Raw genomic sequence first — 67106 nt, forward strand, 5'->3', positions numbered from 1 at the left:
TGTTGGGAGGATTTGCCCCATGGGGTCTGTGTTGCTGCTGCATCCACATTTCAAAATATTTCTGTAAATGTCTGAGGAAATGATGTTTTAAAATAACCTCTATCATAGGCGTCTACAATTAAACTTCATGACACCTGTTAGTTGGGTTGTGGGCCTCATTTTTCTTCCCACCCAAATTTTAAAAATAGGTCTGGGGAGAAGGATTGAAGTGCAGAATCCTGATATCCTGAGGAATTCTAGTTTTTTGGAAGCCGAGATATCAAGGCCAGTCTGTGAAATACAGGAAAATCTCATTTATAAGGCAATGTGCACACTACTGTGACATCTAGTGTATCAACCAAATGCATCAAACTTGAGTGATGTTTTATAGACAACATCATTTCATGACTTTGACTTTGACAACTCTTGTGGGAAGTTTGAGGCAAGAAATAATAAGATGTATGATCATATGTACTTTAGTTCATCCCTTGTTTCTAAAGTGAACATTTGCTGGTGAACACTCTTTCCTGAAATTTTATCTCAGAGTAGTCAATCCATAAATCCTTCCACATCCCAATGGAGTGTTTGCTCATTATTCTTTGTCTTTGACTTGTTGTTTGTTTGTTACCTGTGTATGCTAAAAACAGAACCCAGATCCTTTTGGAGACAAGCCTTCCATTCAGGCCTGCATCAACCTCATAGTGCAATTTGCATTCTCATTATTCATCTCCAGTCATGAACATGCCCCTCAAGTTCACATGCCCACAGAATTGAGATGGTTCCAGAAATATATGTGCCCATGACATAGATGACATTCTTTGGTATATGTATGTCCAAGCACCTTAATATTTCCAGGCATCTTTCACAATGCAAGTCTTCCTCAATCTATCTTTAGCCCGTTTTTTAGTGACATGAACTTCTGGCAGTTTTCACCAATCTCTGTATTATCAGACACATGGCATCCCCCTTAACCCTTGTCTCTATGTCATGCTATATAGCCTTCCACTTTTACACCATTCTCTGCCTCTGGCCGATGGCCTCACTCCTCAAGTCTCCATTCATCCCTACCTCTAGAAAAGACACCATCCACGCCATGTGTTATTGCCTCAGACACTTACCTGACAATTTATTATGGGTGTTCAAACCAATTTGTTGTAAAAGTAGTCCCTGAAGTCCAGGACCTTGAGAATTAGACAGAGAAGGAATAATTTACAGGTCAAGTGGTTGTTACCCAGTACAATAAGGGTCATGTTTTGAGGTAGCTAACACCAGAGAAGCAAAACCAGTTGATTTCAGGCACCAAGACCCGAATCTTTTCAAAAACAGAGGACCCTAACAGAAGAAATGAAGGCAAAGGGAATGAAAGGAATATGTGGTTTACTGTCAAAGATATCACAGTGATCATATACACACATATATTTTTGTTGACACCAATGTTACACGCAGTGGTTCATTAAAAATTATTATTAGGAAAAAACATAGGAGACAGTGTGAAGTTTTCTTTTTTCCATTGTAATCTCAACATTGTTTTTCTACAAAATATCATTTTTCCTCGAATGGTTGAATCTTTGAGATATGCATTGAACAAAGTGACCTCCATTGTCTCTGAAGTATTGGATTAGTAAAACTACTCCCCAAATCACTCAATATGCCCTGGGGGAAGAAGGACTCCTCTGTAATAAAAAGCTTAGTGGGAGGCTGAGACAGGCTGATGTCAGGTTTCCAGTGAGCCAGGGAATATTCAGTCACTCTGTCTCCAAAAAAATTGAAGGCCTCGGATTTGAAGATCGGGCTACAGTTCTTGCCAGGATACACTTGGCTCTGGGTACAACCACCAAGTTCACACAACAATCAAAAAAATTCAAGCAACATGAACATTCACGTAAAATTAAGCTTCACTTGAAAATAAAATTTTAGGATTCTTACAGTTATGTTTTTGTTGGCTAGAAATTCACTCAGTCTAACTCTTTTAAGTAATTTAAGTACATCTGTGCATTCATCCCCAGAGTCACCTGAGAATATGTCAGCATCACCAGAGAAGGAAACGACTGATAGCATGGAAAAGAGCAATCTGCAGGTCTGTAAATGTGTCAATATTAATTCACGTTTTATTTTTCTTTTTTTCTTATGAAGGGAAATTATGCCAAACAAAATGACCTCACACAAGACTTACGTGGAAATCAAACATCATAATTTAATATTTAAGTCTAAAGAATGTAATAGGACATGAAAATAGCTTTAGAAATCAAGGAAGCAGAATCTTAAAAGTAACCTTCATTTCATATCAATAGAGAAAATTTTTTGAATATTGTTTCAGTTTTCTTCTTGGTGACGTCCTCATATCATAAGGAAAAAATTTAATACTCTGAAAGATCAATCAAATTCTGAAAATACTTAACCTGTAATGGCCAGTGAAGACATTTCTGTTAAATGATCATCATTCCCAAAGGCTCAAAATTTTACTTTCCCATTTCCACTAATCCATGCCGGTCTTAAAGATTCCATTCTCCCTTGACTCCACTATGTAAGTTGAGGCAGGAAACGGGCTTAAATGAGAAATCAAAGGGCCTGTTGAAGGAGTCACATCCTTTCAGGATGTATCCATTCTGTTAGCATGCAAACAAAACTTTCTAGTTCATTGACCTTTTAATGCAAGAAATCAACAAAATCACTAAATACGTTCATCCTACCTCTGAAGTGAACATTAGTAAAAAGATCTTGGATGCAGTTATGGGGGACTCACAATATTTGGTGGTATCTTAATTCCCCCACCCCCTTTCTTTTCCCTGTTGTGTTCATTCCTAGGAGGAGATTTTGCAAGCATTTTAGTTCTAAATTTATGCGTGTGTCCTTTCAGTGTGCAAGTTTTTCTTTAGGATGTGTTCGGGTCAGGCCATCAGTCTCAGCGTCAAGTTCCCAAATGAGCATGTTTAATATATTTAGTCACCAGCGTCCCATCAAGGGGAAAGATGAATCTCTGAGAACAATCATAGCTTAAAGCAAAGCATGCAAATCATACAAATAAAATGTATATTTCACATGATTTCCTATAATACTTAGTAATTAATCGAACTTCATAGGAAATAGCAATGGGCACCTTGATTAAAAAAAAAAAAAGACCTCAGTGACAATAAAATCATCATAACAAAATTTAAAAAGAAAAGACAATGAGATTGGTTATAATAACTAGAGACTGAAGAGGAGATGAGGATGAAATTCCATATAAAAGAGAATAGGAAAGAATTTAAAATAAGAATGAAAAGGAATCAGAGAACTAAAACAAAAATGAGTGAAAATATCTTAGAAAATTAACTGTATTACAAAATACATATAAACCGGCAAACCCCTAGAAATATCAGGCCAAACAAATGTAAGGGTCCGGCGGAGCTTCGGAGAAAGAGACCACACAAGAGACTGGCTCCATGCAATTGGCAAAAGGGGATTTATTAATTCAGCATGCTGAGGTTCCAGGCTCACTCAGGAAGATAGAGCAGCCCAGAGCCCAGAGCAGAGGTCAAGCCGAGCTTAAGTACACTTTTTGGAGAGGGCGGGGGGCTTTGCATACATCAGAACAAATCATCATGAGGCAGGGGAAAACTGAACAACAACTCTGAGACAGGATTAGTACATTCATTGGCGGGAACAGTCTGGGCAGGGGTGATTGGTCACTCCTAAGCGGGGTACACATTTAAACTGATTGGTTTTGGGACCTGGATGCTTACGTGCCGAGCTACTTGGAGCCCTTAGCTATTAAACAACCAGGGAACCAGGAGAAATATTTACTGGGCAGTTCAGGTATTGTCCTAACAGCTACAGGGATTACAGGTTCCAGGGGTAGCATTGGAATTTTAACAATACCTGGTCTTTTACTCTTTAGCCCAGGCCTTGCAATTTAGAGACTTTACAGTGCCCAGTCTTTTACACTTTAGCTCAGGCTTTTGCAGCTTAGAATCAGCTTAGAAATTTTACCTTTACACAAAAGGCATAAACAAAACCAAGGAAATCTTCACAAAAACCTGAAAGTAATATAACTGAAATGGAGAAATATCTGTCCGGGATTTCTAATTTTTCAAAAGCTAAGGCTTTGTGTGGTTTGGGGGATGCAAATATTGTGGAAATACATTCTCAGTACTGGATTCTTTACTCAGAGACATGGGTCTATCCAATGTAGAAATTGCCTAATAAACCCTGTGGGCATGGAGGCTGGAGACTAATCTGTAGTGCAGACTCCAATTATGGAATTCTGTACTCAGTGGTCTTGTAGTGCGCATGATTCCAAGTCACTGAGGCTTTTCCTACAACCTCTTGGAGCATGAGAGACATGGCCTGGTTTCAGAATCTGTGGCTTCTTCTGAGAACTCAGTGAAAATACCATTCTCCCTGATCCTGTCCCAGCACTTCTGGAATCTTCTGTCCCTTGAATTCTCAACTAGCAGTTCTTTCTCACTATCATTATTCCCAAAGCACCAGTTTGAAAGAGGCCGTGCCTCTGTGATCCTCTACTCTACAGAACGTCCACAGCAGCAACATACCTCTTCCTGATGAGAGCCTTCAGCACATGCCTGTCACTCACTATCCTGAGCCCATATGAGGAGTAACCCTGTAAAATTCTGGGAGGATACCTGGCTACTGCATCATGGAGGTGTAAGGGATGCAGTGGTTCCTGATGAGACACCACTGAGAGTCCATGTCTTCAGGGCAATATTGTAATTCTTAAGAGGGTGGCTTTAACTTCCTGTGTGATGTTAATGGGGGTAAGTGTTCTAAATTATTCTCAGCAGGGTGGGTTGCCCATGCCTAGTATTCATTTCATGTTTATGGTACTGCAGGCTGCCCTTTGTCTACCAGAGTTACCCTTGGCCCTTGCTGTCAGACTATGATGCCATGACAGTGCCATAAACTACTATTCTTAACATAGACTACAGGGCCATGTTCTAAGTGCCCAGCTCTCTCAGCAACTCTGTGTCTGCTTTATCTCCTACTCTCACCTGATTGTGGTTATGGGTACCTCCAAACCACTGTTTTATGGCAAGTTCAGCCTTTGAATAGCTAAAAAGAAACTGGGTGGTGTTTTTCCTATATCCCAGGAAGAAAGCCTAGGTAAACTAACATGAGTGAAGAGGCTCCTAAACACACGCTCAGATTCTGCCTGGAAGGTTTGGATTTCATCAAATATTCTTTGACATTGCGGGGGAAAAAGAAGTCTCACCTTTGCTGAAATGATTGTATTTGGCCTTAGAATAGTCTACATAAGTTTCCTACATTTTTGCTTTAAAATGTCGTCCTTGTATAATCTTAGGGATTTGGGTGTTACAAGTTTTATATTTTAGAATTTCTTAGGACAGTGTTTTTATATGCTATATGAGGACTCATTTTGACATGATGGTGTATCATGAAAAAATAGTTTGCTCAAATTTATTGTCGTGTTTCTAGGTGTTTTTTATCCATGTTTGTGTTGAGGTGCATCTGGGCTCATTCATATCTTTCTAATGGTGATAGAAACCACTGTAAATATTGGAGTTCCAGTGTCTCATGTGTATACAGAATCATTGTAAATTGGGAATAAGAAGGCGGCTTGGGAATCCTGGGCACATGGTGTTCATGTTCCTAGTCTTCTGCTGACTCTCCATACTACTTTTCAGATGGGAAGTCCTGATTTTCGGCCTCACAGTGTATGGTTGTACATTTTTACCCACATCCTCTCCAGCACTTATTATTTGAAATCTTGATGAATGCCTAACTGGCTGGCATGAGCTGAAATATCAATGGAGTTTTGGATGGTATTTCCCTGAATGCTAGATATATTTTTCATGGATTTATAGTGAACTTGTATTTGTTGTTTTGAGAACTGTCTATCTCTTGCTTTTCTCCATTTCCTAATTGGATGGGTGAGATTCTCCTCAGATCACCAGTCAGAATATTTCTCTCTCATAGCCAGCTAGTTTTCCCTACCCTGGCTTTATCCTATTTCCTCCATGAATGCATTTCCTCTTTGAGTATCTTAACATTTCTTGGTTTCATCTGGTCACAGGCTCTCCATTGTGTCACTCCTGTGTTTTCCCACGGCTTCTCTTTTTTAGCAAGCAGCTATGCACCAGTTCAAATGACTCCCACCTCTGCAAATAGTCAGCTTTTAAGACATGGGAGTCACCTTTATCTTTTGAAATACCTCTGAACTTTCTTCTTCAATGGAAGTGTTGCACATTCTACCCAAGTTGTGTGTGGAACTGTTATGTTCATGTTAAACACAGACATTTTCCTCACTATATTTTACTCTTTTTAAAGTAATAAGTTTTGACTTGGTAAATATTTTGCTGAAATACATTAAATTTTGGAAGTCTCTGGTTAATCAAATGAAGCAAGAACAACAGTTTCCCATTCCTACACAAGGTGACAGAATTGAAACTCTCATCTTACCAAGTATCGTACTTTCGGAATAAAATATTGACCATTCAGGGTATAAAATTTGAATGCTCTAGAACATCAAGGGCCATTCTCAAAAGGCTTTCAAAGAAGAATTCTACAGCATTCTTAGAAATGCTGGAAGTGCAAAGTTGACTGATTAAATGCTGATGCTAGTTTTGGGGGTATATGAATGTCAGTGTGTATATTCTGAGGGAACAGGGTTCCTATGTCCCTCATCCTGGTTTTATCCAATCAGTAGCCAGAATGATATAAGAGCTCACTTAATCTGAGGTGCCTCAGGCAGTGAAACTAATGCATACATTCTTGCTTAAAATGCACTCATCTAATTTTCAATTGGGATGATTTCAAAAATAGACATATATATGGTGATGAGATAAAGGTACTGATGAAATCTTTGTGCGACTCATTATTGGCATTATTTTCTCCAGAGCGTCTGTGAGAAACCTCCAGAGGTTTCTGCTTCTAGTGTATCTGGTGAGTCCGAATCAGGAGCCAAGAACAGAATAAATGGACACAGAGAAGGTAAGAGTCATGAATAATGCAAAATACATTGCGGAGCCTATTGCCTTAATCCATGAGCACTAGTATATTATAATTGTTCAAGGAGAGTATGTATTACCTGATAAGGACGAAGAAATATAATGAGTCATATGGTATTAGGTTTCTGTCACAGGCTACACTGGGGATATTGCTAAAGGATCTGAATTAGGAATTGCATTTTGAGACATGCTTCCATCAAAGTACAGTAGAAATCAGAGAGAAGAAGAGGATATGAACACTGAGACAGGCATTAATTAATTACAGGGTATCAATGAAGAAAGAGGCAACAGCTGTAGTCAGTGGAGTCAAGGACACTCAGGTACATATGAGCAGGGAAAAGAGCAGCTTTTTGATAATCTGGGGAGCATATTTGAGTTGCCAGGTCCAAAACTGAATGAAGTGTAGAGTGAAAATTTTCCAACCTTCTTAACTTAGTCACAGTTGGAATCGAATTGAGCAGTGAAGAAGGAATCCCATATTGCTAGGTTTGTTTATCCATGTATACAATATAATGACACATAAAATCTTGCTAGTCTGTACAAAGAATTTATGGAGCAGAAACACCAATTAGGAGAGTGGAAAGAAATAGGAATGATTACGGATTGGTCGCCAAATTCCCAGATAGCTAAAATTAAATTTGGAAAGATTAGACCTTCTTCGAAACTTCCATTTGAGTGGATCATCTTAGGGAGAATCCCAGGGCTATGTTCAAGTTAAGGTAGAGGTATTGGATGCCAACAGCATTTACACTGGAGCTCTCAAACTGTAGTGTAGTGTATGGTCAGTTGGGGCCAGGAGGTTCTCCCTGTGACTCAGAAGTTCTTTCCTTCTACATTTGCTTTATGTTCTTAGGTGACTCCAGTGATCCTAGTTTGCCAACAGCATTTTTGTAGCCAAGAAAATAATGTTCCTGTGGGACATCAAAGAGCATTCTAGTAGATCCTACACACCAGAATAGAAGATGATCAAGCGCCAGGATAAATATTGCTATACTTCTGAGCATAATTCTTAGGTAGTGGGGATAACTAAAAGACCAAAATTTAGAAATCATTTTCTCAGATAAATTTTCTACATTGGTATAGATAGGAAGGAGTTGGAATGACCCATGCAAACAATGCATAGTGGAAAGAATCAAGTCTCCCACACCAGAAGTTTGTGTTTGTCTGTTTGTTTTTTTGTTTGTTGTTTTGCTTGAATCAGCTAGAAGGAAGGGGAAATGTGGGAGAAAATAAAGAAGTTAGCAAGGGTATTTTGGAGGGGAAAATGAGAGAAGGCAATTCAGCATTTTTCAGTGTGCCTGCCTTCAAACCAAAAGTGAGATGATACCTGGTCCACAGATGATTGAAACAAGTAGGGACTGGAAAAATGAGGGCAACCCTCCTGCACACCTACCAGGCACCACCATGTGTGTGACATCCATAAGAGTGATTTAGATCAGTGACCTAGTGTTTCTGAAGCTGTTTTTTTTTTAAAGATAGTTACTTATTATTAATATGGTTATAGTGTTATATGATGATGATGATGATGACACGGATTATGATTTTAATTTTTATATGATATTGGTGCTTTGGAATGAAACCATGTCCCTGGTGCTGCAAGAATAAACTCCATTCCTGTGCTTAATTCTGATCTCTAGATGCCTCATTTTCTGCTCTTCAGAACTTTCAGAAAATATGTGATCTCATGTCTGGGTGTTTTATGTCACACTCATGTTTTTCAACAGAATTCTTTAAGAAATTTATTCCACCTATACTAAGACATTTTCTAACATGTTCATATAAAAGACTTTGAAACACAATACTTCAGTCCTATCGGTCAATTCTGCTTCCTTTCAGATCCCAGTTTTCTGTGGATGCTATATCTAAATTCTTTATGGTTTCTCACATTTTTTTCAGATGCAGGACATGTATCTTTGGTTAAGGGTGAAAAAGTCAACATTCTATTGCCCCAAACAAAGAAAGCAGGATTAGAAGATGTGCCAGGGTCCCAGACGGGTATGTAAAACACACACATATATGTATTACCTGTTATTCTAAATGCATATATCTAGTCAAATTAATTCAGAAAAAGAAAAAAACAGTTTGAGGAGAAATAAAGTGTACATTTCCGCAGATCTTGGATGAAAACTTTTTAATAATAAGACAAATGAGGTACAGGATACTCAGTTATTATAAAATGGATTAAAGAATTCATAGGTCACTTGACATGTGTACTGCCATCTGACTACTTCAGTTTTGACATTGAAGTTCTCAGGTTTCTCTTTTGCTTCTCTAAATACAGATGACTGTGGTCCCAGATTGTGCATCTTCACATTTGTATACGTAATTTGCCTAGATATTTATGATGATGCCAAAGGTGTTCTTATTATTTGAAACTTAACTACAAGTTTTAATTACTAAAGATATTTTCTCCATGTTGATTTGCTACATTTCAGTCTTGTCATTGTACTCAACAAAATCCACAAACACAAAACCCCCAAGCGAATGTAGCCTGTATCAATGCAAACAAAAATTATTATCACTCAGACTGAGCTCTCTACTTATTTCAAAGAGTCATGAATGTGTTTTTCTTAATATTCAGGTTTTATGGATTATATATTTCACTTGCTTTTCAGGCTCTGAGGATATACATGCTTCCTACAAGGTAATTCATCTTCTATGTTTATGTGATATTATTAAAGAGTATGCTGAATGTACTGTAAAATACTTACATAATATCTTCTCTGCATGCACATCAAGCCGACCACCAAAAGCAAAGATACAGCTCCCCAAAAACCGAAAAGGAAGAATAGAGCAAAAACTCTGGAATCCGGTAACTGTTTCAGTACAGCTTCTATAAACCCGCCTATGTTTAAACCTTGGAAATGATAGCAATCTTCTCACTCCTGATATATCCATTTTCTGCCATGTGTTGGGAGGATTTGCCCCATGGGGTCTGTGTTGCTGCTGCATCCACATTTCAAAATATTTCTGTAAATGTCTGAGGAAATGATGTTTTAAAATAACCTCTATCATAGGCGTCTACAATTAAACTTCATGACACCTGTTAGTTGGGTTGTGGGCCTCATTTTTCTTCCCACCCAAATTTTAAAAATAGGTCTGGGGAGAAGGATTGAAGTGCAGAATCCTGATATCCTGAGGAATTCTAGTTTTTTGGAAGCCGAGATATCAAGGCCAGTCTGTGAAATACAGGAAAATCTCATTTATAAGGCAATGTGCACACTACTGTGACATCTAGTGTATCAACCAAATGCATCAAACTTGAGTGATGTTTTATAGACAACATCATTTCATGACTTTGACTTTGACAACTCTTGTGGGAAGTTTGAGGCAAGAAATAATAAGATGTATGATCATATGTACTTTAGTTCATCCCTTGTTTCTAAAGTGAACATTTGCTGGTGAACACTCTTTCCTGAAATTTTATCTCAGAGTAGTCAATCCATAAATCCTTCCACATCCCAATGGAGTGTTTGCTCATTATTCTTTGTCTTTGACTTGTTGTTTGTTTGTTACCTGTGTATGCTAAAAACAGAACCCAGATCCTTTTGGAGACAAGCCTTCCATTCAGGCCTGCATCAACCTCATAGTGCAATTTGCATTCTCATTATTCATCTCCAGTCATGAACATGCCCCTCAAGTTCACATGCCCACAGAATTGAGATGGTTCCAGAAATATATGTGCCCATGACATAGATGACATTCTTTGGTATATGTATGTCCAAGCACCTTAATATTTCCAGGCATCTTTCACAATGCAAGTCTTCCTCAATCTATCTTTAGCCCGTTTTTTAGTGACATGAACTTCTGGCAGTTTTCACCAATCTCTGTATTATCAGACACATGGCATCCCCCTTAACCCTTGTCTCTATGTCATGCTATATAGCCTTCCACTTTTACACCATTCTCTGCCTCTGGCCGATGGCCTCACTCCTCAAGTCTCCATTCATCCCTACCTCTAGAAAAGACACCATCCACGCCATGTGTTATTGCCTCAGACACTTACCTGACACTTTATTATGGGTGTTCAAACCAATTTGTTGTAAAAGTAGTCCCTGAAGTCCAGGACCTTGAGAATTAGACAGAGAAGGAATAATTTACAGGTCAAGTGGTTGTTACCCAGTACAATAAGGGTCATGTTTTGAGGTAGCTAACACCAGAGAAGCAAAACCAGTTGATTTCAGGCACCAAGACCCGAATCTTTTCAAAAACAGAGGACCCTAACAGAAGAAATGAAGGCAAAGGGAATGAAAGGAATATGTGGTTTACTGTCAAAGATATCACAGTGATCATATACACACATATATTTTTGTTGACACCAATGTTACACGCAGTGGTTCATTAAAAATTATTATTAGGAAAAAACATAGGAGACAGTGTGAAGTTTTCTTTTTTCCATTGTAATCTCAACATTGTTTTTCTACAAAATATCATTTTTCCTCGAATGGTTGAATCTTTGAGATATGCATTGAACAAAGTGACCTCCATTGTCTCTGAAGTATTGGATTAGTAAAACTACTCCCCAAATCACTCAATATGCCCTGGGGGAAGAAGGACTCCTCTGTAATAAAAAGCTTAGTGGGAGGCTGAGACAGGCTGATGTCAGGTTTCCAGTGAGCCAGGGAATATTCAGTCACTCTGTCTCCAAAAAAATTGAAGGCCTCGGATTTGAAGATCGGGCTACAGTTCTTGCCAGGATACACTTGGCTCTGGGTACAACCACCAAGTTCACACAACAATCAAAAAAATTCAAGCAACATGAACATTCACGTAAAATTAAGCTTCACTTGAAAATAAAATTTTAGGATTCTTACAGTTATGTTTTTGTTGGCTAGAAATTCACTCAGTCTAACTCTTTTAAGTAATTTAAGTACATCTGTGCATTCATCCCCAGAGTCACCTGAGAATATGTCAGCATCACCAGAGAAGGAAACGACTGATAGCATGGAAAAGAGCAATCTGCAGGTCTGTAAATGTGTCAATATTAATTCACGTTTTATTTTTCTTTTTTTCTTATGAAGGGAAATTATGCCAAACAAAATGACCTCACACAAGACTTACGTGGAAATCAAACATCATAATTTAATATTTAAGTCTAAAGAATGTAATAGGACATGAAAATAGCTTTAGAAATCAAGGAAGCAGAATCTTAAAAGTAACCTTCATTTCATATCAATAGAGAAAATTTTTTGAATATTGTTTCAGTTTTCTTCTTGGTGACGTCCTCATATCATAAGGAAAAAATTTAATACTCTGAAAGATCAATCAAATTCTGAAAATACTTAACCTGTAATGGCCAGTGAAGACATTTCTGTTAAATGATCATCATTCCCAAAGGCTCAAAATTTTACTTTCCCATTTCCACTAATCCATGCCGGTCTTAAAGATTCCATTCTCCCTTGACTCCACTATGTAAGTTGAGGCAGGAAACGGGCTTAAATGAGAAATCAAAGGGCCTGTTGAAGGAGTCACATCCTTTCAGGATGTATCCATTCTGTTAGCATGCAAACAAAACTTTCTAGTTCATTGACCTTTTAATGCAAGAAATCAACAAAATCACTAAATACGTTCATCCTACCTCTGAAGTGAACATTAGTAAAAAGATCTTGGATGCAGTTATGGGGGACTCACAATATTTGGTGGTATCTTAATTCCCCCACCCCCTTTCTTTTCCCTGTTGTGTTCATTCCTAGGAGGAGATTTTGCAAGCATTTTAGTTCTAAATTTATGCGTGTGTCCTTTCAGTGTGCAAGTTTTTCTTTAGGATGTGTTCGGGTCAGGCCATCAGTCTCAGCGTCAAGTTCCCAAATGAGCATGTTTAATATATTTAGTCACCAGCGTCCCATCAAGGGGAAAGATGAATCTCTGAGAACAATCATAGCTTAAAGCAAAGCATGCAAATCATACAAATAAAATGTATATTTCACATGATTTCCTATAATACTTAGTAATTAATCGAACTTCATAGGAAATAGCAATGGGCACCTTGATTAAAAAAAAAAAAAGACCTCAGTGACAATAAAATCATCATAACAAAATTTAAAAAGAAAAGACAATGAGATTGGTTATAATAACTAGAGACTGAAGAGGAGATGAGGATGAAATTCCATATAAAAGAGAATAGGAAAGAATTTAAAATAAGAATGAAAAGGAATCAGAGAACTAAAACAAAAATGAGTGAAAATATCTTAGAAAATTAACTGTATTACAAAATACATATAAACCGGCAAACCCCTAGAAATATCAGGCCAAACAAATGTAAGGGTCCGGCGGAGCTTCGGAGAAAGAGACCACACAAGAGACTGGCTCCATGCAATTGGCAAAAGGGGATTTATTAATTCAGCATGCTGAGGTTCCAGGCTCACTCAGGAAGATAGAGCAGCCCAGAGCCCAGAGCAGAGGTCAAGCCGAGCTTAAGTACACTTTTTGGAGAGGGCGGGGGGCTTTGCATACATCAGAACAAATCATCATGAGGCAGGGGAAAACTGAACAACAACTCTGAGACAGGATTAGTACATTCATTGGCGGGAACAGTCTGGGCAGGGGTGATTGGTCACTCCTAAGCGGGGTACACATTTAAACTGATTGGTTTTGGGACCTGGATGCTTACGTGCCGAGCTACTTGGAGCCCTTAGCTATTAAACAACCAGGGAACCAGGAGAAATATTTACTGGGCAGTTCAGGTATTGTCCTAACAGCTACAGGGATTACAGGTTCCAGGGGTAGCATTGGAATTTTAACAATACCTGGTCTTTTACTCTTTAGCCCAGGCCTTGCAATTTAGAGACTTTACAGTGCCCAGTCTTTTACACTTTAGCTCAGGCTTTTGCAGCTTAGAATCAGCTTAGAAATTTTACCTTTACACAAAAGGCATAAACAAAACCAAGGAAATCTTCACAAAAACCTGAAAGTAATATAACTGAAATGGAGAAATATCTGTCCGGGATTTCTAATTTTTCAAAAGCTAAGGCTTTGTGTGGTTTGGGGGATGCAAATATTGTGGAAATACATTCTCAGTACTGGATTCTTTACTCAGAGACATGGGTCTATCCAATGTAGAAATTGCCTAATAAACCCTGTGGGCATGGAGGCTGGAGACTAATCTGTAGTGCAGACTCCAATTATGGAATTCTGTACTCAGTGGTCTTGTAGTGCGCATGATTCCAAGTCACTGAGGCTTTTCCTACAACCTCTTGGAGCATGAGAGACATGGCCTGGTTTCAGAATCTGTGGCTTCTTCTGAGAACTCAGTGAAAATACCATTCTCCCTGATCCTGTCCCAGCACTTCTGGAATCTTCTGTCCCTTGAATTCTCAACTAGCAGTTCTTTCTCACTATCATTATTCCCAAAGCACCAGTTTGAAAGAGGCCGTGCCTCTGTGATCCTCTACTCTACAGAACGTCCACAGCAGCAACATACCTCTTCCTGATGAGAGCCTTCAGCACATGCCTGTCACTCACTATCCTGAGCCCATATGAGGAGTAACCCTGTAAAATTCTGGGAGGATACCTGGCTACTGCATCATGGAGGTGTAAGGGATGCAGTGGTTCCTGATGAGACACCACTGAGAGTCCATGTCTTCAGGGCAATATTGTAATTCTTAAGAGGGTGGCTTTAACTTCCTGTGTGATGTTAATGGGGGTAAGTGTTCTAAATTATTCTCAGCAGGGTGGGTTGCCCATGCCTAGTATTCATTTCATGTTTATGGTACTGCAGGCTGCCCTTTGTCTACCAGAGTTACCCTTGGCCCTTGCTGTCAGACTATGATGCCATGACAGTGCCATAAACTACTATTCTTAACATAGACTACAGGGCCATGTTCTAAGTGCCCAGCTCTCTCAGCAACTCTGTGTCTGCTTTATCTCCTACTCTCACCTGATTGTGGTTATGGGTACCTCCAAACCACTGTTTTATGGCAAGTTCAGCCTTTGAATAGCTAAAAAGAAACTGGGTGGTGTTTTTCCTATATCCCAGGAAGAAAGCCTAGGTAAACTAACATGAGTGAAGAGGCTCCTAAACACACGCTCAGATTCTGCCTGGAAGGTTTGGATTTCATCAAATATTCTTTGACATTGCGGGGGAAAAAGAAGTCTCACCTTTGCTGAAATGATTGTATTTGGCCTTAGAATAGTCTACATAAGTTTCCTACATTTTTGCTTTAAAATGTCGTCCTTGTATAATCTTAGGGATTTGGGTGTTACAAGTTTTATATTTTAGAATTTCTTAGGACAGTGTTTTTATATGCTATATGAGGACTCATTTTGACATGATGGTGTATCATGAAAAAATAGTTTGCTCAAATTTATTGTCGTGTTTCTAGGTGTTTTTTATCCATGTTTGTGTTGAGGTGCATCTGGGCTCATTCATATCTTTCTAATGGTGATAGAAACCACTGTAAATATTGGAGTTCCAGTGTCTCATGTGTATACAGAATCATTGTAAATTGGGAATAAGAAGGCGGCTTGGGAATCCTGGGCACATGGTGTTCATGTTCCTAGTCTTCTGCTGACTCTCCATACTACTTTTCAGATGGGAAGTCCTGATTTTCGGCCTCACAGTGTATGGTTGTACATTTTTACCCACATCCTCTCCAGCACTTATTATTTGAAATCTTGATGAATGCCTAACTGGCTGGCATGAGCTGAAATATCAATGGAGTTTTGGATGGTATTTCCCTGAATGCTAGATATATTTTTCATGGATTTATAGTGAACTTGTATTTGTTGTTTTGAGAACTGTCTATCTCTTGCTTTTCTCCATTTCCTAATTGGATGGGTGAGATTCTCCTCAGATCACCAGTCAGAATATTTCTCTCTCATAGCCAGCTAGTTTTCCCTACCCTGGCTTTATCCTATTTCCTCCATGAATGCATTTCCTCTTTGAGTATCTTAACATTTCTTGGTTTCATCTGGTCACAGGCTCTCCATTGTGTCACTCCTGTGTTTTCCCACGGCTTCTCTTTTTTAGCAAGCAGCTATGCACCAGTTCAAATGACTCCCACCTCTGCAAATAGTCAGCTTTTAAGACATGGGAGTCACCTTTATCTTTTGAAATACCTCTGAACTTTCTTCTTCAATGGAAGTGTTGCACATTCTACCCAAGTTGTGTGTGGAACTGTTACGTTCATGTTAAACACAGACATTTTCCTCACTATATTTTACTCTTTTTAAAGTAATAAGTTTTGACTTGGTAAATATTTTGCTGAAATACATTAAATTTTGGAAGTCTCTGGTTAATCAAATGAAGCAAGAACAACAGTTTCCCATTCCTACACAAGGTGACAGAATTGAAACTCTCATCTTACCAAGTATCGTACTTTCGGAATAAAATATTGACCATTCAGGGTATAAAATTTGAATGCTCTAGAACATCAAGGGCCATTCTCAAAAGGCTTTCAAAGAAGAATTCTACAGCATTCTTAGAAATGCTGGAAGTGCAAAGTTGACTGATTAAATGCTGATGCTAGTTTTGGGGGTATATGAATGTCAGTGTGTATATTCTGAGGGAACAGGGTTCCTATGTCCCTCATCCTGGTTTTATCCAATCAGTAGCCAGAATGATATAAGAGCTCACTTAATCTGAGGTGCCTCAGGCAGTGAAACTAATGCATACATTCTTGCTTAAAATGCACTCATCTAATTTTCAATTGGGATGATTTCAAAAATAGACATATATATGGTGATGAGATAAAGGTACTGATGAAATCTTTGTGCGACTCATTATTGGCATTATTTTCTCCAGAGCGTCTGTGAGAAACCTCCAGAGGTTTCTGCTTCTAGTGTATCTGGTGAGTCCGAATCAGGAGCCAAGAACAGAATAAATGGACACAGAGAAGGTAAGAGTCATGAATAATGCAAAATACATTGCGGAGCCTATTGCCTTAATCCATGAGCACTAGTATATTATAATTGTTCAAGGAGAGTATGTATTACCTGATAAGGACGAAGAAATATAATGAGTCATATGGTATTAGGTTTCTGTCACAGGCTACACTGGGGATATTGCTAAAGGATCTGAATTAGGAATTGCATTTTGAGACATGCTTCCATCAAAGTACAGTAGAAATCAGAGAGAAGAAGAGGATATGAACACTGAGACAGGCATTAATTAATTACAGGGTATCAATGAAGAAAGAGGCAACAGCTGTAGTCAGTGGAGTCAAGGACACTCAGGTACATATGAGCAGGGAAAAGAGCAGCTTTTTGATAATCTGGGGAGCATATTTGAGTTGCCAGGTCCAAAACTGAATGAAGTGTAGAGTGAAAATTTTCCAACCTTCTTAACTTAGTCACAGTTGGAATCGAATTGAGCAGTGAAGAAGGAATCCCATATTGCTAGGTTTGTTTATCCATGTATACAATATAATGACACATAAAATCTTGCTAGTCTGTACAAAGAATTTATGGAGCAGAAACACCAATTAGGAGAGTGGAAAGAAATAGGAATGATTACGGATTGGTCGCCAAATTCCCAGATAGCTAAAATTAAATTTGGAAAGATTAGACCTTCTTCGAAACTTCCATTTGAGTGGATCATCTTAGGGAGAATCCCAGGGCTATGTTCAAGTTAAGGTAGAGGTATTGGATGCCAACAGCATTTACACTGGAGCTCTCAAACTGTAGTGTAGTGTATGGTCAGTTGGGGCCAGGAGGTTCTCCCTGTGACTCAGAAGTTCTTTCCTTCTACATTTGCTTTATGTTCTTAGGTGACTCCAGTGATCCTAGTTTGCCAACAGCATTTTTGTAGCCAAGAAAATAATGTTCCTGTGGGACATCAAAGAGCATTCTAGTAGATCCTACACACCAGAATAGAAGATGATCAAGCGCCAGGATAAATATTGCTATACTTCTGAGCATAATTCTTAGGTAGTGGGGATAACTAAAAGACCAAAATTTAGAAATCATTTTCTCAGATAAATTTTCTACATTGGTATAGATAGGAAGGAGTTGGAATGACCCATGCAAACAATGCATAGTGGAAAGAATCAAGTCTCCCACACCAGAAGTTTGTGTTTGTCTGTTTGTTTTTTTGTTTGTTGTTTTGCTTGAATCAGCTAGAAGGAAGGGGAAATGTGGGAGAAAATAAAGAAGTTAGCAAGGGTATTTTGGAGGGGAAAATGAGAGAAGGCAATTCAGCATTTTTCAGTGTGCCTGCCTTCAAACCAAAAGTGAGATGATACCTGGTCCACAGATGATTGAAACAAGTAGGGACTGGAAAAATGAGGGCAACCCTCCTGCACACCTACCAGGCACCACCATGTGTGTGACATCCATAAGAGTGATTTAGATCAGTGACCTAGTGTTTCTGAAGCTGTTTTTTTTTTAAAGATAGTTACTTATTATTAATATGGTTATAGTGTTATATGATGATGATGATGATGACACGGATTATGATTTTAATTTTTATATGATATTGGTGCTTTGGAATGAAACCATGTCCCTGGTGCTGCAAGAATAAACTCCATTCCTGTGCTTAATTCTGATCTCTAGATGCCTCATTTTCTGCTCTTCAGAACTTTCAGAAAATATGTGATCTCATGTCTGGGTGTTTTATGTCACACTCATGTTTTTCAACAGAATTCTTTAAGAAATTTATTCCACCTATACTAAGACATTTTCTAACATGTTCATATAAAAGACTTTGAAACACAATACTTCAGTCCTATCGGTCAATTCTGCTTCCTTTCAGATCCCAGTTTTCTGTGGATGCTATATCTAAATTCTTTATGGTTTCTCACATTTTTTTCAGATGCAGGACATGTATCTTTGGTTAAGGGTGAAAAAGTCAACATTCTATTGCCCCAAACAAAGAAAGCAGGATTAGAAGATGTGCCAGGGTCCCAGACGGGTATGTAAAACACACACATATATGTATTACCTGTTATTCTAAATGCATATATCTAGTCAAATTAATTCAGAAAAAGAAAAAAACAGTTTGAGGAGAAATAAAGTGTACATTTCCGCAGATCTTGGATGAAAACTTTTTAATAATAAGACAAATGAGGTACAGGATACTCAGTTATTATAAAATGGATTAAAGAATTCATAGGTCACTTGACATGTGTACTGCCATCTGACTACTTCAGTTTTGACATTGAAGTTCTCAGGTTTCTCTTTTGCTTCTCTAAATACAGATGACTGTGGTCCCAGATTGTGCATCTTCACATTTGTATACGTAATTTGCCTAGATATTTATGATGATGCCAAAGGTGTTCTTATTATTTGAAACTTAACTACAAGTTTTAATTACTAAAGATATTTTCTCCATGTTGATTTGCTACATTTCAGTCTTGTCATTGTACTCAACAAAATCCACAAACACAAAACCCCCAAGCGAATGTAGCCTGTATCAATGCAAACAAAAATTATTATCACTCAGACTGAGCTCTCTACTTATTTCAAAGAGTCATGAATGTGTTTTTCTTAATATTCAGGTTTTATGGATTATATATTTCACTTGCTTTTCAGGCTCTGAGGATATACATGCTTCCTACAAGGTAATTCATCTTCTATGTTTATGTGATATTATTAAAGAGTATGCTGAATGTACTGTAAAATACTTACATAATATCTTCTCTGCATGCACATCAAGCCGACCACCAAAAGCAAAGATACAGCTCCCCAAAAACCGAAAAGGAAGAATAGAGCAAAAACTCTGGAATCCGGTAACTGTTTCAGTACAGCTTCTATAAACCCGCCTATGTTTAAACCTTGGAAATGATAGCAATCTTCTCACTCCTGATATATCCATTTTCTGCCATGTGTTGGGAGGATTTGCCCCATGGGGTCTGTGTTGCTGCTGCATCCACATTTCAAAATATTTCTGTAAATGTCTGAGGAAATGATGTTTTAAAATAACCTCTATCATAGGCGTCTACAATTAAACTTCATGACACCTGTTAGTTGGGTTGTGGGCCTCATTTTTCTTCCCACCCAAATTTTAAAAATAGGTCTGGGGAGAAGGATTGAAGTGCAGAATCCTGATATCCTGAGGAATTCTAGTTTTTTGGAAGCCGAGATATCAAGGCCAGTCTGTGAAATACAGGAAAATCTCATTTATAAGGCAATGTGCACACTACTGTGACATCTAGTGTATCAACCAAATGCATCAAACTTGAGTGATGTTTTATAGACAACATCATTTCATGACTTTGACTTTGACAACTCTTGTGGGAAGTTTGAGGCAAGAAATAATAAGATGTATGATCATATGTACTTTAGTTCATCCCTTGTTTCTAAAGTGAACATTTGCTGGTGAACACTCTTTCCTGAAATTTTATCTCAGAGTAGTCAATCCATAAATCCTTCCACATCCCAATGGAGTGTTTGCTCATTATTCTTTGTCTTTGACTTGTTGTTTGTTTGTTACCTGTGTATGCTAAAAACAGAACCCAGATCCTTTTGGAGACAAGCCTTCCATTCAGGCCTGCATCAACCTCATAGTGCAATTTGCATTCTCATTATTCATCTCCAGTCATGAACATGCCCCTCAAGTTCACATGCCCACAGAATTGAGATGGTTCCAGAAATATATGTGCCCATGACATAGATGACATTCTTTGGTATATGTATGTCCAAGCACCTTAATATTTCCAGGCATCTTTCACAATGCAAGTCTTCCTCAATCTATCTTTAGCCCGTTTTTTAGTGACATGAACTTCTGGCAGTTTTCACCAATCTCTGTATTATCAGACACATGGCATCCCCCTTAACCCTTGTCTCTATGTCATGCTATATAGCCTTCCACTTTTACACCATTCTCTGCCTCTGGCCGATGGCCTCACTCCTCAAGTCTCCATTCATCCCTACCTCTAGAAAAGACACCATCCACGCCATGTGTTATTGCCTCAGACACTTACCTGACACTTTATTATGGGTGTTCAAACCAATTTGTTGTAAAAGTAGTCCCTGAAGTCCAGGACCTTGAGAATTAGACAGAGAAGGAATAATTTACAGGTCAAGTGGTTGTTACCCAGTACAATAAGGGTCATGTTTTGAGGTAGCTAACACCAGAGAAGCAAAACCAGTTGATTTCAGGCACCAAGACCCGAATCTTTTCAAAAACAGAGGACCCTAACAGAAGAAATGAAGGCAAAGGGAATGAAAGGAATATGTGGTTTACTGTCAAAGATATCACAGTGATCATATACACACATATATTTTTGTTGACACCAATGTTACACGCAGTGGTTCATTAAAAATTATTATTAGGAAAAAACATAGGAGACAGTGTGAAGTTTTCTTTTTTCCATTGTAATCTCAACATTGTTTTTCTACAAAATATCATTTTTCCTCGAATGGTTGAATCTTTGAGATATGCATTGAACAAAGTGACCTCCATTGTCTCTGAAGTATTGGATTAGTAAAACTACTCCCCAAATCACTCAATATGCCCTGGGGGAAGAAGGACTCCTCTGTAATAAAAAGCTTAGTGGGAGGCTGAGACAGGCTGATGTCAGGTTTCCAGTGAGCCAGGGAATATTCAGTCACTCTGTCTCCAAAAAAATTGAAGGCCTCGGATTTGAAGATCGGGCTACAGTTCTTGCCAGGATACACTTGGCTCTGGGTACAACCACCAAGTTCACACAACAATCAAAAAAATTCAAGCAACATGAACATTCACGTAAAATTAAGCTTCACTTGAAAATAAAATTTTAGGATTCTTACAGTTATGTTTTTGTTGGCTAGAAATTCACTCAGTCTAACTCTTTTAAGTAATTTAAGTACATCTGTGCATTCATCCCCAGAGTCACCTGAGAATATGTCAGCATCACCAGAGAAGGAAACGACTGATAGCATGGAAAAGAGCAATCTGCAGGTCTGTAAATGTGTCAATATTAATTCACGTTTTATTTTTCTTTTTTTCTTATGAAGGGAAATTATGCCAAACAAAATGACCTCACACAAGACTTACGTGGAAATCAAACATCATAATTTAATATTTAAGTCTAAAGAATGTAATAGGACATGAAAATAGCTTTAGAAATCAAGGAAGCAGAATCTTAAAAGTAACCTTCATTTCATATCAATAGAGAAAATTTTTTGAATATTGTTTCAGTTTTCTTCTTGGTGACGTCCTCATATCATAAGGAAAAAATTTAATACTCTGAAAGATCAATCAAATTCTGAAAATACTTAACCTGTAATGGCCAGTGAAGACATTTCTGTTAAATGATCATCATTCCCAAAGGCTCAAAATTTTACTTTCCCATTTCCACTAATCCATGCCGGTCTTAAAGATTCCATTCTCCCTTGACTCCACTATGTAAGTTGAGGCAGGAAACGGGCTTAAATGAGAAATCAAAGGGCCTGTTGAAGGAGTCACATCCTTTCAGGATGTATCCATTCTGTTAGCATGCAAACAAAACTTTCTAGTTCATTGACCTTTTAATGCAAGAAATCAACAAAATCACTAAATACGTTCATCCTACCTCTGAAGTGAACATTAGTAAAAAGATCTTGGATGCAGTTATGGGGGACTCACAATATTTGGTGGTATCTTAATTCCCCCACCCCCTTTCTTTTCCCTGTTGTGTTCATTCCTAGGAGGAGATTTTGCAAGCATTTTAGTTCTAAATTTATGCGTGTGTCCTTTCAGTGTGCAAGTTTTTCTTTAGGATGTGTTCGGGTCAGGCCATCAGTCTCAGCGTCAAGTTCCCAAATGAGCATGTTTAATATATTTAGTCACCAGCGTCCCATCAAGGGGAAAGATGAATCTCTGAGAACAATCATAGCTTAAAGCAAAGCATGCAAATCATACAAATAAAATGTATATTTCACATGATTTCCTATAATACTTAGTAATTAATCGAACTTCATAGGAAATAGCAATGGGCACCTTGATTAAAAAAAAAAAAAGACCTCAGTGACAATAAAATCATCATAACAAAATTTAAAAAGAAAAGACAATGAGATTGGTTATAATAACTAGAGACTGAAGAGGAGATGAGGATGAAATTCCATATAAAAGAGAATAGGAAAGAATTTAAAATAAGAATGAAAAGGAATCAGAGAACTAAAACAAAAATGAGTGAAAATATCTTAGAAAATTAACTGTATTACAAAATACATATAAACCGGCAAACCCCTAGAAATATCAGGCCAAACAAATGTAAGGGTCCGGCGGAGCTTCGGAGAAAGAGACCACACAAGAGACTGGCTCCATGCAATTGGCAAAAGGGGATTTATTAATTCAGCATGCTGAGGTTCCAGGCTCACTCAGGAAGATAGAGCAGCCCAGAGCCCAGAGCAGAGGTCAAGCCGAGCTTAAGTACACTTTTTGGAGAGGGCGGGGGGCTTTGCATACATCAGAACAAATCATCATGAGGCAGGGGAAAACTGAACAACAACTCTGAGACAGGATTAGTACATTCATTGGCGGGAACAGTCTGGGCAGGGGTGATTGGTCACTCCTAAGCGGGGTACACATTTAAACTGATTGGTTTTGGGACCTGGATGCTTACGTGCCGAGCTACTTGGAGCCCTTAGCTATTAAACAACCAGGGAACCAGGAGAAATATTTACTGGGCAGTTCAGGTATTGTCCTAACAGCTACAGGGATTACAGGTTCCAGGGGTAGCATTGGAATTTTAACAATACCTGGTCTTTTACTCTTTAGCCCAGGCCTTGCAATTTAGAGACTTTACAGTGCCCAGTCTTTTACACTTTAGCTCAGGCTTTTGCAGCTTAGAATCAGCTTAGAAATTTTACCTTTACACAAAAGGCATAAACAAAACCAAGGAAATCTTCACAAAAACCTGAAAGTAATATAACTGAAATGGAGAAATATCTGTCCGGGATTTCTAATTTTTCAAAAGCTAAGGCTTTGTGTGGTTTGGGGGATGCAAATATTGTGGAAATACATTCTCAGTACTGGATTCTTTACTCAGAGACATGGGTCTATCCAATGTAGAAATTGCCTAATAAACCCTGTGGGCATGGAGGCTGGAGACTAATCTGTAGTGCAGACTCCAATTATGGAATTCTGTACTCAGTGGTCTTGTAGTGCGCATGATTCCAAGTCACTGAGGCTTTTCCTACAACCTCTTGGAGCATGAGAGACATGGCCTGGTTTCAGAATCTGTGGCTTCTTCTGAGAACTCAGTGAAAATACCATTCTCCCTGATCCTGTCCCAGCACTTCTGGAATCTTCTGTCCCTTGAATTCTCAACTAGCAGTTCTTTCTCACTATCATTATTCCCAAAGCACCAGTTTGAAAGAGGCCGTGCCTCTGTGATCCTCTACTCTACAGAACGTCCACAGCAGCAACATACCTCTTCCTGATGAGAGCCTTCAGCACATGCCTGTCACTCACTATCCTGAGCCCATATGAGGAGTAACCCTGTAAAATTCTGGGAGGATACCTGGCTACTGCATCATGGAGGTGTAAGGGATGCAGTGGTTCCTGATGAGACACCACTGAGAGTCCATGTCTTCAGGGCAATATTGTAATTCTTAAGAGGGTGGCTTTAACTTCCTGTGTGATGTTAATGGGGGTAAGTGTTCTAAATTATTCTCAGCAGGGTGGGTTGCCCATGCCTAGTATTCATTTCATGTTTATGGTACTGCAGGCTGCCCTTTGTCTACCAGAGTTACCCTTGGCCCTTGCTGTCAGACTATGATGCCATGACAGTGCCATAAACTACTATTCTTAACATAGACTACAGGGCCATGTTCTAAGTGCCCAGCTCTCTCAGCAACTCTGTGTCTGCTTTATCTCCTACTCTCACCTGATTGTGGTTATGGGTACCTCCAAACCACTGTTTTATGGCAAGTTCAGCCTTTGAATAGCTAAAAAGAAACTGGGTGGTGTTTTTCCTATATCCCAGGAAGAAAGCCTAGGTAAACTAACATGAGTGAAGAGGCTCCTAAACACACGCTCAGATTCTGCCTGGAAGGTTTGGATTTCATCAAATATTCTTTGACATTGCGGGGGAAAAAGAAGTCTCACCTTTGCTGAAATGATTGTATTTGGCCTTAGAATAGTCTACATAAGTTTCCTACATTTTTGCTTTAAAATGTCGTCCTTGTATAATCTTAGGGATTTGGGTGTTACAAGTTTTATATTTTAGAATTTCTTAGGACAGTGTTTTTATATGCTATATGAGGACTCATTTTGACATGATGGTGTATCATGAAAAAATAGTTTGCTCAAATTTATTGTCGTGTTTCTAGGTGTTTTTTATCCATGTTTGTGTTGAGGTGCATCTGGGCTCATTCATATCTTTCTAATGGTGATAGAAACCACTGTAAATATTGGAGTTCCAGTGTCTCATGTGTATACAGAATCATTGTAAATTGGGAATAAGAAGGCGGCTTGGGAATCCTGGGCACATGGTGTTCATGTTCCTAGTCTTCTGCTGACTCTCCATACTACTTTTCAGATGGGAAGTCCTGATTTTCGGCCTCACAGTGTATGGTTGTACATTTTTACCCACATCCTCTCCAGCACTTATTATTTGAAATCTTGATGAATGCCTAACTGGCTGGCATGAGCTGAAATATCAATGGAGTTTTGGATGGTATTTCCCTGAATGCTAGATATATTTTTCATGGATTTATAGTGAACTTGTATTTGTTGTTTTGAGAACTGTCTATCTCTTGCTTTTCTCCATTTCCTAATTGGATGGGTGAGATTCTCCTCAGATCACCAGTCAGAATATTTCTCTCTCATAGCCAGCTAGTTTTCCCTACCCTGGCTTTATCCTATTTCCTCCATGAATGCATTTCCTCTTTGAGTATCTTAACATTTCTTGGTTTCATCTGGTCACAGGCTCTCCATTGTGTCACTCCTGTGTTTTCCCACGGCTTCTCTTTTTTAGCAAGCAGCTATGCACCAGTTCAAATGACTCCCACCTCTGCAAATAGTCAGCTTTTAAGACATGGGAGTCACCTTTATCTTTTGAAATACCTCTGAACTTTCTTCTTCAATGGAAGTGTTGCACATTCTACCCAAGTTGTGTGTGGAACTGTTATGTTCATGTTAAACACAGACATTTTCCTCACTATATTTTACTCTTTTTAAAGTAATAAGTTTTGACTTGGTAAATATTTTGCTGAAATACATTAAATTTTGGAAGTCTCTGGTTAATCAAATGAAGCAAGAACAACAGTTTCCCATTCCTACACAAGGTGACAGAATTGAAACTCTCATCTTACCAAGTATCGTACTTTCGGAATAAAATATTGACCATTCAGGGTATAAAATTTGAATGCTCTAGAACATCAAGGGCCATTCTCAAAAGGCTTTCAAAGAAGAATTCTACAGCATTCTTAGAAATGCTGGAAGTGCAAAGTTGACTGATTAAATGCTGATGCTAGTTTTGGGGGTATATGAATGTCAGTGTGTATATTCTGAGGGAACAGGGTTCCTATGTCCCTCATCCTGGTTTTATCCAATCAGTAGCCAGAATGATATAAGAGCTCACTTAATCTGAGGTGCCTCAGGCAGTGAAACTAATGCATACATTCTTGCTTAAAATGCACTCATCTAATTTTCAATTGGGATGATTTCAAAAATAGACATATATATGGTGATGAGATAAAGGTACTGATGAAATCTTTGTGCGACTCATTATTGGCATTATTTTCTCCAGAGCGTCTGTGAGAAACCTCCAGAGGTTTCTGCTTCTAGTGTATCTGGTGAGTCCGAATCAGGAGCCAAGAACAGAATAAATGGACACAGAGAAGGTAAGAGTCATGAATAATGCAAAATACATTGCGGAGCCTATTGCCTTAATCCATGAGCACTAGTATATTATAATTGTTCAAGGAGAGTATGTATTACCTGATAAGGACGAAGAAATATAATGAGTCATATGGTATTAGGTTTCTGTCACAGGCTACACTGGGGATATTGCTAAAGGATCTGAATTAGGAATTGCATTTTGAGACATGCTTCCATCAAAGTACAGTAGAAATCAGAGAGAAGAAGAGGATATGAACACTGAGACAGGCATTAATTAATTACAGGGTATCAATGAAGAAAGAGGCAACAGCTGTAGTCAGTGGAGTCAAGGACACTCAGGTACATATGAGCAGGGAAAAGAGCAGCTTTTTGATAATCTGGGGAGCATATTTGAGTTGCCAGGTCCAAAACTGAATGAAGTGTAGAGTGAAAATTTTCCAACCTTCTTAACTTAGTCACAGTTGGAATCGAATTGAGCAGTGAAGAAGGAATCCCATATTGCTAGGTTTGTTTATCCATGTATACAATATAATGACACATAAAATCTTGCTAGTCTGTACAAAGAATTTATGGAGCAGAAACACCAATTAGGAGAGTGGAAAGAAATAGGAATGATTACGGATTGGTCGCCAAATTCCCAGATAGCTAAAATTAAATTTGGAAAGATTAGACCTTCTTCGAAACTTCCATTTGAGTGGATCATCTTAGGGAGAATCCCAGGGCTATGTTCAAGTTAAGGTAGAGGTATTGGATGCCAACAGCATTTACACTGGAGCTCTCAAACTGTAGTGTAGTGTATGGTCAGTTGGGGCCAGGAGGTTCTCCCTGTGACTCAGAAGTTCTTTCCTTCTACATTTGCTTTATGTTCTTAGGTGACTCCAGTGATCCTAGTTTGCCAACAGCATTTTTGTAGCCAAGAAAATAATGTTCCTGTGGGACATCAAAGAGCATTCTAGTAGATCCTACACACCAGAATAGAAGATGATCAAGCGCCAGGATAAATATTGCTATACTTCTGAGCATAATTCTTAGGTAGTGGGGATAACTAAAAGACCAAAATTTAGAAATCATTTTCTCAGATAAATTTTCTACATTGGTATAGATAGGAAGGAGTTGGAATGACCCATGCAAACAATGCATAGTGGAAAGAATCAAGTCTCCCACACCAGAAGTTTGTGTTTGTCTGTTTGTTTTTTTGTTTGTTGTTTTGCTTGAATCAGCTAGAAGGAAGGGGAAATGTGGGAGAAAATAAAGAAGTTAGCAAGGGTATTTTGGAGGGGAAAATGAGAGAAGGCAATTCAGCATTTTTCAGTGTGCCTGCCTTCAAACCAAAAGTGAGATGATACCTGGTCCACAGATGATTGAAACAAGTAGGGACTGGAAAAATGAGGGCAACCCTCCTGCACACCTACCAGGCACCACCATGTGTGTGACATCCATAAGAGTGATTTAGATCAGTGACCTAGTGTTTCTGAAGCTGTTTTTTTTTTAAAGATAGTTACTTATTATTAATATGGTTATAGTGTTATATGATGATGATGATGATGACACGGATTATGATTTTAATTTTTATATGATATTGGTGCTTTGGAATGAAACCATGTCCCTGGTGCTGCAAGAATAAACTCCATTCCTGTGCTTAATTCTGATCTCTAGATGCCTCATTTTCTGCTCTTCAGAACTTTCAGAAAATATGTGATCTCATGTCTGGGTGTTTTATGTCACACTCATGTTTTTCAACAGAATTCTTTAAGAAATTTATTCCACCTATACTAAGACATTTTCTAACATGTTCATATAAAAGACTTTGAAACACAATACTTCAGTCCTATCGGTCAATTCTGCTTCCTTTCAGATCCCAGTTTTCTGTGGATGCTATATCTAAATTCTTTATGGTTTCTCACATTTTTTTCAGATGCAGGACATGTATCTTTGGTTAAGGGTGAAAAAGTCAACATTCTATTGCCCCAAACAAAGAAAGCAGGATTAGAAGATGTGCCAGGGTCCCAGACGGGTATGTAAAACACACACATATATGTATTACCTGTTATTCTAAATGCATATATCTAGTCAAATTAATTCAGAAAAAGAAAAAAACAGTTTGAGGAGAAATAAAGTGTACATTTCCGCAGATCTTGGATGAAAACTTTTTAATAATAAGACAAATGAGGTACAGGATACTCAGTTATTATAAAATGGATTAAAGAATTCATAGGTCACTTGACATGTGTACTGCCATCTGACTACTTCAGTTTTGACATTGAAGTTCTCAGGTTTCTCTTTTGCTTCTCTAAATACAGATGACTGTGGTCCCAGATTGTGCATCTTCACATTTGTATACGTAATTTGCCTAGATATTTATGATGATGCCAAAGGTGTTCTTATTATTTGAAACTTAACTACAAGTTTTAATTACTAAAGATATTTTCTCCATGTTGATTTGCTACATTTCAGTCTTGTCATTGTACTCAACAAAATCCACAAACACAAAACCCCCAAGCGAATGTAGCCTGTATCAATGCAAACAAAAATTATTATCACTCAGACTGAGCTCTCTACTTATTTCAAAGAGTCATGAATGTGTTTTTCTTAATATTCAGGTTTTATGGATTATATATTTCACTTGCTTTTCAGGCTCTGAGGATATACATGCTTCCTACAAGGTAATTCATCTTCTATGTTTATGTGATATTATTAAAGAGTATGCTGAATGTACTGTAAAATACTTACATAATATCTTCTCTGCATGCACATCAAGCCGACCACCAAAAGCAAAGATACAGCTCCCCAAAAACCGAAAAGGAAGAATAGAGCAAAAACTCTGGAATCCGGTAACTGTTTCAGTACAGCTTCTATAAACCCGCCTATGTTTAAACCTTGGAAATGATAGCAATCTTCTCACTCCTGATATATCCATTTTCTGCCATGTGTTGGGAGGATTTGCCCCATGGGGTCTGTGTTGCTGCTGCATCCACATTTCAAAATATTTCTGTAAATGTCTGAGGAAATGATGTTTTAAAATAACCTCTATCATAGGCGTCTACAATTAAACTTCATGACACCTGTTAGTTGGGTTGTGGGCCTCATTTTTCTTCCCACCCAAATTTTAAAAATAGGTCTGGGGAGAAGGATTGAAGTGCAGAATCCTGATATCCTGAGGAATTCTAGTTTTTTGGAAGCCGAGATATCAAGGCCAGTCTGTGAAATACAGGAAAATCTCATTTATAAGGCAATGTGCACACTACTGTGACATCTAGTGTATCAACCAAATGCATCAAACTTGAGTGATGTTTTATAGACAACATCATTTCATGACTTTGACTTTGACAACTCTTGTGGGAAGTTTGAGGCAAGAAATAATAAGATGTATGATCATATGTACTTTAGTTCATCCCTTGTTTCTAAAGTGAACATTTGCTGGTGAACACTCTTTCCTGAAATTTTATCTCAGAGTAGTCAATCCATAAATCCTTCCACATCCCAATGGAGTGTTTGCTCATTATTCTTTGTCTTTGACTTGTTGTTTGTTTGTTACCTGTGTATGCTAAAAACAGAACCCAGATCCTTTTGGAGACAAGCCTTCCATTCAGGCCTGCATCAACCTCATAGTGCAATTTGCATTCTCATTATTCATCTCCAGTCATGAACATGCCCCTCAAGTTCACATGCCCACAGAATTGAGATGGTTCCAGAAATATATGTGCCCATGACATAGATGACATTCTTTGGTATATGTATGTCCAAGCACCTTAATATTTCCAGGCATCTTTCACAATGCAAGTCTTCCTCAATCTATCTTTAGCCCGTTTTTTAGTGACATGAACTTCTGGCAGTTTTCACCAATCTCTGTATTATCAGACACATGGCATCCCCCTTAACCCTTGTCTCTATGTCATGCTATATAGCCTTCCACTTTTACACCATTCTCTGCCTCTGGCCGATGGCCTCACTCCTCAAGTCTCCATTCATCCCTACCTCTAGAAAAGACACCATCCACGCCATGTGTTATTGCCTCAGACACTTACCTGACACTTTATTATGGGTGTTCAAACCAATTTGTTGTAAAAGTAGTCCCTGAAGTCCAGGACCTTGAGAATTAGACAGAGAAGGAATAATTTACAGGTCAAGTGGTTGTTACCCAGTACAATAAGGGTCATGTTTTGAGGTAGCTAACACCAGAGAAGCAAAACCAGTTGATTTCAGGCACCAAGACCCGAATCTTTTCAAAAACAGAGGACCCTAACAGAAGAAATGAAGGCAAAGGGAATGAAAGGAATATGTGGTTTACTGTCAAAGATATCACAGTGATCATATACACACATATATTTTTGTTGACACCAATGTTACACGCAGTGGTTCATTAAAAATTATTATTAGGAAAAAACATAGGAGACAGTGTGAAGTTTTCTTTTTTCCATTGTAATCTCAACATTGTTTTTCTACAAAATATCATTTTTCCTCGAATGGTTGAATCTTTGAGATATGCATTGAACAAAGTGACCTCCATTGTCTCTGAAGTATTGGATTAGTAAAACTACTCCCCAAATCACTCAATATGCCCTGGGGGAAGAAGGACTCCTCTGTAATAAAAAGCTTAGTGGGAGGCTGAGACAGGCTGATGTCAGGTTTCCAGTGAGCCAGGGAATATTCAGTCACTCTGTCTCCAAAAAAATTGAAGGCCTCGGATTTGAAGATCGGGCTACAGTTCTTGCCAGGATACACTTGGCTCTGGGTACAACCACCAAGTTCACACAACAATCAAAAAAATTCAAGCAACATGAACATTCACGTAAAATTAAGCTTCACTTGAAAATAAAATTTTAGGATTCTTACAGTTATGTTTTTGTTGGCTAGAAATTCACTCAGTCTAACTCTTTTAAGTAATTTAAGTACATCTGTGCATTCATCCCCAGAGTCACCTGAGAATATGTCAGCATCACCAGAGAAGGAAACGACTGATAGCATGGAAAAGAGCAATCTTCAGGTCTGTAAATGTGTCAATATTAATTCACGTTTTATTTTTCTTTTTTTCTTATGAAGGGAAATTATGCCAAACAAAATGACCTCACACAAGACTTACGTGGAAATCAAACATCATAATTTAATATTTAAGTCTAAAGAATGTAATAGGACATGAAAATAGCTTTAGAAATCAAGGAAGCAGAATCTTAAAAGTAACCTTCATTTCATATCAATAGAGAAAATTTTTTGAATATTGTTTCAGTTTTCTTCTTGGTGACGTCCTCATATCATAAGGAAAAAATTTAATACTCTGAAAGATCAATCAAATTCTGAAAATACCTAACCTGTAATGGCCAGTGAAGACATTTCTGTTAAATGATCATCATTCCCAAAGGCTCAAAATTTTACTTTCCCATTTCCACTAATCCATGCCGGTCTTAAAGATTCCATTCTCCCTTGACTCCACTATGTAAGTTGAGGCAGGAAACGGGCTTAAATGAGAAATCAAAGGGCCTGTTGAAGGAGTCACATCCTTTCAGGATGTATCCATTCTGTTAGCATGCAAACAAAACTTTCTAGTTCATTGACCTTTTAATGCAAGAAATCAACAAAATCACTAAATACGTTCATCCTACCTCTGAAGTGAACATTAGTAAAAAGATCTTGGATGCAGTTATGGGGGACTCACAATATTTGGTGGTATCTTAATTCCCCCACCCCCTTTCTTTTCCCTGTTGTGTTCATTCCTAGGAGGAGATTTTGCAAGCATTTTAGTTCTAAATTTATGCGTGTGTCCTTTCAGTGTGCAAGTTTTTCTTTAGGATGTGTTCGGGTCAGGCCATCAGTCTCAGCGTCAAGTTCCCAAATGAGCATGTTTAATATATTTAGTCACCAGCGTCCCATCAAGGGGAAAGATGAATCTCTGAGAACAATCATAGCTTAAAGCAAAGCATGCAAATCATACAAATAAAATGTATATTTCACATGATTTCCTATAATACTTAGTAATTAATCGAACTTCATAGGAAATAGCAATGGGCACCTTGATTAAAAAAAAAAAAAGACCTCAGTGACAATAAAATCATCATAACAAAATTTAAAAAGAAAAGACAATGAGATTGGTTATAATAACTAGAGACTGAAGAGGAGATGAGGATGAAATTCCATATAAAAGAGAATAGGAAAGAATTTAAAATAAGAATGAAAAGGAATCAGAGAACTAAAACAAAAATGAGTGAAAATATCTTAGAAAATTAACTGTATTACAAAATACATATAAACCGGCAAACCCCTAGAAATATCAGGCCAAACAAATGTAAGGGTCCGGCGGAGCTTCGGAGAAAGAGACCACACAAGAGACTGGCTCCATGCAATTGGCAAAAGGGGATTTATTAATTCAGCATGCTGAGGTTCCAGGCTCACTCAGGAAGATAGAGCAGCCCAGAGCCCAGAGCAGAGGTCAAGCCGAGCTTAAGTACACTTTTTGGAGAGGGCGGGGGGCTTTGCATACATCAGAACAAATCATCATGAGGCAGGGGAAAACTGAACAACAACTCTGAGACAGGATTAGTACATTCATTGGCGAGAACACTATTGTATTTGTAGTGTGCAGTTTTTTTTATAATGTGTCCTGAGCACAATTTATATCTGAGTACCATGTGTGAAAATTATCATGTTATTCATGCAATTTTCATTCTCTAGAATTTCTGTTAGAGGAGATAATAAACTCCAACAATGATCAGAGCTTAAAGCAAAACTTTTATCAACTGTATATAAAATAGGTATTTCAAATGATCTCTTTTATAGCACAAAATTAATAAAAGGGTAAGGACATAACAATATTTGTCTGGCCACAAAAGATGACTTGTTGATAATACAATTATTAGGACACATTTAAAAAAAAAGAAGAGTGAAAGTGGTGGGACTAAAGATAGGCAGAAGAAGAGATAAAGAGAAAATGCAATAAAATGTTAAAAGAAAGGATTTTAAATGAGAGTAAAAAAGATCTCTCAAATGTGACCAGGGAGGGGGTGAGGGTGGCAGGGTCAGGAAGAGAGAATGGAGTAAAACTGTCATAAAAAAATTATATAGAATGTGAAAAAATTATGGGAAATCTATACAAATAATGGACAAAAATATATCAAGAACAACAATAGCGAAAGCTTAAGACTTCCTAATGTCAAGATAGTAGAAAGAAGATATTTCTGTTTAGGATTTCTAATTTTAGACACACACACATAACTTTGGGAGGTTACTGGGAAACAAATATTATCCAGCTATTTCTTTATTTTGTCTATAGCCCCTAAAGGCCTAACCTGTTATTTTGCATGAATAAGCAGAGGTCCTCCGCTCCTTTGTCCCCACCACACACAGAGAATGCTGAGGGAACTTTGCAATTTGAAGAAAACCCTCACCCTCAGTAGGAGTTCATGTATTCAGACATATGGGTCTATCTAATGTGGGAACTTCCTGACACATACTCTGTTTCATGGAGCCTGAGGACTAGTATGTAATGCAGACCACCTGACGGATTCCTGCAGTCTGTGGTCTAAAGGTGGGCAAGATTCCCTGTCTCTGAGGGGTTTCCTGGCAACCTATTGGAGCATGGCAGTCATGGCATCCTTACAGAACCTGTGATTTCTTTTGGGAACTGAAGGAAAATACCATTGCATCTGACAATGCCCAACACTCCTTGAATATTTTGTCACTTGAATTCTCAAAAAAGCACTTTACCCTCACTAATATTTTTTCTAAACTACCATTTAAAGAGATAGTGCTCTTTAGGCCTCCACACTGCTGCTAATTGTCCAACAGGCATAACACATGAATTCCTGATGAGAGTTTTCAGCACATTTCTATTACTATCCTGAGATCATATGATCAGGGATAACCTTCACCATTTTGTGAAGATAGTTGACTATGCAACTGAGAAGTTTAGACATGCAGTGGTTTAGATCTCTCCCACAGATATACATTGTAGGAACCTTTCTCAATGGTGTTTGATCTCAGGATTTTATTCAATCCCCAGGAAAGTTCTAAAGCTCCAGTGTGGTGGAAATGTGGATAAGGACTCTCAACTGAGTGTCTTAACCTTACCTGGCATGTCTGCTCAAGTTTGTTGTTCTGCAGGAGAGCATTTTTCTGCCAGACATAACTTTGGCACATGATGTCACACAACTTCAAACAATATGTTTCAATGAAAGTGTCATGATCTTTTATTCTTTAGGCAGACCAGAGGAACAAGTTCTAGCTGCCCAAAGCTCTCAGCATATCTATATCTCAGTTTCTCTTTTACATGACCCTAATTCTTGTTATGGGTGCCTCCATAACCACTGTTTTTGCCAGAAGTCCATCCCATAAAATTTAAAATATGAATGTAAATTTTTCGGGTATTCCAAGAAGAAAATATATATATAATGTAGTCAGCAAAAAGAGAATCATATTTTCGTACTCTAACTCTGCCAGGGAGATTTGGCAGTAATTCAAATACAGCTTTATATCTATGCAAAAGTCCAATCTCTCCTTTGCTGAAAAAGTTATATTTGAATTGAGAGGAATCTACATTAGTTTCCTAATTTTGCTCTAAAATATTTTCCTTTATATAATTAAGGAGATTTTTCTGTTACAACTTTATATTTTATATTCTAAAATTTCATATACTATAAAATCACTACACACAGTGATTTCATATACCTTTGGGTATTCATTTTGACATAATGTTGTGTCATGAAGAACTAATTTGCTCAAACTCAGGGCAAGTATCTCCACATGTTTTGTTTCCCATTCTTCTACTGATGGGTATCAGAGTTAGTCCTATAACTTTATAATTTTGACTTGTAGTGCTAAAACATCAAAGTTCATATGTAACATGTGCATACTGATTTCCATACATTGGGATTCAGATCAAGGAGTGAGAAATCTGGGTCATGTGGCAGTCATATTCCTAGTATCCAAAGGAATCTCCAAATGATTTCCAGCATGGAAGTCTTAATTTTAAGTCTGATAGTGTAAGATTGTAGTTTCCTGCCACATCCTGCACTGCACTTATTATTTAACTACTTGATAAATGTCATTCTGACTGGGGAAATCTGAAATGTTAATGCAATTTTGAATGGTATTTCCTTGAGTGCTAGATGTTGACCAAATGTGGTATGTCTGTGGACAATTTGTAGTTCCTGATTTGAGAACTATCTCTTGCTTTTTGTCATTTCCTAATTGGGTGGGTGAGATTCTCTGCTGCTCACCAGAGGTGAGATTCCTCTCTTCTACCCAGTTAGTTTTCCCTGGCACAGCTGCAGCCTATTCCTTCTACAAATAAATTTCATTTTTTAAGAGCCATGATTCTGTGTTTTATCTGTTGACTGGCTCTGGGTCATGGCATTCCAGTGTTTCCCCCACAGACTGTCTTTTTTATTATGCAGCCCTATAACCATTTTCCTGGATCCAATCTTTGAAAATATTCAGAAAGTAAACACAGCATGATACTTTGCTAGTGTCTTAATTTCTCAAATTCCTTTTAGTTATTCTTCAATGAAAAGTGTTGCATACTCTAACCAAATTGAGTGTGCCCATTTGTCTACATAAAGTATAGACACATTTTCATTCTGAATTTCTCTCTTTTTAAAATAAATTTTTGACTATATATATTTTTCTAAATGAGATTCATGTTTTTCAAGCTCTGTGACTCAAACAAGTCCAAGTGTGTTTTATTTCTACACAAAGTAACAGATTTGAAAATCTCTTAACACATCAATTTTAACACTAAAAAATTGCCCTTTATTGTTTTAAATATTGAACCTGTATAATATCAAGTCCATTTCTCAAGAGAGTTTTAAATAAATTTTCTGTTGTGTTTATAGTATTGCTGAGTATGTTTGCTAGTTAAGCACTGATTTAAATTGTTTTAGATATATGCATATCAGTGTTTGTTATCAGGGAACACAGTCTCTCTTAATTCTTCCTGGTTTTACCCCAGCAGAAGCCAGATGAAGAAAGCATCTCAGTTTCATTTGGAATGCATAAGATAGTGTCTCATTTGGAAAGTACTGTTGCACAAAATGTAATGGTCTTATCTCCAATTGCAATGACTTCATATCTATGAACATGGTGGTGTCTAAAGAGTGATGATGAAATCTATATGTAACTCATTATTGCCATTATTTTTAACAGAGTGATTCTGAGCAAGATAATGAGTGTACTTCTTGTCTATTTGGTGCATTCCATTTAACCAGAAAAAAAAGAATAAAAGGATATGTAAAAGGTAAGATACACATAGGATACAAAATATAATAGAGAGACTATTGCCAAAAATATGAGCACTAGCATCAAGTAATTGTTCAAAGAATATGTCTATTAAATAGCTAGCAAGGAAAAAGGAAGATAAAAAGTGGCATCTTATTAGGTCTCATTCACAGGTTAAATTGGGAGTATTCCTAAATGAATACAATTGTGAGTTGCATTTAAGACATGCTTCTATCACAGGTAAATCTAAAATAAGAAAAAAGCAAGAAGAAGATGTAATGAAGACCGAGAAAGACAGTGAGTACATGGAGTCAAAAAGAAAATGAGGAATAAGTTTTACCAAGGAGAGGGCAGGAAATTCAAGCCACATATGAGAAGGGTAAAGAGCAGGGTTTTTAAAATGTGGGAAGAATTTGTGAGTTTCAAATTCCAAAGATGAATGAAGGGGATAGTACATCTTTCTGAACCTTTATTACTTATTCACACTTGGAAATGAATTGAGGAGTAAACACTTGATGCCACAAAGCTAAGTTTATTTACCATAAATGATTAGGCATGTACAAAATTTAGTGACAACATTTTGCTATACCCTAGGACAAAAACACAGGTAAGAAACAGCATATAAAAAAGGTGAAAGAAGTACAAATAGTTGTGGAGCATTCCCGAAACCCACAGGTATCTAAAATTAATGTTGGAAAAAGATTACAGATTCTTCTAAACTTGACTTTGAAGGGATATCCTAAGGTAAAATCCAGAGCTATATTCAAATTAACTTAGAGTAATTGGAAGCTGACATATTTCACACTGGAACTCTGAAAACGTAAGAAATCATCTCTTGGGTATCATGTCCAAAATCTCATTCTGACTGAGCAAGTCTTTCCTTCTCTATGTCCATTACATTCTATAGTGATTCCAAAGATCCTGGTCTCAGGCAGGGAATGCATGTCCTTTTGAGAAATATGCAAGAACAGCTAAGGGTTCCTATAGTTTAGGACACAACCAGATCAATTGCAAGGATAAATATTGAGTTCATTCTATACGTGTCTCTTGAGAATTGAGAGGGACTCAAAAGTCTAAGATGAAGAAATTATATTTCTATGATAAATTTGTTACATTGCCAGGAAAGAAAGTGGCAAAAATCCATTCAAAGAATTTAAAATGGAAAGAAACAAGCCTCCACTCTAGGGTTCTTTTTGAAAAGCTAAAGGGAAGGGATAATGAAGGAGGAATCATGAAATTTAGCTAGGAAATATGAGTAAATGGAGAGAATACTCTTAAGGTCTTTAAAGTTTGTCTCATTTAATATCAATATTTGATGGAGAGATGATTAGAACTAGTGGGGCCTGGAAGAATAAGGGCAACCTAAAGCTGCCAATTTCTCTCCTCCATATGTAGCAGGCCCCACAACATGTGAGGCATCCATATATGTCATTCAGAAGAGCAACATTGAATTTTTGAAGAATTAATTGTTTTAAAGAAAGCTAATATTTTCATTCATACTATTCTTATCATTAATATATTTTGTTTAAGCCATTATTTTATTGGTGCTTTGTTGGGAAACCATGTTGCTTACATGCCAAGAATCCACAGTACTGCTGAGATACCTTCTGAACTCTAGAGGACAAATGTTCTGAACTGGGACTTTTTTGAAAATACTTTAAAAGCCTTGTAGATATGCCACATCAGACTCAAACTGGAACCAGAAATCTTTATGCAGTTTACTCCTCAAAAACCAACATCATTACTTTTATTTACTAATTTCTTCAAAACATAATATTTTATTGATATCTGCAATTTCTGCAAGATTTCAGAACAATTTTTTGATGGACTAATCTGAATCCTTTGTGCTTTATCATATTTCTTTTTTTCATAAATGTTGGATCACTTTCTTCACACAACAGAGGAAAAATAAAATTGGTATTGGTAGAGTCACCTGATACAGAAAAGGAAGATATATCAGTTTCCCACATGGGTATGGATAAACACCCAGATGGTGTTAGCTGACTGTAAACACATACATCAGAAAACCCCCCATGATGAGCAAAAAATTATATCTTCCCCCAGATTTATATCACTACTTTAGACTTGTTAATTATAAGGCAAATAAGGGATGGGAAAAGTACTTATAATAAAATGGATGAATAGATTCTGATAAGATTCACTAAAGATGTGTACTGCCGCATTTTAAAAGCTTTGACATTGAATTTCTCAGGGGTCTTCTTTCCTCCTTTAAATACAGTTCATTCTGCATCTCGACATAATTGTATAATTGATCATTTCAAAAATGATCTTTCCTTTAGAAACTTAACTGCAAATATTACTGAACCTACATTCCTGGTTTTGTTTTAGTACTTTGAATCTTGTGACTTTACTCAATACACATGTAATTCATTTTACTGCTTTTATATAAAATGAATGTGTTATTTATTGGCAAACAGTTTTCCAGAAATTTTGACTGAGTGGTAAATCAAGAATATGCTTGCACATACCAATGAAGTGTTTGCTAATCATTCTATGACATATTTTATTTCTTTATTTTACTAAAAAAGGTCTTTTTGCATGCTAAGCATTTGCTGTCTCACTGAACCTCTCCCACAGACCTCTCTAATTCTCTAGTGGGTTTTCTAAATCCAGGTTTCAGAAAATTGTGCACCAAGCACCTAAATGAGTTTCTTCAACACAGGAAGATATTTTTACAGAAGAAACTACATGTTACATGAAAACAACATTCACAGTTCCTACATTTTATTACACATCTCATTTGAAACCTTGTGTTACAGTCAGGATCTCAAAGCACACTGAGCCACTTTCTTTCTTGTTCATTTAATTAAAATGAGTTCCATAAATCTCACTGAAAATTACATACCCTCTGTATTTTTGGAAAAATTCCATCAAATCAGGCCTGCATCAATTTTCTAGTGCACTGCTGCCTTCTTATTTTTCATCTCCATTCATGCACATGCCACTCATGGTCACATGCTTATCACATTGAGGTTGGTTTTACTATTTATGCATATAGTGCATATATGACATAACACCTCTCTAAAACATGGATTCCCAAGCATCTTAAATTTACTAAGAATCTTTCTTAATACAAATGTTTTCTCACTGTGTATTTTGATCCCTCTCTCTGCCTGTGATGTCCTCTGGCAGTTCTCCTTGCCAATCCCTATAGTCAGTCAGGCATGTTACATTTAAGCCCTGTGTGTATGTACAGTCTCACATACCCTCAGCATTTCCTCCCTCTGGCGGATAACCTCACTTTTTAAGTCTCCATTAACCTCTATCTCTAGAAAAGACATCATCCCTGACCCCTATTTTCTCCTCTAGTTCTTGCTACAAATTCAATTACAGGTGGAAATAAATAAAGATTTTGACAGTAAATGATATAAAAGCAGTCACCTCAAGTCCAGTAACTGATGAACTGGGTAGGAAAATGAATACTTTACAGCTCACATGTTTATTACTCAGTACAACAGTTGTAATCTGTCTGAGGTACTCCCAAGGAAAGAAAACCAGTTTGTCAGGAATAACAGGCATGAATGTTTTGCAAGACAGAGGCAATTTTGATTGAAAAATATATGAGAAGAAATGGAAGCTAAAAAGAAAAATAATATGGAATTCATTCTATTAAGGTGTAAATGCAATCATTTATTTGGAACACAATAAAGTACAATGGATTTTTAAAAGTTAATAATTGAGGAAGAGAGAGAGTAAACAGTGTGATGATTACAGTGTACATAGAAATTTAATATTTTACTGTGAAATTTTCATTCAACTTGAATGGAACAAGTTGTGAGTTATTATGGGCATCATACATGGTGAATACCTAGTGTCTCCCCACGTGGTTTTCTGAGGTATTGGAGCAGTAAAATTACTCTTCAATGATGTCAGTATGCATGGGGTTCAGAGACACACATCCATAATTGCAGGTACTTCAGGGGCTGAGGCAGCCTCTCAGGTTTCCAGCAAACCCAGTAATTGAAAAACACCCTGTCTCCCAGTATAAAGACTTGGGATCTGAAGTTTGCATTATAGTATTTTCCAAGAATACACATGTTTGAGTGTAAAATACATAGGCCCACACACAAACAGCAATAAAAATTTCAAACATGATGTATATTTTTCTAAAGTAAAACTTCAATAAAAATTTAACTGGACAAATAAAATTATATAATTATTAGTACTCTTCCTTTTTATTTGTATAATGTGTCTTTCACATGAATTTTTAAGTAGTTTATCTGTATATTTGTCAGCAGAGTCACATGTGGGCGGATCACCTGATACAGAACAGAAGAGGCTTTATGATATGGATAATACTGCACATCACCAGCAAAAGGTAGGCATATGTGTCAATTTAAATTCCTGGTCATTTCTTTTTCCTGCTTCCAGATGCCAATTGAAATGACCTACTACAATACTCTTTGAAAATCCAAACATAGTAATTAAATATTTAAGTACAGAGAAGTTAACTGGTCATCAATATCAAAATACCTTTAGCAATCAAGGTGGATGCCAGATAAACTTTATGCAAGCAATTGCACTAATATTTTCCAATAAAGTTTGCATTTCTATGTATGTGACAGCCTTAAATGGTGAATGATAAATTGGAGAATATCATACAAGTTGAAACTAGGATCATGCATACATACAATGACTGCTGAACATATTCATGTAAAAATAGCTTCATTCCCAAAGGCTCAGTGTTTAATTTCACATTAGCTGTCACCAATGACAAGGTTAAAGATTTTATTCTCCATGGATTCCTGTGTCTTTACTGAAGAAGATACCAGACTCAAATGAGACACAGAATTGCCTGTTAATGGAAAATGATTTAGGATGGGTACTTTTCTGTTAGTATACATGCAATTTCTATTGATTTTATGTCATTTCCCTTCAAGAAATCAATTCATTTATTTAACATATTTTTTCTTAGTATCTAGTTGTTGTTAGACCTAAGTCATTGGATGCAATTATTGAGAAATCATGAAATTTGAGAGGTGTATTTTTTCCTCTGTTCTCATGTTGTCTGTGTTAGTAGATGGTAGATTTCCATGCATTTGAATGGATTTCTGTTCCATAGTGTCTCCTGGGTACTTGTAGTGTGCAAGTTTCTCTTTGGGATGTTTCCTGGACACGGTTTATAGATGAGGATCACATCTGAAAAATGAGCATGTTTAACATGTTACTTTCACTCACAAGTATCTCTATAATGGGAGAGTATCACAGAGCCACCATCACCTTGCCAGGGTAGTTTCCTGCTCAGAAGGTGTAAGCCACCTGGGAAAAAAGAAAGTCTCAAATAATTAGTAAAGAAATAAGAGCCAGAGCCAGAAATTAAGTTTGAAAAGGAAAGCAGAGCTCCTGAAATGTTCCCCAATCCCAGTAGAAGCTGGAACTGAACAACTAGAAAAAGGATCAAGTTGTTTATTTAAGGGAGAGTAGATCAAAGGCAGAGATAAGTTTTTAGCAGGAGGAATATTGCCTTTTGGTGTGTTAGGGTTCTTGCAGCAATGAAGTTGATTGGCATCTTGACAGGCCACACCCAACTCTGAAAGGCTGTGTAGCTGTGTGGCTCCAGCTGGTCCACCCATCTCCAGTGCAGTGCTGAACCTAACACAGCTTTGTTTGTAAGAAGTCAGTGGCTTCTAAGTCAATTTTCTTCACACCAAGTTCATATTGGCTCCTGTCAGGAGAGAATAAACTCCAATAATGATCACAGCATAAACCAAAATATGTATCCACTGTACATAAAATATATGTTTTAAATGATCTCCAGAACAGCACAAAATGATGAGATGGAGTAGGAAATAACAAGGTTAACCTGCAAAAAAATTATGTCCTGCTTATAATATAATTATTGAAACATATTTCAAAAAAGTAAGTAGAGTGAAAGTGGTGAGAGTAAGCAGAGTCAGAATAGGAGAAGAGGAAAAAATGCAATAAAAATGAGAAATGAAAAGATTTAAAATGAGAATAAAAATTCTCTCTGGCTAACAAAAAAATGAATGAATGGAATAAATCTCTCAAATAAATAGAAAGAGAAAAATAAATAACATGGAAAACTCATAGAAATTATCAAACAAAAATATCAAAAATAATAATAGCAAAAGCTTTGAGACTCCCTAATAATAACACAGTAGAAAAGAAGATATTTCTTTCTGTCCAGGATTTCTAATTTTACTCACACATAACTTTGGGGGTTTCTGGGAAACAAATATTATTCAACACTTTATTTGTTCTAACTCCAAATGTCCTAACCTGTTATTTGCATGAATAAGCTGAGCTTCTCTGCTCCTTTGTCTCCTACCACATACAGAGAATGCTGAGGGAACTTAGCAATTTCAAGGAGAATCTCACCATCATTACTTGTTAATCTACTCAGAAATGTGGGGCTATCTAATGTGTAAACTTCCTGACACACACTCTGGTTCATGGAGCCTAGGAACCAGTATGTAATGCAGACCACCTGATGGATTCCTGTAGTCAATGGTCTAAAGGTGGGCAAGATTCCATGTCTCTGAGGGGTTTCCTGGCAACTTATTGGAACATGGGAGTCATAGCCTTCTTTTGGGAACTGAAGGAACATACCATTGCACCTGACAATTCCCCAGCACTGCTGGATTCTTGTGTCACTTGAATTCTCAAAAAGCAGTCTCCTTCACTATCAGTATTCTAAACCACCTATTTAAAGAGGCAGTGCTCTATGAAACACTATGCAGCTAACTGTCCCACAGACACAACACATGTATTCCTGATGAGAATTTTCAGCTCATTCCTATCACTATCCTGAGAACATATAAGAGGGTGAACCTCCACCATTCTGTGTGGAGAGTTGGCTATACATCTGGGAAGTTCAAACATGCAATGGTTTCAGATCTTGCCCACAGAGTTACTACAATGGAACACTTCTCAAAGATGTCTTCCCTCAGGATTTTATTGTAATTCCCTGGATGGTGTCTACAATATTAGTATGGTGATCATATGGACAAAAACTTGAAGTGCCTCTCAATTGAGTGGCTTGACTATACATGGTGTGTATGCACATGTATGTAGTTTTACAGGAGAGCAATTTTTACCAGGCATAACCTTGGAACTTGCTGTCACAGAAAATCAAACAACATGTTTCAGTGAAAGTTTCAGAAACTTTTAATCTTCAGGCGGACCACAGAACTAAAATGTAGCAGCCCAGAGCTATCAACAGATCTATGTCTCAGTTTCAGTTTATACCACTCTAATACTTGTTTGTTGTGAGTACCTCCATTAACTACTGTCTGTTTCAGAGGACCATCTTATTAAAAAATAGTGATGAAATTTTTTTCTGAAATCTAGGAAAAAAGTATGGATAATGTGCATTAGGTGATGAGGCTCTTGAATATTGCCTAGAATATTTAGCAGTATTTTGAATACTGGTTGATTCACCTTAAAAAATTCAACTCCCTACTTTGCTTAGAATGTTGTATTTGAACTGAGAGAAATCTACATTAGTTTCCTATTTGTACTAAACTATTTTTCTTTATATACTTAAGGAGATTTTGCTGTTGTGCCTTTTGTATATTAGAATATTTTAGGGCGCTGAATTCACATAAAGGATTGGGATTCATTTTGACATAGTAGGGTACCATGAATAAGTATATTACTACTTATTCATTGCTACTTATTCAGTGCTAAGTGTCTTTTTGGTTTTTTTTAATGCATTTTACTGTTGGGGGGTATCAGAGTTAGTTCCAGAACTTTACAATCTTGACTTGCAGTGCTAAAACAGCAACATTCATAAATCACATGTGCATGCTGGTTTTGGTACACTGGGGTTCTGATCGAGGAGTAGAAAAGTTGGGTCAAATGGCAGTCATATTCTTAGAATCCTGAGGAATCTCCAAAATGCTTTCTAGTGTAAATGTGATATATCTGTGAACAATTTGTAATTCATGATTTGAGAACTTCCTATTTTTTGCTTTTTGCCATTGCCTAATTGGGTTTGTGAGACTCCTCAATCCTCTAGAAGGGGAATTCATTGCTTGCACATCACTAGTTTTCCCTGGCACTGTTGCCATCTATTTCTTCTATGAATGCATGTCTTGTTTAAAAAGCCATGATTACTGTGTTGCCCACAGAGGTACTACAATGGAACACTTCTCAAAGGTGTTTGCCTTCAGGATTTTATTGTAATTTCTAGGATGGTGTCTACAATATCAGTGTAGTGATAATATGGACAAGAACTTGAAATGCCTGTCAGCTGAGTGACGTGACCCTACATGGTGTGTAGGCACATGTATGTTCATCTGGTCACTGATTCCTGTTGAGGGTCCCTAGCATTTCCACACAGGCTGTCCTATTCGTTATGCAAATTCATCAGTTTTTCTGATTCCAAACTTTGAAAGTAGTCAGTTAAGAAACTCAGTGTGATGCTGTTCTACTGCCTTACGATTTTGAAATTCCTATTAGTTTCTTTTTTGATGAAAAGTATTGCATACTCTAACCAAATTGAGTGTGCTTCTTTGTTCACATAAAATGTGCACTATACTTTATACACAACCAGAGATATGAAAAATTGTGTTCTTTATGTGTAATATGAATTGTAATCATTCTGTGATATGTAACAAAATAGAATACAAAATAGACACATTCTCTTATTGATGCTCTCTTCTTTTAAAATGAAATTTTGACTATCTAAACATTTTGCTTAATGAGGCAAATATTTGGAAGTCTCTGGAGACTCAACTGAAACAAGTCCAAGAGTATTTTCTTCCTACTGGAGGTGACCCATTGGAAGGGTCTTATCATAACAAATATCATATAAATGAATAAAACAATTGGCCCTTCATTGTTAGAAATAGTGAATCTGTTAAACATGAAATCTAATTCACAAAAGCATTTTAAATAAATTTTCTACTCTATTTTTAGATTTGAGTAAGAATGCAGAGCTTACTAATTAAGCACTGATGTTAGTTGTTTGGGATATATGCATATCAGTGAGTTTGTTGTAAGAGAACACATTTCCTCTTTCATTCTTCCTGATGTTCCCCATCAGTAGCCAGATGAAGAGAGGAGCTCAGCTTCATTAGGGAAGCATGTGAAAATGTGTCTCATATGGAAATATTGTTGCAGAAAATGTAATGGTGTAATCTGCAATTGCAATGTCTTCCTACTATAAATATAATGATGGTCAGAGAGGGATGCAGAAAGCTATATGAAACTTATTATTGTCATTATTTTCACCAGAGTGATTCTGAGAAACATCGAGAGGTGTGTGCTGCTTGTGTATCCAGTAAATTTGAACCAAGCACAAAGACAATAAATGGACATGGACAAGGTAAGAACCATATAGAATACAAAATACATTGGAAAGGGCATGGCCAAAAAATATGAGCACTGGCATACAGTACTTATTCAAGGAATATGTCTATTAAAATAAATAGTAGGGTTAAATAAACATAAGAAATGGTGTATTTCATTGCTTTTCAGCCACAGGTTGAATTGAATGTATTGCTAAAGGAATTGCATTGTGAGTTGCATTTGATACATGCTTCTCTCACAGGTAAATCTGAAATAAGGAAAACCACAGAAGAAGGGGGAGTGAAGACTGAGAAAGGCAGTAAGCACACATAGTAAAAACAATAGAAAGAATAAATGGTAGTCAGGAGAGGGTAGGAAATTTCAACAACACTTGAAAAGGGAAAAGAACAGGGTTTTCAAAATGTGGGAAGAATTTGTATGTTGCCATTCCCAAAGTTGAGTGAAGGGGAAAGTAAAACTTCCCCACCCTTTTTGACTTATTCACAGTTGGAAATAAATTGAGGAGTGAAGACCTGTTGCCACAAAGCTAAGTTCAGTTACCCCAAATGATTTAATGACATACAATATGTTAATACAGCCTTGGGCAAAATGATAGTGCAGAAACACCAAATGTAAAAGTAGAAAGAAGTATGAATGGTAAGTAAGCATGACCAAAATCCACAGATATCTAAAGTTAATCTAAAATTAGTAATGAAAAATGATCAATGAAGGTATTATACATCCTTATGAATTTTAACTTGTGGGGACATTTTAGGGAGGAATTCACAGATACATTGAAATTAACTTAGACAAATTTGAAGATGACAAATTTCACACTGGAACTCTGCAACTATGAGGAATCATCCTTTGGGCACCATCTTCAAACTCTTGCCTCTACTTGTCCATTAGAATCTAAGGTGATTCCAATGATTCTAGTGTATAGACAACATGATTTGCATCTGTGCATTGTGTCTCCTTTTGGGAAATATGCAAGAACTGCTATTGATTCCTACAGTTTGAGGACACAACCAGATCAAGTGCAATCATAAATCTTGCTTTCATTCTGAGCATGTCTCTTGAGATGTGCAAAGGACATAGGACTAATATGAAGAAATGATATTTCTAAGATAAATCTGTTACTTTGGCAGGCAACAAATAGTGGCAAAGATCCATATAAAGGGTGTAAAATGGAAAAAGAGAAGCTCCCACTTTATGGATATTTTTGGAAAAACTACAGGGAAGGGAAAGTGAGGGAGGAAATAGCATTTAGGTAGAAAATGCAAGTAAATGGAGACAATTCTAGTCAGATCCCTTCAGTTTGTCGGTTTTCAAGTCAGTATCTGGTTCTAAGATGATAAGAACCAGTAGCAGCTGGAAGAATCAGGGTAATGTACAGCTACCAATTTCTCCCCTTCTTATTTAGTAGGCACCACATTGTGTGAGGTATTCGTATGTGCCATTCAGATTAGCAACATTGCATTTTTGAAGGATTCATTACTTTAAAGAAGTCTAATATTTTCATTTATACATTTCTTATTAACAGCCTTAATATGTTGCTTTCATCATTCTTTTACTGATTTTTGTGAGAAACCATGTCACTGGACATGCCAGGAATTCACCATATTACTGAGATAAATTCTGAGCTCTAGAAAGCAGATAGATTTTGGGATGATCTGAGACTTGTGTGCAATTCCTTAAAAAGCTGTCTATATATGCCACACCAGACTCAAATTTTAACCAGAAACTTTTATTCAGTTTATTCCTCAAACACTAACACTATTACTCTTAGTGTATTTACCAATTTCTTTAAAACACAATGGTTCATTGGTATCTGATAACTCTTCAAGTTTTCAGAAAAATTTTTCTTTGGGATGGCCTTGTCTGAAACCTTTGTGCCTTATCATACATCTTTTTTTCCCATAGATGTCATATCACTTCCTTCATACAAGAGAGAAAATATAAAACTGATGGTGGTTAAACGAGTGGATAAAGGAAAAGGTGACACACCAATTTTCTACATGGGTATGAACAAACATTGAGATGGTGTTAGCTGATGCTCTCAGCACCTATATCTGAGCTAATTAGCTCAGAAAACTCTCCATGATGAGCAAACAATTATATTTTCCCTGGGAATTTCATAACAATTTTGGAATTATTAATTATAAGGCAAATAAAAATTAAGAAACGTAATAAAATGTATTAAATGATTCTGATAAGATTCACTAAAGATTTGTACTGCCACATTTTGACATTGAATTTCTCAGGCTTCTTCTTTCCTCCTCTGACTACAGTTCATTCTGCATCTTGACACTGGTATATATACCTATGTCTTTCTATAATTGGTCATTCCAAAAATGATTTTTCCTTTAGAAACTCAACTATGTAAATATTACTGAACCCATATTCCTGATTTTGTTCTAGTACTTTGAGTTTTGTGGCTTTACTCAACACACATATTTAATTCATTTTGCTGCTTTTATTGACCCTTCTTTGCACATAGATGTCCATTTGTTGGAGTACAGTTTTCCAGAAATTTTGACTGAGTTGTAAATCAAATATATACTTGCATATACCAAAGAAACATTTGCTCATATTGCTTTGACATAGTTTGTTTGTTCCTATTCTTCTCAATGCTGGGCACTGAACAGAATCCTTTTACATGCTAAGCAGTGATCTCCCACTGAACCTCTCCCACAGACCTCTCTCATTTTCTGGTGTGTTTCATATATCCAAGATTCAGAAAATTGCTCACCTTCTTCCTAAAGGAATTTCCTGAACATAGGAAGATATTACCATAAGAAAAACTACTTGGTAAAGAAAAGCAACATTCACATTAGCTGTAGTTTACTGCACTTCTTATTTCTTTACTGCACAGTCTCTATCTTGTTCCCTCTATCTGCCTCTACTGTCCTCTTGCTCTTCTCTCACCAATCCCTAAATCATCAAAAAATATGTTCCTATTTAAATCCTGTCTCTATGTACAGCCTTTCAGCTCTGAGTATTTCTAGCCTCTGGTGGGTAATCTCACTTCTGAAGTCTCCACTATCTCCATCTCTAAAATATAAATCATCACTAGCACCTGTTTTCTAAGGCTCTTATCACAAACTCAACTGTGGTGGAAATTAATACAAATGTTGACTGCAACATAATATAAAAGTAGTCCACTCAAGTCCAGGAATTGAGGAAGTAGACAGAAAAATGAATACTTTACATGTCACATGTTTATTACCCAGTTTGGAAGCTATAAAATGTCTGCTGTAGCCCCAGCAAAAGAAAAAAGACTTTACATTAGGAATAACATAGATGCTTCACAAGACAGACTGATTCCTAATAGTAAAAAAGAAAAGAAACAAAACAAATTTTTAAAAACTATGAAATTTGTTGATAAAGATGTAAGTGTGATCACTTTTGGAAGATATCACAAATGATGTACAATGGACATTTTTAAGTATAATATGTAAAATAAGAGATAGTAAAAATTCTGATGCCTCCTATTTCCATAGAAATATAAATTTTTCTCTGTGAAATTCACTTTCACCTAAAGTAGATCAAGCTGTGAGTTATTTTAGCATTGTACATAGTGACACAGGGTATCACCCCTAATTGATGTCAATATGTACTGGCTTCAGAGGGACATGTCCATAATTGCAGGTACTTAAAAGGCTGAGGACAGATCCCTGTCAGGTTTCAAGCCAACTTTGGTATTTACAGATGCCCTGTCTCCAAATATTAATCAGGGAATTTGGTATAAACACAATAGTTCTTGCCAAGGACATACATGTCCCTGGATAAAATACCTAGGCCTACATGCAAACAAAATAAAAATTTCAAACATGAGATATATTCACCTAAAATTAAGCTTGATTGAAATTATACTTGAGGAAAGTAAAATGATAGGATCATTACTACTGTTCCTTTTTACTTGGATTAATTGCCATTCACATTATTTTTAAAGTAGTTTAATACATTTGTGCATTTTTCAGCAGAGTCCCATTTGGGAAAGTCATCACACAGAGAGCAAAGGGGACTTAAATGTGCTGGGCACAGCAAAAAACAGGTATGTACATGTGTCAAATTCCAAATTACTTCTATTTTTCTCATTTTCAGTAGATCAATTAGGCCAAGTGAATTGAACTCATAGAACACTCTTTGGGGATCCAAACATCACAATTTAATATTTAAGTGTAAAGATGTTAACAGATCATTAATATAAAAATAGCTTTAGAAATCAAGGTGATTACAGGTAAGCTTTATGTTAGCATTGTTCCTATATTTTTGAAGAATGTTGGTGTTTGCCTCTGGGTGCCATCCATAAGTGGAGAGTGATAACTTGGAGACTTAGAAATAACCAGTTGAAACTAGAAACATGCTAAAGGCAATGACTCACTGAATCCATTCATGGAAAAAACAGCTTCATTCCCAAAGACTTAACATTTAATTTCACATTCCCTGTCATCTGGGCCAAGGTTTGCAAGTGTCTCCATTGAGGAAGGGAACAGGCTCCAATAAGAAACAAAACTCTCTCCTTATGGAATGAGAACACCTCAGGATGGGTATTTTTCTGCTAATGTACAAACAATACCTGTTTCCTATCCATTGTCTGCAAGAAATCAATAAAATTATGAAAATGTTTACTTTACCTCTTTATGTGAGGTTAGACCAAAGATTTTGGATGCTATTTTTGGGAAATTATGAAATTCTGAAGGGTTGTTTGCCTCCTGTTCTCATATGATCTGTGTTACTATGTAAAGGACTTACATGCATTTGCATGGGTTTTCATCCACTATTACACGTGGGTCCTTGTAGTGTTCAAGATTCTCTTTGGGATGTGTCCTGAGCAGGGCTTATATCTGAGTATCAGTTTCTAAAACCAGAATTTTCCACGTGCCAGTTTCACTCACAGGTATTTCTGTGAGAGTAGACAATAAACTCCCAACAATGATCACAGTTTATTGAAAAACACTTACACCTGTAAATAAAATGTATTTTTAAAATCATCTCTAGAAAACCACAAAAACAAGAGATAAAGCAGGAAATAACAATATTTGCCTGGCAAATAAAAAGAGGCCTTGGTTATAATTTTTAGGTCTTCTGTTAAAAATGAAGGAAAGTTAAAGAAGTGAGTATAACAGAGACCAAAGTCCTGGAGATGAGGGGGAAATGAACTAAAGTTGAAAAGAAAAATTTTAAATGAGAACTAAATTGGCCACTTCATAGTGAATGCACAGCCCCCTGAAACACACACACACACACACACACACACACACACACACACACAGACACACACACAGAGTAATGGAATGAAATTTTAAGAAAAAAAAAAGATTGAAGGTGAAAAACAAAATAATGCAAAAACTCTATACCAATAGCAGACAAAAACATATCAAGAACAACAACAGCAAAAGCTTCAGATTTCCCTTATACTAACATTATAGAAGATAGTTTGTCCAGGATTTCTAATTTTAGAAACCTATTTTAGGAGGTTTCTGGGAAACAAAAATAATCCAGCTCTTTATTTGCTCTAGCCCTAAAAGGCCTAACCTGCTATTGGCATGAATAAGCTGAGCTCATAGGCTCGTTGGTTCCCCCACCCCACCCAGAGAAATGAGGGAACTCTACAATTTGAAGAAAATCCTCACCCTTAGTACTTGTTCATATACACAGGGCTGTGGGCCCATCTAACATGGAAACTGACAAACACTCTGGCCCTTGAACCCTGGGAACTACTGAGTAATGCAGACTCCAAGAATTGGCTCCTATAGTTAGTGATGTAGAGGTGGGCAAGAGTCCATATCTCTAAGGGGTTTTCTTACAACCTATTGGAGCAGAGCAGGCATGATCTGCTTGCAGAATCTGTGATTTCTTCTGGGAACTGAAGGCAAACACTATTATACCTTATAATGCCCCAGCACTGCTAGATTCTTCTGTCACTTGAATTTTCAAAAAGCACTTCTCCTTCACTGTCATTATTCTAAACAACCATTTCAAGAGATAGTGTTCTGTGGACCTCTACTCAAAATAACTATCCAACAGGCACAACACATGTATTCCTGATGAGAGTTTCCATCCCATTCTAATTATCACTATCCTGACACCATTTGATCAGGGTAAACTTCCACCATTCTGTAAGGAGAGTTGATTCTGTGTTTTGAAGTTGCAAGACCTGCAGTGGTTTCTGATCCAGCACATAGAGTTACTACAATGGGACTCTTCTCCAAGGTGTGTGCCCTGAGGATTTTATTGTAATCCCCAGGAGACGTTCTATAAGCACCAGTGTGTTGGAAATATAAACAAATCTCCAAATGCCTCTCAGCTGAGATTGTTTACCATCCCTGGTATGGCTGCTGATTTGTGCTTTTAGAATGCAGCCTGCTTAGAGCTTCAAACAACACATTTCAATGAAAGTACCATGACTTTTTAATCTTTGTCAGACCATAGGTCCAAGCTGCAGCTACCCAGAGCTCTCAGCAGATCTGGTCTCAGATTATTTTTAAAACCCATATTAATTCTTCTTTTGGGTGCCTCCTAACTATTGTTTTGTGCCATGGTTTCATCTGATAGAAGTTGAAATAGGAACATATGTTTTTTCAGTTATCCCAGGAAAAAAGCCTCTGTGAGGTAATCAGAGTGAAAAAGATCCTGCACTCATAGTCTAATTCTGCCTAGGATTTTGGGCAGTATTTTTAACTTTGTTTGAAAACCATGCAAAAATCCAAGTCTCTCCTTTGCTGAAAATGTTGTATTTGAGTTGAAAGGAATCTATATTAGCTTCCTATTATCTCTCTAAAATAATTTTTATACAATTAAGAAGATCTTGGTGCTATAACTTTTACATGTTTGAAAGATTTAAGGCAGTATTTTAATACACAATATGAGGAATCATTTTGCCATAATGGTTTATCAAGAATAACCAAATTGCTAAAAATCAGTGCTGAAGAGGCTGGGGTTATGGCTCAGCGGTAGAGCACTCACCACACATGTGAAAGGCACTGGGTTCAATCCTCAGCACCACATAAAAATAAATAAAAGCTATTATGTACAACTACAAAAATAAATATTAAAACATCAGTGCTGAATATTCCATGTGTTTTCTTTAATTCATTCTTTGTTGGTGGTTATCAATTAGTTCTATAACTCTATAAATGTGACTTGCAGTGCTAAAATTCAAGTTCATATATCATGTGTGTATTCGATTCATACACTGGCATTAATTGGAAGGAGTTGGAAAGCTGGATCATATTCCTAGAATCTAAACGAATCTTCATAATGCTTTCCAGTGTAAAGGTCTTAATTTTCAGTCTGGCAGTCTAGGATTGGACTTTCCTGCCACATCCCAAACTGCACTTATTATTTGAATACTTGAAAAATGTAATTCTGACTGGGGGCATCTGAAATGCCAATGCAGTTTTGAATGGTATTTCCTTGAATTCTAGTGGGCATTTTGTAATTCCTGATTTAAGAACTGTGTATCTCTTGCTTTTTTTCCATTTTTTAATTGGGATAGTGACATACTCCTCTGCCTTCGAGAGGAGAGATTCACTACTTGTGCTCTGCTACTTTTTCCTGGAAATGCTGCAGTGTATTTCTTCAATGAATGCATTTCTTTTTTTAAAAGCCATGGATTCTGTATTTCATCTCATCACTGGTTCTCTGTCGTGGCTTTCCAGCATTTCCACAGAGCCTGACTTATTCATTATGCAGCCATGCACCAGTTTTTCTGGCTCCATCCACCAGTTCTTCTGGCTCAAATCTCTGAAAATACTCGGTCATTAAATAGTGCCTTCCTTCTATGGAATTCCAAGACTTTCTTCAATGAAGATGTTTGCATACTCTACCCAAATGCAGTGTTTTCCTTTGTCCACATTAATTGTAGACACATTTTTGTTCCAAATTTCTCTTCCTTGAAAATGAAATTTTCATGAAGTAAATACTTTACTGACACATATTAATTTTTGGAAGATTCTATGACTCAAATTAAACAATTCCAAGCATATTTTCTTCCTACTTGATGTGACACATTTGTAAGTTTCTTTCACATCAAATGTCATATTTTGACATTCAGTATTTAACCCTCCCAGGCTGCAGTTGTGGCTTAGTGATAAGAGTGTTTGCCTTGCATGTGTGAAACCCAGAATTTGATTAAGCATCACATAAAAATAAATCAATCAAATAAATGAATCATGTCCAACCACAAGAAAATTTTTTTAAAAAATTAAATTTAACCCTCCTATGTCTAAAATTTCAAATCTATATAACATCAAGTTCCAGCCTCAAAAGAGTTTTGATTATTTTCTACTGTGTTCTTAGTTTTGTTGGGGGAATGCACACATTGCTAGTTAAGCACTGATGTGAGATGCTTTGAATATATGTGTATCAGTGACTATTGTCAGAGAACACATTTCCTCTTTCATTTTTCCTGATTTTATCCCATGGGTAGCTAGATGGAGAGAAGAGCTCAGCTTCATTTGGGCTACATAAGATCATGACTCATAAGGAAATATAGTTTCACTAAATGTAATGGTCTAATCTCCAATTCAAAGACTGCACAATTGTAAATATGGGGATGTGCAAAGAGTGATGATAATATCTATATGTAACTCATTTTTTCATTATTGTTACCAGAATGATTCTGAGCAACATCAGGAGATGTGTGCTGCTTCTGAATCTGTTGAGATCTATGCAAGCACAAAAGAGAGAATAAGTAAACTTGGAAAAGGTAAGAACCACATAGAATACTAAATACATTGGAAAGAATATGTCCAAGAAATATGAGCACTGGTATATACTAATTATGCAAGACATGTGCATATTAAATAAGTAGTAAAGTTTAAGAAAAAATTGTAAGAAGTGGAGTCTCTCAGTAGGTTTCAGCCACAGGTTAAATTGGATGTATAGATAAAGGTACTGAACTGTGAGTTGCATTTGAGACATGCTTTTATCACAGGTAAATTTAAATAAGGAAAAGGCCTAAAAAAAGAGGGAATGAAGACTGATGAAGGTAGTGAGTACACATTGTCAAAAAGAATAAAAGTAAAAAAGAACCAGTGGTACTCAGGAGAGGGTAGGAAATCCCAACAATATGTGAGAAGAGAAAAGAATAGGGTTTTCAAAATATGGGAAGAATTTGGGTGTTTCCAGTTCCAAAGTTGAATGATGGAGAGGATTTAACTTTTCCACCCTTCCTGACTTACTCACAGTTGGGAATGAATTGAGCACTGAAGACCTGTTCCCACAGAGCTAAGTTCACTTTTCTTAAATGATTAGGCAGGTGTACAATTTAATGACATGCAACATGTTGCTACTCACTAGGGCAAAATTTTAGGGCAGAAACAGCAAATCATTTAGTTGAAAGGATTTGGAATTATTACTGGGCATTTTCCAAATCCACAGGTATCTAAAATTAACTTTGGAAAGCTTAAAGATTCTTCTAAACTTTATTTTGAGGGAAGAATCCACAGCTACATTCAAATTAACCTAGAGGAATTAAAAGCTGACAAATTTCACACGGACACTCTGCAACTTTTAGGAAACATCTCTTAGTGACCATGTTCAAAAACTTGTTCTGACTCAGTATGTTGTAGCTTCTATATGTTCATTATAGTCTAAGGTGATTCAAATGATCCTGATCTGTAGAAAAAATGATTTGGAACTGTGCATTGGATATCCTTTGGGGAACTATGCAAGAAACACTATCAGTTCTTACATTTAAAGACACAACCAGATCAAGTGCAAGCACAAATCTTGCTTTTCATTTGGAGCATGTATGTTGATATGTGGGAGGGACCCAAAGACTAAGGTGAAGAGAAGATATTTCTTAGATAAATCTGTCACATTGACAGGCTGCAAGGTGTGGCAAAGAGCCACACATAAAATGTAAAATGTAAGGAGACAAGCTCCCACTTCCGTGGGTTCCTTTGGGAAAGCTAAAGGGTTGGGAATGTGAGGAAGATAACATAGCATTTAGCAAGGAAATATGAGGAGCAGGAGAGAATTCTCGTCAGTTTGTCTGTTTCAACTCAAAATCCCAAGCAGTCATGATAGGAATCAGTTACAACTGGAAGAATCTGAGTAACCTGCAGCTACCCATTTCCCCCTCCATCTACATCCAGAGGCATCACAGTGTGTGAGGCATCCATATGTCTCATTCAGATGAGCTGTGTTGTATTTTTGAAGCATTCATTTCTTTAAAGAATGCTAATATTTCCATATTTACTATTCTCATTATCATCCTTAATATTGTTGATTTTATTATTTTATTGGTGCTTTGTGAGAAACCATGTCCCTGGACATTCCAGGAATGCACCATATGGCTGAGATAAATTCTGAACGCTAGAAAGCAAATGTTGTGATCATCTGGAACTTGCATGCAATTACTTAAAAAGCTGTCAAGATAAACCACATGAAACTCATTTTACAACCAGAAAACTTTTATGAAGTTTTCTCCTCCAACACCAATACAATACTCTTCTTGTATCAACAAATTTCTTTGAAACACACTAGTCTATTGATATCTGATAATTCTGAAAACTTTCAGAACACTTTCCTTTTTGGAAAAGTGACTAGTATTGCCTAGTCCAAACACTTTAGCTTTACTGCATATTTTTTTTTCAATGGATGAGGAATCACTGTCTTCCCAGGATAGGGCAAAAAGAAAGTAATTATTGATTAAACAAGGGATTCTGGGAAAAGAAGGTACACCAGTTTTTCACATAAGTGAGCAAGATGTGTATTACCTTTTATTCTAAACACACATATCTGGGCTAATTAGCTCAGAAAACTCACTCTGATGTGCACATAAGTATACCTTCTCCTGAAAACTCATTGAAACATTGGATTTGTTAATTATGAGGCAAATGAGGGACAGGAAGTATGCTTACAATAAAATGGATAAAATGATTCTGATAGGGTTCACTCAAGATATGTGCTGCCATATTTTAAACTCAGTTTCCTTATTACACTTCTCAGGGTCCTTTTTTCCTCTTCTGAAAACAGATTACTGTGCTCTTCAACATTCTGCATCTCTAGCATTCTATTAAAGACCATTGCAAAAGTGATTTTACCACTGGAAACTTAACTGCAAGTTTTCTGAAACCTATATTCCTGATTCTGATTTAGTACATTTGAGTCTTCTGTCATTGCTCAATATAAAGCCCCCAAATGAAAGAGGATTCCTAAAACTAAAGTAGTCTTCACCAATGCTAACTACCAGGACTAGGGTCCATATTCATTTAGTGTGTAATGAGGGTAGTTTTGTTATATTCAGATTTTTGGAAAGTAATTAATTTTAATTAGGTATATATATGACAGCAGAATGCATTTTGATGCATTCTACACAATTGCAGCACAACTTCACATTTCTATGGTTGTACATAGTGTAGTGTCATCATATATATACAGTACCTATGGTAATAATGTCCATCTATTCCACCATCTTTCCTGCCTCCACATACCCTCCCCCCTCCTCTTTGCACATTCAGATTTATTTGAGCATCATCTCAATCTCTTTTCAGTTTGTCGGGATTTATATGATTCCTGGAAGGTAAAATTCATCTTCTATGTTTATTTTACATTATTAAGTGCGTGCTGGATGGGATCAAATCTAAAATGTATATTATATCTTTTCTCCAAAAACATCAAGCCTATGAACAAAATCGAAGAAAAAAGGGTAAAATTGACGATGCAAACATGGAACTTCAATATAGGTAACTTTTGTGGTACAACTTTTCTAGAAAGCATATAATAAAACTTTTAAAAGGATAACAAACTATTCACACTATATATATACACTCCACAATGGTTGTGATTATTGCCACAACATGTGGATGTTGATGCTTGATCCATTTTTCAAAATATTTTTGTAAATTCATGAGGAAAATGTATTAAAAAGTGCTTATATCATACTTATCTCTAAAATTATATTTCCCAAACTGCAGTCATTACAGTGGTTAGTTGAAATATGAGGCTGATTTTCTTTCTTCCCTAAATTTAAAAGGAGATTAAAGGGGAAGAGCTAGAACTGAGATGCCTGAGAGAATGAAGATATGGCTTATGCTTGAATCTAGGAGGTCAGTTTCAGCCTGTGACATAGGAGAAACCCATTGAAAAGAGAATGTCAACTCTACTGTGACAACTTGTGTATGGACTAATTCCAAGACCTTTTACTTTGTTTCATGCTTTACTTTTGTTTGTGCCCTTCACCATTAATGTGATCAGTCTATAACAAGAAAGGATGCAATGTATAATCATATGTAACTTTACTCCTTTCCTATAAAATGAATCTATTATTACTGGAGAAACTTCTTTTCAGGAATTTGGACTAAATGATCTAAATCAAAAATAAACTTACACATAGCAATAAGAGATTTCTCATATTCCTATGACATGGTTTGTTTATGTTTTTCTCAATGCTTGGCATTGAAATGGATTATTTTGCATGCTGGGCAGTTGATCTCCCATTGATCCTCTCCCACAGACTTTTTTGATAGTCCTGTGGGTTTTGTAAATCCAATTTCAGAACATTTCACACCAAGCTTCTAAATGAGTTCTCTCAACAGAGGAAGATTTTGCTTCAGGAGAAACTACTTGCTAAATGAAAGCAACATTCACAGTTCCTGTACTGTATTAAGCATCTCATTTGTAAATGTGAATAACAGAATCTCAAATTACTCAGAACCACCTTCTGTCTTTGTTCATTTAGTTAAAATTGATTCTATACATCTCACTGAAATTTTTCTACTCTCTATATTTTGAGAAAAATGGCATCCAATCAGGATGCATCAATTTTCTAGTGCACTGTTGCCTTCTCATTATTCATCTCCATTTCATGCACATGCCACTCAAGGGCACCTGCATATTGCATTGAAGTTGGTTCTGCTATTTATGCATATACTGCATATATGACCGTCGGCCCACTTTAACACAAGGATGTCCAAGCATCTTAACTTCTCCAGGAATCTTTCATAATACAAATTTTGTCTCACTGTGTATTTGATCCCTCTCTCTGCCTGCAATATCCTCTGGCCATTCTCCTTGCCAATCCCTATATAGTCAGACAAGCATGTCCCATTTAAACCCTGTGTCTATGTATAGCCTTCCATTCTTTCAGCATTTCCTCTGTCTAGTGGATATCCTCACTTTGAAGTCTTCTTTCATCTTTATCTCTAGAAAAATCTTTACCCCTGGTCCCTAGTTTTACCTCTAGCTCTTATCACAAATTCAACTATAGGTAAAAATAAATAAACCTGTTGACAGTAACATGATATAAAAACAGTTCCCTCAAGTTCAGTAACTGATGAACTGGCTAGGAAACTGAATACTTTACAGCTCATGTGTTTATTACCCCATACCAAAGTTGTAATATGTCTAAAGTAGTCCCAAGGAAAAGCAAAAACAGTTTATGTCAGGAATAAGAGGTTATAATCATGGACGTTTTGCATGACAGAGGCAATTTTAATAGAAAAAATATGAAAAGAAAGGGAAATTAAAAAGAAAAACAATATGGAATTCATTTTATTAAGGTGTAAATGTGATCATTTATCTGGGACAAAATTAAGTACAAAGGATTTTTAAATTTCAATAATTGAGCAAAGAGTAAACAGTGTGATGATTTTGGTTTACATGGAAATTTAATTTTTTTTCTATAAAATTTTTATTCAAGTTGAATGGATCAAGTTGTGAGTTATTATAGGCATCATACATGGTGAACACCTAGTGTCTCCCCCAGTGGTTTTCTGAGGTATTGGACCAGTAAAATTACTCTTCAATGATGTCAGTATAAATGGGGTTCAGAGGCACACATCCATAATTGCAGGTATTTGAGAGGCTGAGGCAGGCCCCTGCAGGGTTTCCAGTAAACTTTGGACTTTACAGACACTCTGTCTCCCAATATAAAAACTTGGGATCTGAAGTCAGCATTATAGTATTTGCCAAGCTTACACATGTTTTGGGGTAAAATACACAGGCCCACACATCAGCAATAAAAATTTCACATACGAAATACATTCTCCTAAAGTAAAACTTCAATAAAAATATAACTGGGAAAATAAAATTATAAGATTATTCATACTCTTCCTTTTTATTTGGATAATTTGTCTTTCACATGAATTTTTTAAGAAGTTTATCTGTAAATTTGTCAACAGAGCCACATTTGGATAGATCATCCAAGGCACAACAGAAGAGTTTTCATGATATTGATGATACTGCACATCGCCAGCAAAAGGTAGGCACATGTGTCAATTTAAATTCCTGGTCATTTCTTTTCTTTCTTTTTTTTCTTTTTTTGCTTCCAGACATTAAACTAGGCCAATTGAGATAACCTACTACAATACTCTTTGGGAATCCAAACATAGTAATTAAATATTTAAGTACAGAGAAGTTAACTGGTCAGCTACAACTAAAAAAAAATTAAAGAAATCAATGCAACTATTAATTATATTTACTTTATCTATTTAGTTGTGGTTAGACCTAATACTTTGGATGCAACTTTAGGGAAATCATGAAATTTTGAAGGTCTTTTCCTCTGTTCTCCTGTTGTATGTGTTAGTAGGTGGTTCATTTCCATGTACTTGAAAGGATTTCTATTCCATAGACTCATGTGGGTACTTGTAGTGTGCAAGTTTCTCTTTGGGATGTTTCCTGGGCAGTATTTACATCTGAGTATCAGAGCTGAAAATGAGCATATTTTATAGGCTACTTTCACAAGTATCACTGTAAGGGGAGAGTATTATCATCCTACTCATAAGATGTAAGTCATCTGAGAAAAAGAAGGTCTGAAATAACTAGTAAAGAAATAAGAGCCAGAGCTAGAAATTAAGTTTGAAAGGTGAAGCAGAGCTCTTAAATGGATCCCCAATTTCAGTGGAACTGCAGCTGAGCAACTAGAATTCTTCATTTAAGGGAGATTTTATCAAAGGCAGGGATAAGTTTTCAGAAAGAGGAAAAGTGTGTGTGTGTGTGTGTGTGTGTGTGTGTGTGTGTGTGTGTGTGTGTACTAGGGATTGAACACTTAGGGCCACAAGACCACTAAGCCACATCCCCCCACCCTATTTTGTATTTGATTTAGAGACAGAGTCTGAGTTGCTTAGCACCTTACTCTTTGCTGAGACTGGCTTTGCATTCATAATCCTCCTGCTCAGCCTTCTGTGTCACTGGAATTACAGGCATACACCACCACACCTGGAAACAGGAGGAATGTTATTTTTTGGTGTGGTAGTTGTCTTGCAGCAAAGAGGTTGATTAGCATATTGGCCACACCCAACTCTGGCTGTGTGGCTGTGTAGCCTCACCTGGTCAACCCATCTCCAGTGCAGTGCTGAACCTGATGGAACTGTGTAAGAAGTCACAGGTTGGGGCCAGTCTCTCAAACCAGCAAGATTGCTGATGGAAATTCCAAGATACCAGACTTTTCCTACCCAATGGATTTTATGTCTATTTGATTCTCATAAAGTGCATGGCTGGTTCCTGTCAGGAGAGAGTAAACTCCAACAACCATTACAGCATAAAGAAAAATATGTATTCACTGTACATAAAATCCATGTTTTAAATTATCTCTAGAACAGCAATAAATGAAGAAATGGAGTAGGAAATAACAAGGTTGACCTCCAAAAACACCTGCCTTGGTTAAGATACAATTATTGGAATATATATTTAATAGGAAGTAGAGTGAAAGTGGTGGGACTAAAGAGAGACAGAATAGGAGAAGAGGAGAAAGGGCAATAAAAATTAGAAATGAAAGGATTTAAAGTGAGAATAAAATTTGTCTCTGGGTACCAACCCCCCCCAAATAGAATGAAACTCTCATTAAAAAAAAAGAGAGAAAAATGAAATAACATGGAAAACAAATACAAATAGCAGGCCAAAAAATAATGAACAATAACAGCAAGAGTTTGAGACTCCCTAATGTTAACACAGTAGAAAAAAAGATATTTCTTTCCAGGATTTCTAAATCTAGCCACACATAACTTTGGGGGTTTCTGGGAATCAAATATTATCCAACACTATCTTTATTTGCTCTAGCTGCAAAAGGCCTAACCTGATATTTGCATGAATAAGCTGAGTCCCTCTGCTTCTTTGTCTCCCACCACACTCAGAGAATACTGAGGAAATTTAGCAATTTCAAGAAAACCCTCATCCTCAGTACTTGTTTATGACTCAGACAAGTGGGTCTATCTAATTTGGGAACTTCCTGACAAACACTCTGGTTCATGGAGCCTAGGGACTAGTATGTAATGCAGACCACCTGATTGATTCCTGTAGCCAATGGTCTAGAGATGAGCAAGATTCCATGTCTCTGAGTAGTTTCCTGGCAACCTATTGAAGCATGGCAGTCATAGTCTGCTTGCAGAATCTTTTGGAAACTGAAGGAAAATATCATTGCACCTAACAATGACCCAGCACTGCTGGATTCTTCTGTCACTTAAATTCTCAAAACACACTCTCCTTCATTATCATTATTCTAAATACTTATTTAAAGATGCAGTGCTAGAGTGAGCCTGCATAAAGACTAGGGGGGAACTAGAGGCACCTGACCTGCAATCCCCCCTCCCCATCTGCAGCCAAAACGAAACCTGTCTAGCTAGCGCTGGGGGAGGGGCAAGCAGGAAAAATCAAAAGGACAGGGTGCCTGGGATCCCAATTGCCAACTGTGGGACCCCGGAGACCCAGGCCGACTGAATCGCGGGGCCTGCCCTGCGGCTACAGAAGGCGTGGGAGGGAGTATCAGAGTGAGCCTGCATAAAGGAAGGAAGAGGTACAGTTCTATCACCCACAACGGAAACAAAACAATAGAGTTCCAGGGTTCCCAATAGTCACCCTCCACACTCAACAAACGGCAGGCCCAGAGTACAGTTTGAACTGCTGAGAACCATCACTCAGGGGAAATCTGGTCCAGCAGGAGAAACCAAGACTAGCAGGAGAAACCAGGAGGCTAGAGGCAAGGCCCTCGAGACTGGGCAGCTGGAAACCGCAGGCCTGCCGGCGACAGTTCACCCACTGCCCGCATAGCTGGGCGGTAGGAGAATACCGGCCCGCAGGCGACCGATCACCCGACCAGCGGCCTGACCGCCTGCCTGCCGAGACTGGGAGCTGAAACCAAACAGAGACAGTCCAGTCACACCCCCTCATCAGAACACCCCGGCAAGGAACTGGGGCCGGTCATAGCAAAGTAGTGTCGTCACTGGAGCTCGGACGTCGGTTCTTTCTTCACAGCAAAATCCACGTTAGCAGGCATAGTTTAAAAACACAAAGGAGAGACATCAGAGAAATACGGAACCAAAACAAGTCTATAGAAGAGAGCAGAAACACGACAATCAAATATAGCTGGAAAGCAAAGGGGACAACATGAGAAAACAAGGGAAAAAAGGAGTATAAACAATGCAAGACAACTTAATTCTACAAGAGGACATAGAAACATCAGAAGCAGGGATAGGGAAAGAACTCAAGGCATACCTAACTCAAATGGAAAGGAATATTAGAGAAGACATGAGACAGCAAGTCCAAGCAATAAAAATATATTTTGAAAATGAATTAAACAAACAAATTCAAATGGCAAAGAACGAGCTCTACCAGGAGATAGAGATCTATAAAAAGAATCAAACAATAATCCTAGAATTGCAGGAAACTATAAACCAAATGAAAAACTCAAACGAGAATATTACAAATAGACTTGATCAAGTAGAAGTCAGAATATCAGATAATGAAGACAAGGTTTATCAACTTGAAAAGAGTATAGTCAACACAGAAAAGATGCTTAAATCCCATGAGCAATCTATTCAAGAGATATGGGATGTCATTAAAAAACCAAATTTGAGAGTCATCGGGATAGAAGAAGGCACAGAGATTCAAACAAAAGAAATGGACAGCATATTAAATGAAATAATTGTGGAAAACTTCCCAGAGATGAAAGATGGAATGGATTGCCAAATCCTGGAAGCCTACAGGACCCCAAACATTCAAAACTATAATAGACCAACTCCAAGACACATAATTATGAAGATAGCCAACATACAGGACAAGGAGAGAATATTAAAAGCTATGAGAGAAAAGAGGCAGATTACATTCAGGGGTAAACCAATTAGGTTAACAACTGATTTCTAGCACAGACTTTGAAAGCGAGAAGATCCTGGAACAATGTATTTCAAATGCTGAAAAATAATGGATTTCAACCAAGAATACTGTATCCAGCAAAATTGAGCTTCAGATTTGACAACGAAATTAAAATATTTCACGATAAACAAAAGCTAAAAGAATTTGCAGCAAAAAAAAAAAAAAAAACCAGCACTGCAAAGCATTCTGAGCAATATACTACAAGAAGAGGAATTGAAAAATAGTGCCCAAAACTAACAACAAGAGGTATCTCAGTAAAGGAGGAGGAAAATAACCAAAAAGTAAAACTAGCCAAACTAAAATAAATAAATAAAAAAGCATGACTGGAAGTACAAATCATATCTCAATTGTAACCTTAAATGTTAATGGCCTAAACTCACCAATCAAGAGACATAGGCTAGTAACCTGGATCAAAAAAACAAATCCAACAATATGCTGCCTTCAGGAGACTCATATGATAGGAAAATACATACACAGGCTGAAGGTAAAAGGTTGGGAAAAATCATACCACTCACATGGCCCTCGGAAGCAAGCAGGAGTGGCCATACTCATATCAAATAAAATCAACTTCAAACCTAAGTTAATTAAGAAGGATAAAAGAAGGACACTATATACTGTTAAAAGGGACCATCCACCAACAAGACATAACAATTATCAACTTGTATGCACCAAACAATGGAGCTGTAACTTACATAAAACAAATGCTCCTCAAGTTCAAAAGTCAAATAGACCATAACACAATGATTATGGGTGACTTCAACACACCGCTCTCGCCATTAGACAGATCCTCTAGACAAAAACTGAATAAAGAAACTATGGAACTCAACAGCACAATCAATAACCTAGACCTAACCGATATATATAGAATATACCAACCATCATCAAGTGGATACACGTTCTTCTCAGCAGCACATGGATCCTACTCAAAGATAGACCATATATTATGCCATAAGGCAACTCTTAGTAAATATAAAGGTGTGGAGATAATACCATGCACCATATCTGACCATAATGGAAGGAAATTGGAAATCAATGATAAAAAAAGGAAGGAAAAATCCTACACCACATGGAAAATGAACAATATGTTATTGAGTAATCAATGGGTTACAGAAGACATAAAGGAAGAGATAAAAAAATTCTTAGAGTCAAATGATAATACAGACACAACATATCAGAATCTATGGGACACAATGAAAGCAGTTTTAAGAGGGAAATTCATTTCCTGGAGTTCTTTCATCAAAAAAAGAAAAAACCAACAAATAAATGAACTCACACTACACCTCAAAAACCTAGAAAAGGAAGAACAAAACAACAGCAAATGTAGTAGAAGACAAGAAATAATTAAAATTAGAGCAGAAATAAACAAAATTGAAACAAAAAAAACCATTGAAAAATTGATAAAACTAAAAGTTGGTTCTTTGAAAAAATAAATAAGATAGACAAGCCCTTAGCTATGCTAACAAAAAGAAGAAGAGAGAGAACTCAAATTACTAATATACGGGATGAAAAAGGCAATATCACAATAGACACTACAGAAATACAGAAGATAATTAGAAAGTATTTTGAAACCCTATATTCTAATAAAATAGAAGATAGTGAAGATATTGATAAATTTCTTAAGGCATATGATTTACCCAGATTGAGACAGGAAGACACACACAATTTAAACAGACCAATAATAAAGGAAGAAATAGAAGAAGCCATCAAAAGACTACCAACCAAGAAAAGCCCTGGACCGGATGGGTATACAGCAGAGTTCTACAAAACCTTCAAAGAAGAATTAATACCAATACTTTTTAAGCTATTTCAAGAAATAGAAAAAGAAGGAGCTCTTCCAAATTCATTCTATGAGGCCAACATCACTCTGATCCCAAAACCAGACAAAGACACTTCAAAGAAAGAAAACTACAGACCAATATCTCTAATGAACTTGGATGCAAAAATTCTCAATAAAATTCTGGCGAATCGAATACAAAAACATATCAGAAAACTTGTGCACCATGATCAAGTAGGATTCATCCCTGGGATGCAAGGCTGGTTCAATATACAGAAATCAATAAATGCTATTCACCACATCAATAGGCTTAAAGACAAGAACCATATGATCATCTCTATAGATGCAGAAAAAGGATTTGACAAAATACAGCATCCCTTTATGTTCAAAACACTAGAAAAACTAGGGATAACAGGAACTTACCTCAACATTGTAAAAGCTATATATGCTAAACCTCAGGCTAGCATCATCATAAACGGAGAAAAACTGAAGGCATTTCCTCTAAAATCTGGAACAAGACAGGGATGTCCTCTATCACCACTTCTATTCAATTTAGTTCTCGAAGTACTAGCCAGAGCAATTAGACAGACAAAAGAAATTAAAGGCATAAAAATAGGAAAAGAAGAAATTAAATTATCGCTATTTGCGGATGACATGATAATATACTTAACAGACCCAAAAGGATCTACAAAGAAGCTGCTAGAGTTAATAAATGAATTCAGCAAAGTGGCAGGATATAAATTCAACACGCACAAATCAAAGGCATTCCTGTATATCAGCAACAAAACCTCTGAAATGGAAATAAGGAAAACCACTCCATTCACAATATCCTCAAAGAAAATAAGATACTTGGGAATCAACCTAACAAAAGAGGTGAAAGATTTATACAATGAAAACTACAAAACCCTAAAGAGAGAGATAGAAGAAGATCTCAGAAGATGGAAAAATGTACCCTGTTCATGGATAGGCAGAACTAACATCATCAAAATGGCGATATTACCCAAAGTTCTCTACAGGTTTAATGCGATGCCAATCAGAATCCCAAAGGCATTTCTTGTAGAAATAGATAAAGCAATCATGAAATTCATATGGAAAAACAAAAGACCCAGAATAGCAAAAG

General features: G+C 36.9%; 2 long non-coding RNA genes across 2 annotated transcripts; both read left to right on the forward strand.

Moving 5' to 3' along the window:
- The first annotated feature begins 36759 nt into the window (after positions 1-36759).
- On the forward strand, positions 36760-48122 carry LOC144374585 (uncharacterized). Its single transcript, XR_013433952.1, has 4 exons — positions 36760-36853; positions 41094-41173; positions 46057-46147; positions 48034-48122. It is a non-coding gene; the product is annotated as an uncharacterized LOC144374585 (long non-coding RNA).
- Positions 48123-50091: 1969 nt separating this feature from the next.
- On the forward strand, positions 50092-57812 carry LOC144374586 (uncharacterized). Its single transcript, XR_013433953.1, has 4 exons — positions 50092-50167; positions 54733-54826; positions 57621-57649; positions 57749-57812. It is a non-coding gene; the product is annotated as an uncharacterized LOC144374586 (long non-coding RNA).
- The last annotated feature ends 9294 nt before the right edge of the window (positions 57813-67106 follow it).

This window comes from Ictidomys tridecemlineatus, unplaced genomic scaffold, assembly GCF_052094955.1.
Source record: "Ictidomys tridecemlineatus isolate mIctTri1 unplaced genomic scaffold, mIctTri1.hap1 Scaffold_764, whole genome shotgun sequence".
NCBI lineage: Eukaryota > Metazoa > Chordata > Mammalia > Rodentia > Sciuridae > Ictidomys > Ictidomys tridecemlineatus.